Raw genomic sequence first — 72,089 nt, forward strand, 5'->3', positions numbered from 1 at the left:
TCAGCGCGTGTGACGACTGGCTCGTTGGCACATAGCTCACGGACACGAAGAGAGAGATGGCTCACAGCAGAGAGAGAGAAAGAGAAAGTTAGAGATAGAGGGAGAGTAAGTTAGAGGGGAGGTTAGAGTAGAGTGAGAGTGTGAGGGGGAAGAGAGAGTGTGAGGGGGAGTGTGTGTTCACATGGAACGAAACCAGAACTAACGACATAAGATTATTTAACGCCGTAGGAAACTCTCCCAAGAGACTGTAAAGATCTATCCGATGAGGAGTTTTATGTGCCGCAAGCCACAGACCTCGCACTTGAACCGGCCTTTCTATTATTTTATTTTATTTTTTCAAATTTCCAAAAATGCCAGAATTTGATCGAAAATTAGCCAAAACTCCAAAAAATTGCCAGAAAATCCCAAAAATGGCCAAAAAAATTCCCATAAAATTCTAGGAATCATCAAAAATCACCGACATTCACAATCAAACATTTTTGACACACAAATGCACACCAAAAATAGAAGATTTATCGAAAATGCAATTTATGACACAATCGTCAACCCGGTCCTCGAAAATAGTAACTCGACCACGGACGACACAAATGTGAACAAAATGATGCCGTAGATACGCACACAAAAAATAGCTTGTAAAGATCGCAAAATATCAATTTTTTATGGAATTAACCAAAAATTAATGCAAAAATTGTAAAAAATCACCAAAATTTTATTAAAAATATCCAAAAACATTTTAAAAATTCTCCACACATAGGGGAACAATGTAGCCAAATAAAATTGCAAAAATCACCTCAATTCAATTGCCATAGAATTTAATTAATAAAATCAAGACTATGCAATTAAACCGACAAAATTACCGATAAATTTAGGTCAAAAATTGACGCAATTGAAGTGTGTAAATTCCTGTTTTGAGCACAAAAACGCAGCAATTAACCATTACATACATCAATTATGCAATCAAAATATGAATCAATCATGCAAATTTAACACTTTTTAGGCGCACACACACATTAAAAATTGACAGTTTTTATCAATCTTTAAGTGCGCACACAAAAAGGTAAATTTTGTCGAAATTGCAATGTGACTTCACAAAGCATTAGTTGGACATGACCACGACAAAAATCAATCATCACAATTAAAAAATCATTAAGCACACATTGATTTTTATGTGCACAAACATGGGCAAAATAGTGCACACACACCTAAAATTAGGCATACACACACTCAATTAGAATGCACACACACTTGATTTTAGTGCACGTACACTTGCAGTTGACCATCCAAGCATGCAATTAACTCAATTAGGCACCCAATTAGCAACGCACGTTCACAAATTATCAATTGAAACTTGTCAATTTATGCGCCACCAAATCTTAAAAATTTCGGCATTACAACGGCATAAAAATTAAAAAACCAAAAATCCAAAAAATTTCAATCCACATTGCATCATCATGGTGGGATCTCTACACAATTCTACACATCTTTAGATTCTAAGGAGGTTGAGAATACCACCTTAATTACCTTCCATTGAAGATCAATTGAATGGTCGAATGCTCCAATCCTTCATAGCAAAGTAGTAAGTTAGCAAAAATTAGTCAAATTAGCAAGGGGTCAGTGTGAAATTAGAGTGTGCAAACACACAATTGGCAAGATGTGGTGTCAAATTAAGGAATTATGAACACATTGCAAAATCCACAAAAACATAAACACACAAGTGAAATTAGTAGTGAAATCAGTGAGGGAATGCATTCGATTATGCCACAATTACACTAGCATAGGCCATCGTCCCCGACAACGGCGTCAAATATTGGGGATCCCATCGTTGCAATAGCTCCAATGACCAACAAAATTATCAATCCAGAGGGATGAGCTTCCCAGCTACGGCATGGAAACACTCACACGATCAGTGAGCTAATCACAACACGAATGGTTAACTCTACGAGGTGAGCTTCTCGGCCTATGAAGAAGCTAACCCGGAATGAAGGGCAATCTCCACATCCACTTCTCTTCACCTCTAATCAACCCAATCACACACACTACGATTGCCAGACGCACACAACACTAATCTTATCATGTAACACACTAATCACAAGCACACACACATAGATCTATCAAGCACCACACTCCAATTAAAACTACATACACACACAAGAAAAAGAGGGCAATCCCACAAGATTAGAGAGGTATTAACCACTAATTAGTTAACATCTAGCTAATCTAAGCATCATAGGCAATCATAAGAAGCATGAGAGAGGCATAGTGAGAGAGAATGAATCATTGATTAGTGTTAATCAAGTCTCATGAGCAAAGAGAAGCTCAAGGACTCCATAGCCACACACCTCAGTAGCTCTCACCAAAGAGTGCTCTCAACAAATGAGCTTGAGAACCCTAATTTCTTTTACACATTGCCTTATATACCTAGGGTAAAAGTATGCAATGTCCGGGCGCTCAAGGTATTTAGGGCTCCACCACTTACTGAATCTACAACCTAGGCACACTAACTGACCTGTTCTTTACAACTTGGAACTCCCAGTGAGTCCGTAACACATTAAAATATTACAATGGCTTGAAATAAATCGAGAATTTACAATACGTGACCATTTTGGGAAAACGTAAAAAATGTGTGACTTCAATATTTATTTCTTCTTCCTATTGATCTTTGATGTGCATCCGTACATCTTCGGTCGTTAGCAGCTTTTGTTAACTAACGTTGACTCAGTTAACACGAGCATAACCATTTTTCTGGATTCATTCACAATTAGCCCACTATGCAAGAAAAAGTTCTCAAGGACAACCATAAGCTTGTTGCAATCTCTAAAGTATGTACTAGAAGCACTACATCATCTGCATACAGCAGATCATGATTACCACATTGTAAATAGCGACCTCTTCAATGCCTTCTTCTTGCATAAACTCAAGTACCATTTGCTCCAATTGATCTTGATGCATAAACCAAAGAGTTGGTGGCAATAGACATCCTTGTTTAACCTTAGTAGTGCTTGAAAAAATTCATAAAATTTCTCTTTCCATGTGCAATTGACACATCACCTTCTCATAGATTTAAGAAACCGCAAGTATAAGCTCACTTGGCACTTGGAGTTCTTCCATCCTTCTCCACAAATTGTTATGTGGAATCATATCAAAGTCTTTCTTAAAGTCCAAAAAGCAGCAATACAATCGCTTTTCTTTCAATCGAATTCCCTCCATGAGAACAAAAAGAGTGACAAGATGATCAATGGTACTATAACATCGATGAAAACCCGCTTTTCCTTTTGCATGCTTTCCATTCTCTTCATCCCAATCAGTCAATTTTATCTCCATTATGCAACCAAATAACTTTGCCATAAGAGAACCAATCATTATAGTCCGGTAGTTATTTACATCCTTTATATCCCCTCCTTTATGCAAAGGCTTGACCCAATTAATACTCTAATCACAAGGCATACCATGTTCAAGTGCAAGGTTGAACATATCACACATCCACTCATGTGCAAAATTTTCCATCCATCTAATCATTTTCAGCTTACCTTGAAGATCTCCCGCTTTGCAAGTGGCCAACTTCTCCAGCTCGTCATGCACATCTCTTCAATAGTTTAAAAAGAAAAGGGAGAAAACATGAGAGTGAACCATAAAATAGCATTTTTCCAGTATTTGGCTGCTCATATAGTTACCTAGAATGTGTGTACATATCCACAAGACTCAAGTTACCAAAACTCTCAACACTTGCCTCTGAAGTTTCTCCAAAATCTTCCACATGCTTGTGCCTTTTCTTGGACTTGAAAACATTGATACTTGATTTTGCATCTTCTTGTTGTCTTTTGAATCAATACCTTGTATGTATGCAAATGACTGCGATAGTTGTCTTTTTTCATAGTTGCATCAAGCTTTATCAAGGAATTTCAAGCATCTTGACATTCTTTATCAAACCACCTTTTGCATGATCTATATTTTTTGGTAACGTATACATGCTTTATGGCAAAGAATTCTTCAGCACAAGAATAAAGAACTTTCTTGAAAGCTTCCCATTTAGTTTTCAATGGTGCATCATATTGAAGCTTTGTCATCCATAACTTTTTCTCAACTATTTCAATATACATTAGTACCCATTTGAAATCCATACAAGGTGATAATTTGTCTTTCCTTGGGCTGAGATTATCATCGTTAGATTCCTGCTACCAAAAACGTCGTGGTCTACAACTTTCTAGCTGAAAGTCTTTCAAAATTTTGCATCGATTTTGTTGTACGTTTGACAGACTATCTGCATATTTTTATAGATATGCTTGACCTATAAAAATAGCCCGTTTCACACCCATTTTGGTGACTGCTAACCATTTTTTCGAGATCTACAACTTTACACAAGGAAGTTTCTACAAATTTTGAATGGTTTGAGAGATATTTATTGACCAACTACAGAGTATTTTGGAAGTTGTAGATAGATATGCAGACCATGTATGGTGATTTAGAGTGCTTTTGGAGTTGGGTTGCTACATCCAGAGAGTTTGAATTGACCTTGTTTGTTCTCTTGTTTTATGCATTGATGGTTTTCTCTCTAGACACAATAGATTTGTGAGGATCTTTGGTAGTGACAACCACTATAGTTCCAATGGGAGTTTTGTATGCATATGGTTTATGCATGACTAGCACTTGAGAGTGCTTGTGCTCTATTGAGAGTGTTTTACCTCCCACATGGAGTTGATTTTTGTGCTTTTGCTTGCATACCCATTGGCGCATGTTTGAGCACATGTCTTGCAGTTTCTAGTGACAGTTTCATGTTTTAGATGTATGTTGTGTTGCAGATACTGCCATTGTACGTCGTTTTGAAGTCAATTTTGGCTTGTTTTGGCAATCATGATCGTTTTTGAGACTCACTTTGGAAGAGACCTTTTTGAGATTGCGGCTACCCGTGTCTACATAGCCTTTTGTGAGGGTCATTGCTTGACAGGGGGACGAGCTACTCAGTGTGAGGTGAATTAGGTTTCTTGTTTAAACATGAAGGAAGGTAGTAGTGTTTAAACATGAAGGAAGGTAGTAGTGTCAATTCCCATTTAAATGAGCCCAATAGTTTGTTTATGCAATTGACTTGTAAAGGGCTTAATTTCAATGATGAAATGAATGCCATTTTCTTGCTATGCTCTTTTTTCCTGCATCATGGGATAATTTAACACTGCTATCAGTCCCTTAGGAAAAGCTTATTTTCAGTGATCTTACTAGTGATTTGCTCATGGAAGAGATTTGACATCAATCTCTTGACACTAGTGGGCATGGTGATACACATATGGCTAGTGGAAGTAGCCAAAAAAATGATCAATGGAAAAGAGGTCATAGTCGTAGTTGTGGTCATTCTTAGGATTGCAAGATTGCACCTAGCAAGAGTCGTGGATGTGACACAAGGAACATTGAGTGCAACCATTGTCACAAGAAAGGATACATGAAGAAAGATTGTTATATATTGCAAAGAGAAAAGGGTAAATCCATTTTCAGAAGTCATGCACCTCCTAAAAGCAGTGTGAGTAGAGGAGCTCAATGTCGTTGACTCTTCACATGTTGATGTTGTTCTTGACGTGCTCCAATCATCAGGTGTACTAGTTTTCACTTCTGATTTAATTCTAGAGGTGTTATTAGCTCATGCATAGAATTGGATCATTGACTCGCATGCCAGTTTTCATGTTTCTCCTCACAAGCAGTGGTTCTCCAATTATGCTTCTACATATGGTTCAACTAAGTTGGGTGTTTCTTATCAGCTTGAGATATGTGACATTGGAGATGTGAATTTGCATATGCACAATGGTATCGAGTTCATGCTGCAAGGTGTCAGACATGTGCCAAAGCTAACTAAGAGCTTGGTTTCAATATGATAGCTTGATGACCTTGGATACACTACAATGTTTGGCAATGGTTCCCGGATAATTAAAAAATGTAACTTGGTCATGCTTAAAAGCCAAACAACTGGCTAATTGTACTCTTTGTATGTCTCTAGTATAAAAAAGAGCTCTATCTATATAGCCGAGTTGCCTTCTACTGAGTTGTGGCATATCCGGCTTGGTCATATGATTCAAAAAGATATGAAGCAGTTACAACGTTTTGACTATATCGTTGTGTTGAAATATTTTGATTTTAATTTATGTGAGCATTGCATATACCAAAAATAGACTAGGCTTACAACTTCTACATTGGATAGGAAGTTAGGACATCCTCTAGATTTGGTTCATACGGATCTATGTGGCCTATGCTGCACAAGTCGTCGGGGGGGGGGGGGGGGCAATTTATTTCTTGAATTTTATAGATGTCTCTACTTGAAAGGTATGGGTCTATGTCTTGAAGAGGAAAGACGAAGTCTTTAGTGTCTTCTAGAAGTTCCTAGCCATGGTCAAGAACCAGTCAAACAATAAGTTGAAGGCTTTGTGCATTGACAATAGGGGAGAGTACATCTCTAGTGAGTTTAAGGACTTCTATAACAAACGAGGCATTAAAATAGAGTTTACTACACCGTACACAATTGCTCAAAATGGAGAACGTTGCTAAGTGCATGAATATAACTATTTAGGAGAGGGCCACTTCCATGCTGTTTATGGAAAAATTTACCTCAAGAGTTTTGGGAAGAACCTGTTATGACAATGGTGCATATAATCAATAGGTTGCCTAGTACTTAGTTGAATTACAAGATTCCGCAAGAGATGTGGACAATCAAGAAGCCCCATTATGATAGATTACGTGTGTTTGGGTGTGAAGCATTTTCACATGTGCCTAAGAGCTTAGAAAGAAGGTAGACCCCAAGTCACACAAATGCATGTTCATTGGCTATGGTGTAGCTGGAGGTGTTACTATCTCTGGTATGCACAATATCAGAGAGTTCTTCGAAGCTCAGAAGTGATTTTTAATGAATCAAATATACAACCTGTGAAAGAGGTTGAGTATCGCAAAGTGAGGTTTGAGAACGTAGCCTCAAGTCCAGTGACACAAACAACTCAATCTACTAGCTATGTACCTACCACTAGTAATGCTCCAAAGAGATCTAGTGATGCTCTTGAGAGAGCAGAGTCTAGGAGTTAGGTAGTAAGGAGATCTACACATGTATCTCATGCCCTTGAGTGTTTTTAGGGGCACGAGAGCAGAGTCTAGGAGTTGGGTAGTAAGGATATCTACACGTGTATCTCATGTCCCTCGGTGTTTTTAGGTAGGGTTAGACTATTTGTTGGTCACCACTAACTGCGGAGAGCCTACCTGCTACCAATAGGCTATTGAGATGGAAGATAGCATGAAGTGGGAGCAGGCAAAGCAATTTGAGTATAACCTGATTACGGAAAATGAAAGTTGGGAATTGATAGAGTTTCTAGAGGGCAAACAAGCCTTGCCTTGCAAGTGGGTGTATAAGCAAAAGTACATGGTAGAAGATCGTGGGCCTAAGTATAAGGCTAGATTGGTTGCTAAGGGTCTCAAGCAAAAGAAAGGCATGGACTTATTGGGAATTTCTCTCCAGTAGTCAAGATGACTACATTGCATCTTGTGCTTGGACTAGTAGCCACTAAGGACATGAAACTTGCTCTTCAGATGGTTGTAAAAATGGATTCCCTTCACGGGGATCATGATGAGGATGTATACATGAAATAGCTAGAGGGCTTCGAAGTCAAACCTAAGAAGTTTACAAGGGTAGAACTGGTGTGTAGATTGCATAAGTCATTGTAGGGACTAAAAAACAAGGTTCAAGTAATTGGTACATGAAGTTTGACAAGCACATGTAGTCACAAGGTTATGTAAGGAGCTAGGAAGATCACTACTTGTATACCATGAAGTTGAATGGTGACTCACTTATCATGTTGATACTTTATGTTGATGATATACTCATTGCTGGGAAGTCTAAAGATGAGATTGATATCTTGGAGTACCTCCTAGAGAATAAGGAAGGATCTTGGCCTCCAAAATCATGGTTTTTAAGCTTTTCTTGGCCATAATCATGCAAGGGCGAGTAGTTCTCTGAGGATTTCTAGCTCCATGTATGAGGAAAAATATGGGTCTCTAAGGTATAAGCATATAAGACTTGTTGTTAGACTATTAATGTAGTATCTTACTGCATCATCATGGCACACGACACTATTCAAGAGTTCTCTCATGCTTCATTAGCCACTTGGTTCATAAGTGGGACATAGAATCACTTTTTGCATATAGCTTGCCATCACCTTGACCAATAGTAGTGACAACCATGTAATGAATACGACTCTTCTAAGAACCATAACCTACATCCAACACATAAAGTGCTTCCAACCTGTGCTCATCTACAATATACTCACAAAGCTTGAGAAACTCCCATCCATAACGTCTTCTCATAATGCCTATTAGATCAATAACCTTGGTTGCATTTATTAGCATGTCATCACCTTGAACATTAGGCTCCTTGAAGCCTGGATCTAATTCAAAGTCTTGGCACAATGGCGCCATCCTTATCACCTGTGAAAGAACACAGTTCTATCAATATTTGCATATATGAGTGGCCTCTACAATACAAGCAAGCAAAACAACACACATTCGTAATCTTTGATGTTAGGATACCTCTTCATAACTTCACATTCTAAGGTAATTGTGCATTCATTAGTTGGTTCATATACAACTTAGACCATTCATAAGTTTGTAAAGTGGCAATTACCAATTGTAATGGAGTTGCAAGGCTATATGTGATGTAAATCACATTAAATTTTAGTATACTTCTCTAAATCTTTGATAACTCCTTAAAAAGTCCACATTTAAATGTTAAATTTTGTTGGTATGTCTTATAATTAAAGATCTCATAAGGCTTTTGGTTATTTATAGTTCATAGAAAGTCCAATACGACTAAAGGGATGCTACAAGGCTAGCTAATCGTTTAGCTACAAGGCTAGCTAAACGATTTCAAAGCTTTTTTAAAAAAAAGACTAAGGCATTATAAACTTGCTAATGTATTTCTATATCTAAAGAAGAGGTTGTTAGATTTGAGTAGTCCTTGAAACAATTGATGAAATCACAATGCCTGCCACTTTGAGGTAGAACTATTGGTGTATTATGGTGTAGGGAATGGTCCCTTGTTGACCATTCCCTGGAATCTAGGCAACTGCATGGCGATTGGTGGAGGCCGGCCGTGCGAGAGCGTGGAGTCTGGGTGAATGGTCTGCAAGGGACCATTCCCGGCCGGCAGGGGGGAGGGGGGCCAGTACGTATTCTAGGTTTCCTACACATGCAGAGGTGATCAATAGTAGACAACGACAGGTGACAGTGCATGGACATGCAACAGTCAGGGACAATGCAGAGATTACGGCTGCTGACCTGGCAGGTTTCTATTGCACGTTATCTGCATGAGGTAATGGCATTCCGTGCGCTGATGTGTCCTAACTGTATGGTGTTCTCTCTGCTGACCTGGCAAGCTATCGTTGGAGGACACCGTAAAATTTTGAATGATTAACAATGACTATTCTGGCTACTGAGCTGCACAATTCTTATTAGCATACAGACTGACAATTGCCTCTCAGATTTTGATTGCTGAGGTGGCCTACATTCGACAGCCCTGCAAGCTCATTCTGCTCAGTAATGGGGGAGGGACGGACGGCCAAGATGGCCTGCCTCCCCCCCCCCCCTGCCCGACCCCCAACCTTGACGGTTGTAGTAGAAGAACAAAAAAGGTGTAAGGGAAATGGGATTATAAAAATCCATGATTGAAACTTGAGAAGACAAGAAAGTAGAGAAGAAGGGCTCTGAGAGGAGACTATTTGCACAAGAAATTGATCACAAATCAACCCCCAACTCTTCTAGTCTACTTTAAGGAGGAAAGCAACTTAAAGAGCCTCATTTTGTGCTAAAGGGGGATTCATCTTTATAGAAAAGGAGACAACACTTACAAGCAAAGTTTTTTTTTTTTTGCAAAGCTCACAATTGTGAGTGATTTGTATTAAGCACTAAAAACTACAAAACAACCTCAAGCTCATACCGAGCTTGGAGGTGCTGAAGATTACAAATTGGATGTATATCGCCTCTCATCGAGGCTAATCATAACTGGCTTTACAAAGTAGGTGAACTTAGTTCTATTGTTTTACTTATCGCAGGTTGACAACATGGCATGGGTAGCCCTAGACCATTCTCCCGAGTCTTGCTTGCTCTCGAGCATATAGATCATCACTTTGCTTTCTTGTATAATCTTTGAGAATCTTGCCACATCAAGATCTCTTTCAAACACACGACGGTTCCTTGCCTGCCATATATGGTGAAAGAAGAAGTATTTGATAGTTTGAGTGCAGATAAGAAGAGAGGGACTTTCCATCTTCTTGCCACCAAGGAAGCAAAGTGTTCTAAAACATCCCCTATTACAACAAGATGGTAATATGACTTTCATCCTTACGCTCCTTGCTCGGGAGAACAGCCAATTCTATGCACCATGCCAAATGAGACCAAACAAAAGATTATCCTTGATAATAGTTGGATTTATTTGAGGGATACAAAATGTTTTGTGTGTGAAGATCACAATATCAAGCAAAAAAATATGCATCGCAAGTCATATGAGGAGAGGAATATGAAAAACAAGGACCGCTCATAAAGAAAATGTGCCCAAGGAGGAGGCAAGTACCTTGGGAAAATAGGAATGTGTGACTTATGAGGTCGAGTTACAATTGAAAGTATGGTTTTAAAATTGCAATGGATACCTATGGAATGTGGGGGTTTTCATTTATAAACTAACAAGAAAAGCCAATGTTGTACTTCTTGTTGAAACTTGGAAGCATGATACACAAAGGATTGGAAGATTTTGTATCATTTGTGAAAGATGAAAAGCACAAACGTTATGTATGGTTGAAAATTATGACACCTAAAAGAGCACCCATTTCTATATCCAGTTGCTATATTCCCCATCATGATTCTCCCCTTTATGCTCGCATGGATAGAGATCAACCATTTTTTGATTCAAAAGAGGACAATTTTTATTTTAAAGTCAAAGTTGATGTTATTGTCTTTGAAGATATGAATGCTCGCACAATGATTGTACTTTAATGGATGAGAAAGATCTATATCACTATGGAAAGCTAATTTTATACATGTTCAATAACACGGGTATGCTCATTGCCAATGGTGTATCTTTGCGGAATGGAACCAATGGATTTACATGTAGAAAACACAATGGGTATAGTGTATTGACTATAAGCTACTCTCTGAAGCCATCATGCATTGCATAAATAGTTTTATGCATGGCCAATGGACCCCCAAATCAGATCATCAAATTTTATGTATTGACCTTGCATGTGGAGAGCTAAAAATTGACCTTTTACTCCATCGAATTTTTGCTACAAAACAGTGCTAAAAATTTCATAGCTTCACCGCAATCTCCATCGCAAATGTTGCAATGATGCAAGATCTTCACTTCGCCTCTAATACCACTTGAAGAGTACACAATGCATGCAGAGTGCGAGGGAGAAGAAGACGATGTGGGTGGAGATCTCAGTGAGGATTCAAAATTATCTCACTACTCTTTACTGTTCTATATGATCAAAATAATAGATAAAGCTAGTACGGTCAGTGTGATGGGTGTCCAGCCAATTGGCCCAAACCCTAACACCTATAGCACCATGTGTCGGCACATGGTGCTATAGGAAGCTTCAAAGGGAGAAATTTAAGTGCTTTGTGGAGCTACTGGTGGCACCACATGTTGGCAATTGTGTTATAGGAAGCTTCAACCGGGGCTAATTTAAGCAATTTGTGGAGCGTCTTGTAGCACCATGTGTCAATAGCACCATGTGTTGACACATGGTGCCATAAGAATCTTCAAAGGGTCTTTAAGCCCTTTATAGAGTTGCCTATAGCACCACATATCGATATGTGGTGCTATAGAAAGCTTCATATAGGAACCAATTTAAGCTCTTTGTGGAGCTTCGTGTAGCACCATGTGTTGACATGTAGTGCTATAGGAAGCTTCATAGGTGCTAATTGAAGCGCTTTGTGGAGCCTCCTAATTTAAGCGCTTTGTGAAGTTGCCTATAGCACCACGTGTCATCATGTAGTGCTATAGAAAACTTCAAAGGGGGCTAATTTAAGCACTTTGTGGGGCTACTTGTAACACTACATGTTAGCACATAGTGCTATAGAAATCTTTAAAGGTGCTAATTAAGCTCCTATGAATATACGTAGCTTTTAAGGAGCTTTTTCTCCCCTATAGTGTTGCATCTTGTATGCTCACCACATGTAGAGTTTCCCTTATAAAATTAAGCCCCTATGGAGTTGCTTCTCGTTGCACACACACCAACACATGGTGCTACAAGTAGCTTCAATGGAGCTTATTTTTTCCACTTCTCTAGAAGACCCCTTGCCACTTTTGACAATGCTATGTCATTTTTTCTACTCTTGCTTCCTAAGCTCTCCCCATGGAATAATGTACCTGATTTGAAATCTTTCCAAAGCCTTAAAATCCTCTTTTTTGAAGCATCTTAACCATGGCAACTGATGCACATGCCACTGATTTGGCATTTGAAACGAAGATAACTATAAATCATTTTTTCTTGGCAAGCAAAAGTTTACTTTTTATTGATACTCCATGTAATACAAATTTCAAGAATCTCTCATTTAGATAAACAAATGTTTACTTTTTTTTTGGTAAAATTCACAATTGTGAGAAGATTATATTACCATAACCAAAAAATTATAAATTCCGGCCATGCTCATGTGACAAGCCATGACAGCTTCAAATGATCATAGATACATAAGCTCACATGGGATCCACCCCACGAACAAGGGATGATCCCACACCTTTACCCATGCAAGTTAGTCATTGCGGCACTCATGGCCCTGTTACAAGTACATCTCATACTTGATGGATGGCATTTTCCAGGAAATCCTTATATGCAACATATTCCACATGTGGAGAATATGAGTCTCTGGACTGACACTGACGCCCGTTACTACAACTATGTGTCGCGATAGAGTCCCTAGCTGTTGGTTAAATTCGTTTGTTAGACCGTTCTAAGCACATTGTATGAGGAACAATTTCAGTGGTGGCCAAAAATTATTGGATACATAGTAGGACATGTTAAGGTTACAAGTATGGTTAAATTACATGAACGGATGGTTGTCTATACATGTAGCAAAGCTATGTTTTGTTAATGAACAAGTACATTTGGTACCTAGATGTGGTTGATTTTCACAATCTATTATGGTCCAAATATGTTAGCATAGCTTTCACATGGAAAGTATTTAGTTCTTTCCTTGTGCTTTGAGCATAACGCTAGCCATAAGCATTGGCAAGTGTGCATGTTTGGATCTATTTTTGTTAAAGGCATGCACACTAGGTGTTATGGGCCCTAGAATTTAGAAAAGGCTAAGTTTGGAGCGTCATGCACATTCATGACATTCGTGGCTTCCAAAGCATTTCGCACTTTATGTATGTTCTCTCTGTGAGATTAATTATGGGTTTATCAATCACCAATAGAGGTCATGGCTCGGTTTGCATAGTGATATATAAGTTGACTAAAAATTTTCCATTATATCAATCCACTTTTCTAATATCTCAAGTTAACCAGGTTGTTTGTTTATACATTGTTACTTACTCAACAATGTTGCAAGGTATTGTGATCCTTGTTTATTACTAGTCATTTTGAGGATTTTCTATAAATGGTGGGGAAACATACCTTAGTATTGCCAGTCATCTAGAGAGGATAGGCAGATTACAAGTGTTACTCTTGTGCTAAAGGATATGCTAAGCGCGTACGCTAGCACCAAGCAATCCAATTGGAAAGGTTCTCTCTCTAGTTAGAGTTTGCTTACCATGAGGCAAAACATGTTGCAACTAAGTTTAGTTCCTTCATGTTTGGGTGAGATTCTCAACCTCAATCACCAGCTATGGTGGGGTTGTTATTGATGACAAATGATAACAAGTCAAGGAATTGATCTTTGATGATGAGTTATGTCAGCGTGTTACTTTATGAGTAGAAGCCCCCCCGCCCCCCCCTCCCTTGACAGCAACATAGGTGTGTGTGTGTGTGTGTGCACTTCCTTCTTCGGACAACAATGAGAGTGAGATAACAAGAACTCAAAACCAAACATAAATGGGAGGTCTTACCACTTTTGTTTTTGTGGCAGTGTTTATAACCCATACAAAATTTTGTAATGGCGATAATGCTAAAAGAAGGCTTTGACTAAAAATATATGATTATGGTGACAATAGACATAACCATAGCAAACCTATGACACTAAACTGATGAAGAAAATTTGTCAAGTCTTGTACCACAATCTCAAAGAAAATCTTCATGTTCTACATTTGTTGATGTACCTCTTGGTGCTTGAAGCAAACCGTTGGATTTTGGATGTTCTTCATCTTTTTCCAGATCAACATGTACCGTCGAATACAAAACATCATCACTAGAAAGAGATGTTGATCTTGGATTTTGACGATCTTACTATGAGAGAAGTTCAATGTTCTCTTTAATGCTAGATGGGCATGTTCAATGCATAGATGCTTCAAGAAAAAATCGACACCTCGCTCTTTTTCCACTTTAGGCTGCTTTAAGAAATTTGGCAACCACTTCTAGAGAATGAAACTCCAAAGCTTTTGTTTATTTGCAGCTTTCTTTTCATACATGTGAATATTTTCCATGTCGTATGACGTTTTTGAGAAGCTTGAATTCGTTGGACTGTAGTGTTTTGAGACGCTTACAAGATCACTTTTGCCGCATGTGCCTCGTAGATGCATAAACACCATTGTGAACCAGCTTCACAATCTGGGGGGTGTGAGACTCTCTAGCCAAGGCTCAAATAAGATGGCCACTTTAGAAAACGGTCTCAAATTAAAAACAAAATGTCAATTTCTTTAGCAAGAAACAGAGAACAACATCAATGGCAAAAGTTGCTCATAACGGCCCGTAGATAGTGAGATTTAGCAGGAGATAATGTGTCAAAAATTTACCAACATGTTAAGGAAAACTGATTGCGGGTAGCTATGACCGAATCCGTGCACATCCACAAAGCCTTCGTCTTCACTACAAGAGACTTTTCCCACAGAGCTTTCCCAACACAAGCCTTCGAGGTTGAACCCCAAAGCTCTTATACCACTTGTTGGGACCCCGCAACTATGGTGGCTGGAGTCATAGGGGAGCCATTGCAAGGGAGAGGGCAGCATCAGAAAACGAGAGAGAGAGAGAGAGAGAGAGAGAGAGAGAGAGAGAGAGAGAGAGAGAGAGAGAGTCGACACCAAAAGCAACACGAAAATAACGCTATTTTTATGATTTTGAAACCTTACGTATATATATATCCAAAACTTGCCATGCAAACTCGACCTAGAACTGATGTGTAATTGCATGCCTTAAGAGCATGTTCTCACATGGGTGTACATGTCATGACTTGGGCTTGAAAAACCCCAATAGAAGGTGGGTTGGAGAGAGTTCTTGATGGATAATTCTCGTGCATAATTTAGATTGTGAGAGGGGTCAAAGCTTGATTTAGACAAAATGGGAGGGATTCAATTGGGAAAGAAGATCTTTCACAATGTTTTAAGCTATTTCAATGAGATATATTCTTTGTGTAGCTTATGAGAGAGATAGAGAGGAATTTTAACATAATTTTTCTTTATGATGATTTAAAATTGAGGGATGTACTTTCGACCGCAAAGGAAAGAAAAACCATTTAACACATATAGTAAACTAGCTAATATGTACTATTAGAGAGGGAGAGAAGGAGGGAAGATGGGATGGAAAGAGTGATCATGAGGCCCATGTCACATTGGGCGGTTGTCCTAGTGTTGCTTTTGGCTAGCCAAGGGACTATCACATTAGGCCTCGTATAAATGCAACACACCCTCCCCAAGGAATTGGCATGTGGTAAATGATCCACATGTGACATTGACCAGCAAGGCCCACCATGCCCTTTCCACACAACTTTTGACATTTCGCCTATGCTCTCTCAAAGTTGTCCGAGGATATATGGTCGTGCACATGACATGGGCGAGGGGAGGGGTTCATTGGCAAGAGTTCAATATAAGGAGTTATTTTGTTCCAATTTTACGACACTCTCACCAAAATAAGAGAACCAACAAAGAGGAGATATTGAATTTACTTTTGGTATACTTGAATGATTTTCTCTCTATATAATTGTCCATTTCAAAGAAAGACAATAAAAAGAGTGGAAGGACCAAGATTGCAAAAATTGATGTAAGGTATGTTTCAAACTTTAGGGTACCAAAAAGAGTGAAGCAACCTTTAAAAGTGTCGATGCAATTATTCTAAGGTGCATCTCACGACCTTAGGGCATCAAAAGGACATTACAAGCTTTAGAAGTGCGAATGGAATTCTTTGCAGAATCAAATGTGCTTTTATGGGACCAAAGTGAATTAAAGAGCTGGTCTTGAATGCTTTGAAAGCGTACAAAAATGCCAGGTAAAAGGGATATGTAGGTCTTGAATAAAGCTTGAGGACCCCTAATTATCTACGTACACACATCTCTTAAGGAGAAGTGGTGGATACTCCTCAAAAGGAGAGTAGTGGGTAAAGAACTCAAGGAAAGGTCCATAACTAATTGACCCATCAAAAGAAGACCTAATGAGACTATTTGGGAATATCTCACAATAGAAAACCAATTTTTAAAGATGACCCATTGAATGGATCAAAAACAGCAAGATCTACAACTTTCATGTTGAACACTTTTTTATATAGAGAAGCAAAGGAGGTTTATTAATGCAAATTGTTGTTGCACAAACGGTTAATCCTCTCTCTCAAGTCTCCATAGCTACTATGCTCCAATATGACTCTCTTTGAGCTCTACATATCTATGGTATCGGTTTCATGTTTTAATCATGTCTACTAGTTTTTGTAGCAGTATCTTTACTCATCAATCTCATAGAAGATGAGCGAGGAGTTATTTGCCATGCACGGAGCTCTATAAGTGAAAACTTATAAAGAGAAGCATGCACATGTTTTTGAAGATATCTGTGTGTTTTCATGATGCTTTTATAGGAGGAAGAAGAGATACCAAGGAAGGAAGAAGATGACGCTCAAGTTTGTGAGTATATGTGTTTCTGATCAAAGAAAGCCGAAATTTTTGGGTTGATCAAAGAAGACCATTATAAGGCAACCTTATGAGGGCAAGTTGATGTATTATGATTGTATTTAGCTTCCTTAAGAGCATTTGTATTACCAACATCCCTACGGAGGAGTCACCATTCCAACCCTTAATATTGTATCCTCTCTCTCTCTCTCTCTCTCTCTCTCTCTCTCTCTCTCTCTCTCTCTCTCTCTCTCTCTCTCTCTCTCTCTCTATGTGTGTGTGTGTGTGTGTGTGTGTGTGTGTGTGTGTGTGTGTGTATTTCTTTCTATGGCTATGTGATTCATGTAATGAATCTCTTATTTTTATTATATTCAAGTCATGGTGGCAGTTTGCTTCTCCCAAATTTCATTAACAGATACACGGATCGAAGTAGAATAGGGTGTGTTATATTCATGAAAAATCTACATGTATGAATGCACTTGGTATGGGGGGCTAGCATAAAGTGAATCCCTTAAGATGACATGTTATTGCAACTATTTTATGGTGGGACTAAGAATGTCAGTCATAATGAGACACATGTATAGCCTATGCAGATTTCAAATAATCATTAATGTTTTGAATGCTTTTAAAAGGGTCATAAAACATAATAGCAAGCTTAGCCTTTGGATATCTTTTGATGTTCTTGAGTCTTTTTTTCCCTCAATTCTAAGCCATAGATACTTGTTTTCATGATAAATCATCAGTCTATGTTTCTTGCTGACCTGTTTAGTATATTGTGCTTGATGCCTTTTAAGTATACTCAGTCACTCAAAATATATTTGGGTATGTTCTCGAGCTATTCTATCAGCCTATGAAACCTGACAATCAAGATCAACAATAGGTATGGGTAACTTTTGAACTTATCAAAGTTTTGACCATTGATAATTTCAAAACTTGCTTTGCAAGTGGTGAAGTGCAAAATGTTTTTGTAGGCAAATTGCAATAAAGGTAAGTCTTCACCAAATTTTGTTGGTGGTCAATTATGTAACATTGAAGGAGATCTAAAATTATGTTATTAGTGGCTTAGGTTTTACAATTACTTTGAGGAAAAACAAAACTGAAATCCATTTTATATCTTAAGTTAGAAAACAGATCTATCCAAAAGCAATTACAAAAATGTGAATCTCTATCAAAAATGATCACTTTAAGAAAACCATAATGAAAAAACACGTTATTAAAATCTTTGTAGCTTGTCGTGAGCCAGTGTTTTTTTATGCATACAATAAAATTTCACACTTTTTTGTCTAGATCATGTCATGATGTGTTGAAATAAAGGGAAAACATAAAATCAAATCCATGGATAACTCTTGTCAAGCCCAAACAACCTCAAAACAAACAGACTAAGGCATGAGAAATCCTTGGGACTTACCATGTGTGCATTTTACACATCAGCATACAATGCATGTAGATGCAAAGTGACACATAACATGTTTTACGTCACTCCAATAATAGTGTATTTCACATGCAAAACGGGTAGTTGAAATACCCCTCTGAGCCTGCATTTCCTATAATACCAATTGTCAATAATACAATCACACATAGCTTGCCATAGAAAATGTGAATGCCATCATATTATGAATAATCATTGGTTGACATTTTTATACATCATTTTAGTTCAAGTGAAGCATAAGCAACATTATCATGATAAGAGTCACACATAAGATCAAAAGAAGTAGCGTTAGTGACTGAAATATTATTGATTCAAGGACATTTACTAAGTGCATTTGCAACAACATATTCAAGACCACGTTGATACTAAATAGAAAGATTGAAAGATTAAACAAAAGAGGCTCATTTGGTTTGCCTACATGGGATGGGGAGTTAAGAGTCAAAAGAAGTCATATACTTCATTGATCAATCTTTTAGGAGGTTAAAATATTTTATCTTAGCGTAAGGATACAAGGATCGTTAGCTATCCTTAAATCATCTTTAAAGGGGCCTTGATGTCCTTATAGCTCATTGCATTAGGATGGTCTTTGTGCTTAATGGCCTCATTTGTTTCAACAAAGGGATTCTCTTACGCATATTATTGAACATCGTACTTATGTATTTTTATTAAAAAATGAAAGACGAATATGGCTTCTTATGGGTTTCTTTATTAGGTTTTGGGTGGATAAATTAAGAGATTTAAATTTGATTCGTGGTTTTTATTTGTGTATAGATCATTCCAAATTTTATTTGTGTATAGATGTATTCAGACTATAAGAGTGAGAAGACGATTGGGACATGTGTAATTGACATAATTTATTTTCCATATGCTTGAAAAACATAGAACTTTTTGACAAGATCCGAGGTGTCCACTAAGATGCATGTATAAAATTCTAAACTTTGCAATTATTACAAAAGCATTTTCATTTTACCCCCATAAAGATAAGAAAGCAAGACCATTTTCTATGCTTCTTTAACTAACCATGTTTTGAACCATAAGCTAAAGAAGTATCCATTTTTCACATCCTCTTGGATGTAACTTGGGCACATTTCTCTATAATTGTTGTATACGAGTTTCTTTTTTGTGCAAGATTTCATGATGTTTGAAACACTCTAAAGTTGCACTTGGTCACCTTGTAACGCTCTACAGCAAGCTCCCGAGGTTTTTTTTAATTGTTTGAATATAATAAATTAGGTTTTTGAGAATTGTAGCTTTACGCCTATTACAATTCTCCTTACAACAAGGATACCCTGTTAACTCCTTGTAACAAGAAACACAAACTCGTCAAAAATTTTACCCTATCAACTCTTAGCAGAGCAGGCACCTCGACAGTGATGTTGACAAATTCCCCTATCCCACATCCGAAAGCACTTCACAGTAACATTGGAACAAACACTAGAGATGCGACCTTTACAAGAAATTTGTCTGCAAGTTTGAGAATTGACTATGTGCATGTGCATTGTGCACCTCTCCATCTGTTGCACTAACATGAGATCGATAAGAACTTGTACAATGTTTGCGAGCTATGTAACTGCACCGGCCAAACAGACCCACTGGCAAGTATTGGTTAATGGGCATACCTTTCCCCAACATTGACAGCATATTGAGGAGCAAATAAAGACGACAACCGCACATTTTCCTGCACAACATTTCAGCGTGTGCAACCCTCATCTTTCAGACATGTCGACAGAAATAAAAGAATTCAACAAGTAAAGAAAATTTCACATCGACTTCCCATCGTGTCTTCTGTCGTTACAAAGACACGCCATACACACTAGACACATCATACACACTGGGTTTAATTTTTCATTATTAACAGCATCCGACCCACAAATTGTGATTAAAGTACAAAACTCCAAAGCTCCAGCAACAGTCCATTGCCTGCTGCAATAACCCTCAGCTCTTAAATTGGAAGGCCCTAACCTCTACATACAATACAAGAACAAAACTGAGTGCTTAATACCAAATAATGGGCTAGCTATTTACACTTCTGTATTCTCTTTCTCCTTCTCCACTACAGTTGACGTTGAGAGCACCTCTGGCTTGCTTGTATCTGCTGAGGCAGAATCTCCACCCTGCTTGACTTCACTTTCAAATTCTTTGGCCGCCTGCATGATAAAAAAACATAACTAAGTCCAAGGGCAAAAATCACCTTAGGAGAGCAAACAGTAGAATTTCTGTCCATACTATCTCTCTGCTACTACAAAAGCCCTTTACAGAAAATAGCCTCCATGGTTCAAAAAAAAAAATAAAAAAATCCTAACTATTTTTTCTGTCACTATGATAACTCTTTACAGAAAATTCATCTTAGTTTGAGGTTTGCGTCACTGTTATGACCTATGCAATGTTGAAGGATAATCCAAGCTTTTTCAAGGCAATCAAAAGGTCAATCATGCAACCATAATGCATACGAGCTAAGTTGGCTCCATTCTTTAGGCTTTGACACGCCAGTAGTTTGTTACATCTCCCCTTCTTGAAAGAGAGTAATCGTCCGCGATTACAGCATATCTGCAAAACAACTCAAGTTAGCTCAAAAATTTCCGAAGGACAATCAGTTTGCTCTGTTTATTAAGGAGTTAGCTTCTTCTTTCTGCTCTTTTGATCAAGGAGTTAGCTTCTCCTTTCGGCTGTTTTGATCAAGGAGTTAGCTTCTCCTTTCGTCCAGATCGGAACTCTTGATATTCCGGCATAGTAAAATTAGCCATCACACCCAAACCATACTCATCTTCCACGGGTGTCGTGATGCATTAAAATTACATACCCAGGCAATCTCATCCAATTAGGAATAATCAGTGGTTGGCACATCACAATGCAACACAAATGCTTACATATGCATGTTATAAGACATAGAAACATAAAGCTGCCCATGAACGCTCCTCCCGCATAACCTAACAAGGTCTGGGCCGGGAGATATTCAACGACTCCCTCATCACTCCTCCCGCATAACCTAAAGGTCCGGGCCGAGAGATATAGAGGGCTTTTACAACCAAACGCCCCCCAGACCGCAGTCTGCATCGTAGACCCCACCCTGCATCGTTTGGAGGTGCTGAGAGTAACCACTACTCAGACTTCTTAATACTCCTCCCACATAACCATCCAGGTCCGGGCCAAGAGTCACAACAACAATTATTTTACAAGCATACAACCAAACGCTCCCAAGGCATTGGCCTACGTCGTTCGCAAGTTTTCAAACATACAACAAAACGCTCCCCAGGCATCGGCCTGCGTCGTTCCGAGGTTCAAACAATACCAAAACAGTATTTCTCACTACTCCACCCGGGAGTAAAACCAGAATTAAAACCAGAGTCAAACAATTCAAATCGGCACCAAGACAGGTTCAAAACGGATACCATCCATTTCAAACAAATTCCAAACAAGATCACCAAACAAGATCAAACTTAAAAAGCAATCTCGACATCAATCGAGCTCGAAAAGTCGGCTGACTTTCCATCCTGAAACATGCACCAAAAATTAGGGTTATGTCACATGACACATCCAACCCTATGTGTCCGTGGACAAGCTACAACATGATCAGGGTTCAGTCAGTCCAGTCAGTCTAGATTTAGAAGTGATCTGGCACTTTTGTGAGTCTATTCGTAGACCGTGCATGCCCAGTCACTTAGTGTAGATGCATATCCTCTGGTTGCACACAACATGATCATCAGTATTCCCATCAGAATCCATCAGATTCCATCAGGGGAATCTTCCAGTGATTTTAGCCTATTTTCCCTATTTTTGACATTTTTCACTTATTAATTTAAGTGACTTTCCAACAAAAGTAGGTAGGGCAATTTGGGTAAGAAAATATATAAGCAAACAAAAGCTAGCACTAAATGACAGAAGAGGCAACAGGAGCGCAACAGGAGCCAAACTCAACAGGCAACTTCTCACAAGAACCTTGGTGGACTTTCCCCTCCAAGCAGCAGATTCCCTCACCTAGCGTTTTTGCACAGCATCCCCAGCCTGGCGTTTTTGCATCAGACCTGCATCGCCAACAGTACTCAACACCTAGCGTTTTTGCAAGGACCACAACTCCTAGCGTTTTTTATCATCAGCTCCATTGGCGTTTTTGGATTTCAGCAACAGATTAAGACCGGCAATTTTCACCTAAAGTGTAACAGATTCAGCCCGGTAAAGACCTCAGTTTTCAGCCATGAAGAACCTCAGTTTTCAGCCCTAAACCTGCAGATTTTCAGCGTCAAAGAACCATAGAAAACATCCCCCAAATCAACGTTTTTGGACTAGTCACAGATTTCAGCCCATAGCGTTTTTGGACAGCAGTAGAGAGATTGCAGATTTCAGCCCTTAGGTCGACTTCGTCATCACCGTCGTCATCATCGACATAGCCTAGACGTGCATCAGTCTCATGCATTCCATTTGTACCAGATTGTGCAATCATAAGTAGAACACTCTCGCCGACGAGAGTGGGGCCTTCGGAGGAGGGTTTTACAACGTCTCTGGTGTCGTATCTCTCTTCTCTCTATCTCTCAGTCTCATACACTTGCACGCACAGTGTCCATTCACTTTGTTTGTGATCATAGCATTCTCTCATTAAAGAACGAAAGGCTCTACCTTCCATAAGAACAAAAGGAACCTTGAGCACAGTTCGGAGCACTCATCTTGAGCAAAGCGCAAACATTCATTCCGCTGCACCTTACAGGTTAGGTTCCTTCCATGAAATCGTAGCCAAGCACAGCATGGTCCATCAGCTCTTGGACAAACAATGTTTCTTTGACGGCGATAGTAGTCTCAAGATAGCAATCGCACTGGACCTCCAAGGTCATCTACTCGTGAAGAGACATCTACTGAGAGATGTCAAGAAATTTCAAGTTATAATCTGCTAGGGTTTCCATGGCAAGCATTTCAGGATACCCCACTCTGCCAGAAGTTGCACTCCGAAGGAAGATGTCAGAAACCATATAACTTCGGACAAATTTTTTTCTTGAAAGCTTGCCAAGTACTTGGAGTGTGCGGCTTGGTAGCTATAGACATCAACATCTGCATGGCACTGCTTTTGAGAAAAACAATGACTCAAAACAAATATCGGATCGTTCTTTGCAAGTGATCTTAATGGCTTATGCCCTGTAAGACATGAGCGGTGAAGACAAGAGCGGGCCCGATCTGCGATGAAGTAAGGGTGGGAGTGGCTAATAGTCCGGGCTGGAGACGAAGGTACCTCAAATAAAATTCCAATAGCTCTATTTGCTCTTTTGTAGGACCGATATGCTTTCAGAAAAGCTCACGCCTGATGCTCTGATACCACTGTCACAAGACGGGCACCACATGCCAATAGAAAAGAACAGACTGAACAAACTTTTAGCACTTCAATAACAACTGAACTGAAAGAGAGAGAGACGATACACGACACAAAGTGGCAGAATTCCACCCCAAAGAGTATTGGCCCCAAACCTTGGCGCCCCTTTCGGTATTTCTTTATATTGCATCATCAAAGTACAAGCCGGTACTCCAGACTCTGCACCTTCTCCAGGAAGCATGCCAAAGAAGAGCCCTAGCCTCATATTTAAAGGCCCTTGGCCTGAAAAGCAGTTACAGTAAAAAGTCTTTAAAACTCAAAAGCTTCTGGTCCAAAAAGCAATGCCAAAAGCTACCAACGTAATTTACGAAAATCCGTACAGTCTGCCACGTCATCAACCAACGCAAAACGCGAAATTCCGTATAGCCTACCACGTCGTCATGTCAGCGCAATTTTTGGAAATCTGTCACATCATCAATTTTTGCGTGTGTCCGGATCCTGCTTTATTTTCTTCCTTTATGTCACTTGGGGCCCCATCGAACGGGGTCCCCAAAAGTTGGTAGAACTTCTTCTGTTACTTGTTCTTCTTAGGGTTTAGGCCCCTCGGCCAGATCTATAAGTTGGCTCCATTCTTTAGGCTTTGACACGTCAACAGTTTGTTACATTAGTCCGACGTCTCCTCTTAAGGTGTCGGGCTTCGCTCCCGGTATGGACTCTCTCATCACACAAGAGTGCCTTGATGTGATGTATACAGTTCAACAAGCTGCCTTCCGCAGGAAATTTGTCGCCTCTCCTCTCTCGGGATGTGATATGCTTTTGGGCATTAAATGATTTCGTGAGTATAACCCTCTCATTGATTGGGAGGAAAACATTCTCACTTTAAATGCCAAAAGTGACTCTCTCATGATCATTCGTGGTGAGGAGGGCCTGCATTCTTTGCCTATCATTTCTCATGTGCAGGCAAAGCATGAATTACGACGAGGAGCACAAGCGGCATTCGTCTATGCCTCTCCAGTTACCCAGAGCATTCAGACTCCAGACAAGTATTCAGCTTTGTTTACCTAAGCATCTCCTTTTGCAGGATGATCTTCCACCAGGTCTCCCACCCGAGCGGCCGGAGGACTATCGCATCGAGCTTACGGAGGGGGCTCAGCCTATCAGTAAGGCTCCCTATCGTTTGAACAAGACACGGGAAGAAGAGTTAGAGCGGCAACTCACGGAGTTGGTGGCTAGAGGATTCATACGTCCTAGTGTAAGTCCTTTTGCTGATCCTATTTTGTTTGTCCGCAAAAAAGATGGTTCGTCTCGTTTGTGTATTGATTACAAGGCATTGAACAAGACGACCGTCAAGAACAAGTTTTTGATGCCTCGCATTGAGTATATCCTTAATAGGCTCAATTGGGCAAAGGTTTTCAGTAAGGTCGATCTCAAAAGTGGATACCATCAGGTAAGAATATTCAAAGGCGACATCTACAAGACCACCTTTCGCACGGAGCGAGGGCAATGGGAGTATGTTGTTATGCCTTTTGGATTGACAGGTGCCATGGGTACATTTAATCGTCTCATGGTAGGCCGTTTTGGCAATATGGTTGGTATATGTGCGTTCATCTTTCTTGATGATATTCTCATTTTTTCTGCATCGTGGGAACAACATGAAAAGGATGTAGAAAGGTTACTAACCCGTTTGGATGAGTGTCAGCTGTACCATGCAGCTAAGAAATCTAAGTTTTTTCTCTCTGAAGTTACTTATCTGGGTTATATCATTTCTGCAGAAAGCATCAAGCTAGACCCCGCGAAGGTGGAACAGGTACATAATTGGAATTTGTCCAAAACTACATATGATGAGCGTTCTTTTCTTGGGTTATGTCAAGCATATAGTTCGCACAAAGAGAATTTTGCACGCATTGCCGCACCTATAACAGATGTCTTCAAAGGGGTAAAGACTCACCGTCAGCGCGTGGATTTGCCTGAGGCAACCATTGAGGCTTTTGCACTTCTCAAGGTTGCGGTGATAGAAGCGTCATGACTTATCCTTGCCTCTTTGGATGACCCCTTTGAAATATGGACGGATGTGAGCAATGTCTCCATAGGCACTGTGCTTCAACAGCACAGTCGTCCCGTAGCTTTCCTTAGTCAAAAGCTCAATAGTGCAGAAAAGAACTATTCAGTTTATGATAAAGAACTTTTGTCTGTCATTCACTCTCTTAAGCATTGAAAGCATTTTCTTTATGGGAGAAAGTTTACAGTTCGCACAGATCACCAAGCCCTCAAGTAGCTCCAGTGTATGCCTAGGGCACATTAGAGTGATCGCCAAGCACGGTGGTCACAATTTTTTGAGCAATTTGGAGGTTTGATTGAGTATGTGCCTAGAAAAGCTAACCCTGGTGCAAATGTGTCAAGTCACAAAGGACAGATCCTGGTTCTCGAGTCAAGATCCACAGTTTCTCTTCAAGGTGTATCTTTCGACAGCATGAAGAACCAATACGCAGATTCCGAGTTCGGTAAGCAATGGTTGTAGGCTCTTGCTTCCCAAGGGCCAAGCAACTATCTCATTCCGTGATGGGTGGTTGTATTTTCGTCATGACTCTCTCACGAATGGGCACAGGGGAATGAACACCACTCTGAAAAAAATAGAAAGATCCTTTTATTGGCCTAAAATGCGAAAAGATGTGTTTCGTTATGTCACACAGTGCACTATTTGTGAAAAGGTAAAAGCTCCTCGAGGTAAGCAACAAGGCCTCTTGCTTCCACTGCCTATTCCCGATTAACCTTTTCAAGATATTTCCATGGATTTTGTGACTAGCCTTCCACCTAGTTTGCATTCAAGGAACACTCGATGTTTGACAATTGTTGATCATTTCAGCAAGTTTTGCATGATGATTCCTTGTATGGCCAAAGTCACAGCACAAGATGTAGCACGGTTGTTCATTAAGCATTGGTATCCCCTCTGTGATTTGCCAAAATCGATTGTTTCAGATAGGGATGTTAAGTTCACGTCCAATTTTCGCCGCACACTCTTTGAAAATTTTGGCCATAAGTTAATTTTTCATCGGCTTTTCATACACAGTCAGATGGTCAGACAAAGATTTACAATCAGTTGGCTTTTGATGTTTTAAAGTCATATGTGCATGATCAACGGTCTTAATGGAAGCTCTATCTCCCATTTGTTCAGGTTATTTTGAATAACTCTTTTTCCTCTGCCACTGGTCGAACTCCGCATGAGGCAGCTTTTGGCCATGTCTGTTCCAGTCATTTTTGACTTGCTCGGTCAGTCAAATGCCTGATGCCAATGCTGAAAGTCAGTCGTTGGATGAGATTTTTGAGAGTGTGAAGCTTCGGCTAAGCAAGGCTCAAGAGTCCTACTCACGGTAGGCTAATAAGCATCGTCAAGATATTTCGATCAAGGAAGCAAGGTGGAAAGGTACGGAGAGTACGGTACGTAATCAGTACGTAAGGTACGTACTTCTGTATGAATCGGCCTTTAAGGTACGTGACCAATACGTAACATTTGTAACAATAAAAAGAATAGTGACTTTAGCCTTTTTCAGCCTATACATACTAGGAACTACATAGAGTCTAGACATAGATACTACTTCAAACATCCATTAGATATTGCTTCAATCTGGTTCCTAAAAACAATCTCAACAGCTGTGTAACGCACAACAACGTTTTCTTCATGAAGTAGCCATCCCGAATGGAATATCCCGCTACTACCTCCCCATTCTATATTCGATTGAATACGTCTAAAATCTAGATACTAATGGCAAGATGTCCCTAAAAAAACAAAAAAAACAAAATTTTGTTTTGGGGGGGGGGGGGAACCCGTACACTACCTATCCGTACGTACGGAACCGTACCGTATGGCTGTACCGTAATGTGCCGATCTGTACGTACGTACGGTTGCAACCTTGCAAGGAAGGGGATTGAGTGTATTTAAGAATCATAAAGTAACGTCTTAAGCAAGTTGGAAAGAAATATCCTAAGTCGTCTTTTAGAATGTATGGTCCATTTCCTGTCATTAAAAAGATAAATGAGGTTTCAATGAAATTGCAATTGCCTAACTCATGGTCAATGCACAACGTTTTTCATGTTTCTTGGTTAAAACTGTTTCAGGGAACACCTCCATAGGACATTTCCGAAGAAGAAGAACCGGAGATCATCGATGAAGCTGAAGTCATGGAGCCGAAGCAAGTGTTGTTGCATCGGTTTGGCCATGGTTCAAAGAAACAAGTCAGACAATACTTTTTGAAGTTCAAGGATCCAAGAACCCATGAAGCAGTATGGGTCGATGAAGAGTTTTTCAAAGATTATCCCAAATGAGTCTTACCATATACCGAGCGACATTTTTCGAGCGAACCAAAAATCCGAGCAAATGTTTTTACGGTATGGGCCCATGTTGTTCTATGTGGTGCGGTTTGAGCCCCATCCTCAACGTCAAGGATGCAGTAGAGTGGGGCATGCCACATAGGGACCATGTCTATTTTTCTTCTATATTCTCTCTCTCTCTCTCTCTCTCTCTCTCTCTCTCTCTCTCTCTCTCTCTCTCTCTCTATATATATATATATATATATATATATATATATATACTTTATAATATTATAGTATCTAAGTCTTATAATTGAGAGAGATAGGTAATGAGGGCATTCAGTAGAGGGACAATGAGGGCTTCATAAGTGCCATGTGTTTAAAGCCTAATTGTTGAGCAATATTGAATTTTAAAATTCACAAAAGTGTATCGTTCCTTGGGATGGTATATATTCATCTCTGAGACTGGTAAAATTGTCAGAAGCCTATTTGTTGAGCCCTCTTTTCTCTCTCTCTCTCTCTCTCTCTCTCTCTCTCTCTCTCTCTCTCTCTCTCTCACACACACACACACACACAGAGTTGATAGTACTCTTGAATGAGAAGAGTGATTTGTCTTAGGCCCATGCCACACTAGGACATGGAAGTACATGCCATGCAAAGGTGGTAGCTAATCATTTGTAGATGAAATAAAAAAGTTAGCCTCTACCCCTTGTCAGAGGAACGGCCTCACATCCTCGGCTAAGTTGTCCAAGGCGTAGCCAACTATAGAAAGTGCATGCGGGAGTTCATTTTAGAGGAAACAACCCTAACAAACAACGTCTAAGCCAGAGTTTTAACCACATGCGTTACTCCCATTTGCTGAGAAATATGTGCAGCTTTTGTTTTTAAGTCCAATTTGACAGCATTATTAACAACCATCAGCAAAATGAGGGTGGGACGGGTGTCCTAGTGTGACTCTCTCTCTCTCTCTCTCTCTCTCTCTCTCTCTCTCTCTCTCTCTCTCTCTCTCTTTTTTTGGAAAAATCAGGGCTGTATATTACAGAGTACAAGATAATCCCCAGCGGATGCCAAAATAGCCTATCACGTGGGGTGTACAAGCTGAATGTAAGGTTGAGAGCCACTATAGTGACAACTCGACTAGAATAATCTCATGGTGGTCTGTATGATGAGTGGAGGAGAAACCACTGAGGAGGCGCATAATGCCATGTAATCTGTCCACCTGTAAGTGTGAAGAAGAGTGGAGATCGTGCCCAACGCCGAAGGAAATCAAGTCGACGAGCCTCGGCTGCTCTAGATGTACCTGAGGAGGAATTCCACTACCAAATGAGGGTGTGAATGACGTCCAGCCAAATGGCAGTGAGGATATCCGGAAGGAGCTGGGGTGCCGCACTGAGAATATGAAGACAACGAGCTCTCCAAACATTCCAGAGTGCAATGCTAGTGATGACTGAGAAGATTTCATCACGTGTCTGAGGATCCCCCTGCCAAGCAATCTGTGGTAACATAGCCAAAGTCCCTCGTCGGTAACCAGTCGTGGTAAGCATAAGAGCTGGATCTCTGTCTGAGCCCTCGTAGAAAAGATGCGGTCCGGGCATCGGCATCAACCAGGAAACAGATCCCCAAGTCAGAAATCCATGCTGAACACCAGCTCTGCTAAGTAAAAAGCAAACTGCTAGCCAAACTGCATGAGAAGACGAGCATGACCGAAGGCAGTGCGCAGGTGACTCTGGTAGGCGCAAAGAACAGCGAGTACATAACGGATTGTGACCCATAGAAGCTAACCAAGTCCCAATTGGAAGTCCTGAATGTGCAGTCATCCACAAGAAAAAGGAAATACGACGAGCCACATGTAAATCCCAGATGGCTGACCAAAATTGCCGTAGATAGGCATGTGAGAGACCTGAATAACCAGAAACGCATATGAGTGGGCTGCTCTAGGTGTTGTCTCATCAATGCGAATCTTCCAATTCTGACTGTGTACTCAAAGAATGATACATGTGCGCTGGTGGGGTTAGAGTGAGGCCAATGCCACTCTCCTGGGTCCCAATAAAGTTGAGATAGGGCACGACCCTCCCACACCCAAAGCCTCCAAAGTGCAGCATCAACGGAAGCGAAACGGGGGTCAACACAACGACGCTTCCCGCGGGAGCCAACTACTCGTATGGCCTCCCAGCGAGCATTGGGGTAGACAAGGCGCGGAGAGGTAGTAGCATATGTCAGCCTAGCATGCATCCCCGAAGAGTAGTCAGTATGAACTGTGAACAACATGGTGTCCAAACGAACTAATTTCTCTCTCTCTCTCTCTCTCTCTCTCTCTCTCTCTCTCTCTCTCTCTCTTCAATGTGTATAAAAATTGAAAAGAAATAAGTGAGACTCTCTCTCCCTCTTTTTGTAGTTTTTTTTTCCCTCAAAGAGTGTGCACCCAGGGGCAAGGGGGGGGGGCTTTGGGGGGAGAAATTTTTTTAACACGCTGAAGAAGTTAAAAAAGAAAATTAAATTCCCATTTGCATTCCCTACAAAGAGAGAGAGAGAGAGAGAGAGAGAGAGAGAGAGAGAGAGAGAGAGAGAGAGAGAGAGAGAGTAAAAAAAAGGTATAGAGACTTTAGTATAATGTCGGTAAGATTTTGGGAATGCTTCTTTGAAGCGAATCTAGGAAGATCCCTTGGCAATCAAGCAAGAAAAAGTGTGGCTCTGGTGACAAGTGGTGGAAGAGAAGATGAACGATGCCTTACGAAGGGAGAAAGGAATGGTGGCAGCAAACTCGAGCTCTACGAAGGTGCTAGATGCGATGCCAACCAAGAGCTGCACGAGGCAGCCAAGGGTTCGAGGGGTTGCGAGTGGTGAGATAAGTGTCGACACATGAGGGACAAGATGTGCACATTTCTTTTTTATTATAATGGAGGCATCGTACTCTTGACGAGCATGGCCTTGCAGTTCTATGGTTACCATAGAAGACTTGGGGTTGCGTGCACTAGGGTTCGACCCTCCCTTGCTATGGTGGTGCCTTTGGTCGGTTCATGCATCTTCTCTCGGAAAAGGGGTAGAATTATCTCGTAACATTATTCCATAAGAAATCAAGATGGAGCGCATCCTTAGAGAGAGAGAGAGAGAGAGAGAGAGAGAGAAAGTTTTTCAAGGAAAAGTGTGGCCTTTGTTTACTCTTCACTCCATAAAAGAAAAGAGAGAGTTTCTTTTTTAAAAAAAGAACTCCCCTCAAAGGATCTGCGGCGGCGCAGATCCTTTTAGCGGAGTTCTTTTTTTTATAAAGAAACTCTCTCTTTTATGAGTGTGAAGACTAAAGTCACTAGGAGTTTTTTCCTTTACTCTCTCTCTCTCCCTTTGTAGGGAATGCAAGACTATTAATTTGTTATGGAGATTTTTGGAATCTCCCAAATTTGAGAGCAAAGGACATAGCAAGCCCCATGCATGTGTGCTCTCTCTTAATTCATAGAAGATGCTCTCTGCACAGATAAAGTGATTCACTAGGAATCGCAATCGTGGGCTCTGAACATGTCCTCCTTGACTCACTAGCATCTCCTCTATGGACCCAGTATTAAATTTTCCTATGCCTGCTACTTTCTCTCGCTGTTGGCTTCATAACATATCTTTGCGCCTCTTCTTGCATGCCACCTTCTTCTTGCACTGAGGGAGCACACACTCACCTAGCTTGAAGTCACTACTTCTTGTGTTGTACGAGCAATTTGTTGCCTGCAGATAGATCGCCGTTACCCCCTGCACTCCTTATCACAGTAAACTCTAGCAGCCTGCACTTTCTCACAGTCGCAAATGTGAGAGAGAGAGAGAGAGAGAGAGAGAGAGAGAGAGAGAGAGAGAGAGAGAGAGAGAGAGAGAGAGAGATTATGCGCTCCTTGCAAACCAACACATCCAAAAGCTAATGTTCTCCATTGTAACCACCGTCAAGCAGACACAATGCACCACAAGCCTGTCAGATACCATCGGGATGAAGGAGCAAAAAACTTGAAGCGCCCACCCTCGCACCGACGCACATCGACTTTGTGTGTCTCTCCGTCCTCCATGTGCCAATCTGCTAACTCGAGTGGAAATTCCCAAACTACCCCCAATATTTTGTCATAAATTCCCAAAATGCCAAATTTCTCCAAGAATAATTTTTTTGTCGCTTTTCATAAGAAGATTGATTGTTTATCAATACAAGATGCTAAAACTAGAATTTGAGTCTGTTGTGCACGCGGTAAAGATGAGTTGCCATTTTAGACATAATTGCCTTTTTTTTGCCAAGAGATTTGCGACAAATTACATATGGTAAGCATCTGAATTGTAAAAAAGGAATAGAAATTAGAAAATCTTGAACAATCCAACCAAAATAGACACAATGGTATTTTGCAATTTGAGGAGAATTTCCTCGAATTAGAGGGGTATTTTTGTAATTTTCCCATTGAAAAATATCTCTCCCTCTTTTTCTCTCTCTGTCTTTGCCCTCTCACATATCATCTCTCTCTCTCTATCTCTCCACCTCCACCTCCACGGACTGAGATCCTTGCCTTAATCAACTTTTCTTTTGATGTCAACGAGGATATCTTCAAAGATACCCTCTAATTCAACCCAAAAGAAAATTGGCAAGACCTAGGTAGCTCCATCTTGATTTCTTAAGGTGGAATTAGGCAAGATTTCCCTACCCCTTCTCCTAGAGCAGACGCACAAACCAAGCAAAGGCACCACCATTGTAAGAGAGGTCTTCTTTCTTCAATGTTTATTTTAAAAAAAACTCCTTCAGAGGGTCTTCGCCGATGCAACCGACGCAACCCTTTGAGGGAGATTTTTTTAATTATATAATATGACACAGAGAGAGAGAGAGAGAGAGAGAGAGAGAGAGAGAGAGAGAGAGAGAGGACGCTAGACGGAATGATACTAGCAAGGCATCACCGTGTCTTGCATAAAATAACAATCTCACCCTGCCTCTATAGTAAGGCCACACATTCTTAAGAGTTGGGTGGAAACACTTCCCATCACCGACTCATCACATGTTTTCCAGAAGCAAGCTTAGAGAGAGAGAGAGAGAGAGATGCCTCCCAAAAAAAATTGTTATAGCCCTTGTCCCCCAACAATCTTTGCACCTCAAGAGTTATCCAATGTCAGGCTTTCTAGCACCTACCTCTTGCCTAGCATATCTATTCTTAAATTTAACCGCCATCCTTAGGAGGTTTAGGGTCAATTTATTTAGTCTCTCAAGTGAATAATGAGTGATTTAATGAAACGAGTGACTTGCAGAAACTCTTGGCTATGTGTATTTTGATAGAGTGCCTCTCACTAACTCGCTCGAAAAAGTTCACTCGAAGTTTGGGATTCCTCATCCCAAATTGTTGGCAACCTACAAGGAAGCCATGCAGATCGGTACCAGTACCTCACTTTAAAAAGGAGGAGATGTCACGTGCACATCTAACCCTATGTGCATGTGGACAAGCTACTTCATGACAAGGGTTCAGTTAGCTTAGCTTAGGAAGTGTTCTGGCACTTTTGTGAGTCTGTTCGCAGACCGTGCATGTCCAGGCACTTAGAGTAGATGCATATCCTCTGGTTGCACACAGCATGATCATCAGCATTACCATCAGATTCCATCATGAGCATTTTTCAGTGCACAGAACCTATTTTCCCTATTTTAGCCATGTTTCACTTATTATTAATAAGTGACTTTGTTGGGAGACCGGGTAGGACAAATTGGCTAAGGATATATATAAGGAAACCTAGCGCTAGTAGTTTCTGGCAGAAGAGACAACAGATACCAACTGAAGGTGCACCTTCTCAACAAGTCCAGCAAGAGGACCTAGCGTTTTCAGCCACCAAAGACCAGCCAGCGTTTTTCATCAAGTGCAGATCAGCCCCAACGTATTGCAGTTACAGATCAGCCTGGCAATAGCAGTTCCTCAGCAGATCAACTAGCGTTTTCAGATTTGCAGATCCACTAGCGTTTTGCAGTTTCTTGGCGTCACTTCAGCCCACAGCATCAGCGTTTTGCATTTTCAGTGATTAGACTCCGTACCGCAGCCCCCAAACCTCGCAGATCTCAGCTTCCCGCAACAGATCCTCGCCGCACGGTCAGATCAGCAAGCGTTTGCAAATTCAGCCCGCTATTCGCACATTTCAATATCTGCGTTTTTCAGCGCGTCGTCGTCGCCTCTTCGTCATCGCCGTCATCACTGACATATAGTCAGAATTCAGCAGATACAAGATTTGCAGATTTCAGCCCGTCTCGTGCCGTCCTTATCGTCGTCGACATCGTCGGCAAGTCCATCGCATTGTAGAGATTTGTGCAATCAATAGTAGACCGCTCTAGAGAGTGGGGCCTTTGGAGGAGGGTTTGACAACATTCTGGTGTCGTATTCTTCTCTCTCTATCTCTCAGTCTCAACACCTTCATTCATAGTGTTTACCACTTTGTTTGTTATCATTTGCACTCTCTCACTAAAGGAACGGAAGGCTCTCCCTTCCTTGATTAAAAGGAACCCTTGAGCACAATTTGGAGCACTCATCTTGAACAAAGTTCAACATTCACTTCCGTTGCACCTTACAGCCGTTCCTTGCCCTTCATCTTCTTTAACCTTGCCTTTTCAAACCTTAACAGAACCCAATCACCAGGTGACAACAGCAATTCACATCGCTGACGATCAGCAGGCTTTGCCTAAGTCTTCTCCCTGCTTTGCCTAAGTCTTCTCCAAGGCAACTTTAATTTTCTTGTACATTTCATCCATGTTCTCTACATATCGATCTGCCTCAAAAATCTTGTCCTTTGTATGCAAAATGGGAGGAACCTTTTTGCTGCCTTCAACAATCTTGAAAGGAGCCTTGCCAGTCGACGAATGCACCGTATTGTTGTACGCATACTCAAGCATAGGCAAATACTGTTCCCACTTGCCCTTATTATCTAACACACAGCATTTCAACAGATCCAAGACAATAGAATTAGCCTCTTCTGACTGTCCATCAGTTTGTGGATGAAATGAAGACGAGAACTTGAGCATAGTACCCAAGTTCTCAAACAATCCTCTCCAAAACAAACTTGTCATGCGAGAATCACTGACAATCGATTGTGGCATACCATGGTACTTAAAACACATTGTACATGAACAAGCGTGCAATCTGATCAGATTTTATTTTCTTCCTGATAGGGATAAAATGGGCTTGCTTGCTGAACCTACAGATAATGGTCCATATACCATCATTCCCTGTTGGGGTTCTTGGAAGATCAAAGATAAAATCCATAACAATGCTTTTCCATGGCTTATCCGGAATCGGCAGTGGTTGTAACAACCCTGGTGCCTTTTGCCTGTCAAACTTGACCTTTTGGCAAATCAGGCATGCTCGCACAAAGACATCCACATCTCTCCTCAAGGTAGGCCAATAGAAGAATGTCTCTACCGCTTTAACTGTCGCATCAATATCACGATGCCCTGCATACGATGGGACAGGACTTTCTACCATGACCTTATGTCGCAATGGCCTAGTGACACAAAGTCTTCCATGCATCATCATAAAATTATCTCTGAGGAGGTAGTGCTCATGATGTTGCACCTCTTGCAACTGTTCAAAGATCCTTGCAAAATCTTCATCAATAGCATATTGTTGCTTCATGTCATCCGGCTCATGATGATAAGGAATTGACACTGCTCAAATTTGTGGCTTCCTTGATAACGCATCAGCCACAACATTCTTCTTGCCTTCCACATGCATAATCTAGAAGTGGAAAATAGAAAGAATGTTTGCCCATCGCATATGCTTTTCGGATAACTTTGACTGTGTCAAGAAGTATCGCAAGGTCTAATGGTCTGTTTGGACAACAAAATCAGCACCTAAGAGGTAGTGCTTTCAGTTAGAAAGTGTTGCTAAATAAACTATTTTCTTATTTTCTCGAGTAATTTCTTTTTATCGAAATTAGGATATTTAGAGATGTGCACTTGAGCCATAAGGTTAGGAACTGTAGATCTACTGGAATTATTAAAAGCCATCAGGAACGGAAAACTCTGATGCGTCATATGATAGGTGACATTAAGCATCACGAAGGGGTTTTACCGTTAGTTCGGTGGGAGAGACCGGGAAACGAATATTCCTGATGCGTCACGTGATGGGGTGACGGGAGCATCGGAAAGGGAATATCTCATGGGTCTAGCAGGAAACCCGAACTGGAAAGAGGAATACGCGTAAAGACGCAAGCACAAGAATAAAGATGGGTTCAGAGAAGCTTTTCTTAAAAAGCGGAATATTTTAACGAGTTTTTCGGGAAGAGCATACGCTTTCCTGCAAGGAATCTATGTTTGCATTGCATTCGTGCATGTGGTTGCATCCAGGGACGCCTAGGAAATGTTGTGCAAGGCATTGTTTTTAACTTATAAGGTTTTATTGAGTTTTTGAACAGGTTCAAACCAATTTTAAAAATATGCCGGCCGCCCACTTAATAAGTGGGCAGCCACTTAGAAAATAAAGCAACAAAACCAACCAGCGAATTCTCTCCCCCTATTTCGGGTAAAGCAGTGCGCAACAAAAAAAAAAAAAAACCAGCCACGATCTCTACGCGAGCAGCTATTCGTGCCGTGGCCAAGGAGCTATAAAAGCACCACATGCCCTCACTGAAAGGGAGGTTACCAACGTCAGCAAGAGAAGACTCTACCGCAAGAGATCGCGAGACTACGAAGCACGGAAGTCGCTTTTCCCGTGCAAGAGCGACAGGTATCTATTGTGGATTCGCCATACAAATTGTTGTCGCGTGTTTGTGTGTGTGTTTCCAGGTACTTCATCGCGAAGGAGAAGCGAGAAGGCTTCGGCCCTACGCTTGGGAATTCCGGGAACGGAATTCGGAAATTGTCTGCGGAGTCTCGACTCCGAGTACAGACGAAAAAAGGATTGAGAGCTCGTCTCTCGGATTTCCCTTACGGGAAGGAACGACCATTGAGTCAAAGATTTGGAACGAAGGGGTTTTTCTCCGGTTCTTGTGCTTATAAAAAGATTCTCCCTAATAAAGGATTCTCTTTAAGGGGGGGGACCAGCCCATCTTCTGGTCCCAAATACTGTGTCCAACTTCTCCCTCAACTTTGTTTAGTTGAAAGATTATTTATTTTCATCTTGTTGATTATTCGTGTGCGCTCCCGTTTGTGACAGTGGTATCAGAGCTCGGATTCCTCTCTTTCTCTGCAAAGAAGGACGATTCCGGGAAGGAACGGGAAGAACCATGACAAGCCACGGAAGAACCGCTGAAGACGAACTTCAGCAAGTGCGAGCCCAACTCGCGGAATTGCAACAACTCATTTCGTTGCCGGCTGTCCAAAAGGCTTTGGACGGAATCAAGAAGCCACAAGGAACGGATGCCGATGGGCGTCAGGAAAATCCTGTTAATGGAAGCAACCAACAGGTGGATGGTGCGGAAAAAGGTGCCGAAACGCACAAGGGATCTCCGGATCAGGATAAACGGCCTTCTAAGAGCAAGGGCCAGGAAAAAGAACTCTCTCTGCTTAATGAAAGCAAGGATATCTCTCTCTCTTCTCCATCATACTCTCCGGATTATACTACTACGTCTACTTCTCATACAGTATCTAAATCTTCTCCCAAGAAGAAAACTCCTACTACTTCCCTACATGCTACTAAAGAGAAGCCCCACTTCAAGAGGGATAACCGCAGACGTCACCGCAAGATGCGGATTTTCAAATCCGGTGACAAGGATGTGAAGTTTGATAACTACACAGGACGGAGAGATATCTCCAAGGCACTGTCTTTCATCAGGCAGTTTGAAGTTGCTTTTGCCAACGGAAACTTCACAGAAAAATCCAAGTTGCGTCATGTTGGGATGCATCTAAAGGAGACTGCAAGCAACTGGTGGCTAGCCAAAATTCTGGAAGGTACTCAAGCCAGAACCTGGGCTCAATTCAAAGCTGAATTCTATGAACAATTTCTTCCACCGGATTTCGAGAAGGACATTCGGAAGGAATGGGACTGGCTCGCCCAGAAGGAACAAGAGAAAGTCACGGCTTATGTTGACAAGTTTTGGTCGGTTCTTCTAAAAGTTACGCCTTTTATGAAGATTTCCGACGAAGAGAAGATGCGAAAGTTTGAAGCAGGTCTTCAACCACCACTTCGGAAGAGCATGAAGGTGTACCCACATGACACCCTTCAACGGATGATGGAGTCGGCAATCATTGCCGAGGATTTACATTCCACTGGTACCCCCAGACGGATGGAACATAGCACATACCGTGCAAGGCAAAGAGCGGTCTATGATAACCATGGCAACCAAGGTAAAAAGTGTTTCCCAGAGGATCCGGATGAGCCTAAGAAGCCAGAGGGTACTGGAAAACGGCTTAAGTATCTCACACCAAACCAAGTACAAACCTTCAAAGAGCAAGGAAGGTGCTTCTACTGTGATGAAAAAGGACATATGAAGCCCGACTGCCCTGTTCGGCAGCAACGGCAGGAACAAGCATCTTCGAAGAGGGAACAATCGAAGAAGGAACCCGCTCCACCGAGCTTGAATTCCATTCCTGATGTGCAAGGGAATACAGAAACCGAGAAAGGGAAGCGCCAGCTCCTTAAAGGCTGGGGATCTGTGAATAACCAGCGGGTGTTGATCCTCTACGACCCTGGATCGACGGACAACTTCATTTCACTGGAAACTGCAGAACGTTTGGGCCTTACACCGGCTCAGCTTGGAACTCCAGTCACTTCCGGATCGGCATTTGAGGGGTTGACCACCAATGCAACTCCCGTGCAAGGACAACTCAATCTCCGGATTGGTGAATACAAGGACCGCGAATGCTTTTTGATGGCACCTATCGAGGGATGTGATATCATCTTGGGTATGCCATGGCATTACCATATGCAATCGGTCCCAGATTATGTAGAAAAGACCCTCGCTTTTGAGCATGAGGGCAAGAAAATTAAAATTTTTGCTGATGCAGGGGATTGGCTATTCCCTATTGTAAGCCATATCTCCATTAAGAAGGAAATAAAGAAGTGCGTTTTTGCTTACTTGATTTTCGCACGTGAAAGAGATAAAACTAATGAGGGTTCACTCTATAGTTTGGAAATTAAACGTTTTCAATTTCTTGAAGAGTATAAAGATTGTTTCACGGATACTCTACCAGACAAGCTACCTCCGGAACGTCCGGAAGATCATCGCATTGATCTTGTACCAGGTAGCTCTCCCCCAAACCTACCCCCTTATCGGGTTAGTCTTGCTCAGCAAGAGGAAATTTTGAAGCAAGTCAACGAGCTTCTGGAAAAAGGTCTAGTACGACCAAGTACTTCGCCTTACTGCTCTCCAGTTCTACTGGTGCAGAAGAAAGACGGCACGTTTCGAATGTGCATAGATTATCGATCTCTAAACAAGATCACTATCAAGAATCGCTTTCCAATACCCCGGATTGATGATATTCTCGATAAGCTGCAAGGAGCAAGCATCTTTAGTCGCATTGACTTAAAAAGCGGGTATCATCATATATGCATAGCCCCTGAAGATGTCCATAAGACTGCCTTTCGCACCACTTTTGGACTTTATGACTTTGGTAATGCCGTTTGGCTTGACCAATGCTCCTGCCACATTCAATCGAATGATGGACCGAATTTTCAGCCGACACCGAGCTTTCACATGAGTGTTCTTTGATGACATACTCGTCTTTTCAAAGACCGAGGAGGAACATCGGAAGCACTTGGATATAGTGTTTCAGGAATTGCGAAAGCATGAGTTGCATGTGAATGAAAAGAAGAGTGAGTTCTTCCTCACTGAGATACACTATCTCGGCCATATAGTCTCACACAACCAAGTGAAAATGGATCCCGCAAAGATCCAAGTCGTGCAAGATTGGCCAACTCCCACTACGGTACATGATGTACGAAGTTTTCTGGGATTGTGTTCTTACTATCGGAGGTTAATCCGAGGCTTTGCTCAAGTAGCAGGACCACTTAGTATGATCGGCATAAGACGCCTGGGTTACTCCAACCTTTACCTGTGCCTGATCAACCCTGGGAGAGTATTGCCATGGATTTTATTATGGATCTCCCAAAGACTCAAACTGGAAATGATGCGATCTGGACTATCGTGGACAGATTTAGCAAGCAAGCTCACTTTATTCCAGTTAAGAAAACAATCAAAGCAGACCATATGGCTAGAATTTTTCTAGCACAGATCTTTAAGCATCATGGGCTGCCCAAGTCTATTGTGAGTGATCGAGATCCTCGCATGACAGGCAACTTTCGGCGTGCCTTGTTTGATAACCTTGGCACAAAGTTGAATTTTTCTTCTACATATCATCCTCAAACGGATGGGCAGAGTGAGATCGCTAATTCCACAGTATTGGATATGCTGAAATCTTATGTGTCAGAAAGACAGTCTGACTAGGAGAAGTATTTGCCCCTTGTTGAGTACGCGTATAACAATACCGTACATTCGTCTACGGGGAAAGCACCTTTTGAGATTCTTTATGGTAAGCCTTTGCTTCCACCGATCCTTGTCACTAAGGATAAGATTTTCGCAACAGATGAGTTTGTCTGAGATTTGGACACGGCCTACGGGCAAGTTAAGAGAGCAATTTTACGCTCTCAGGAAAAACGTAAGAAAGCTGCGGACAAGCACAGAAGGAATCTGGACTTAACAGTCGGTCAATTAGTCTTACTCAAGTTTGAGAAGGCAAGACTAAAGAAACAAGCGACTCATAAAGGGAAAGTGATAAAACTTTCCAATCGCTATTATGGGCCGTTTAAGATAATTGACCAAGTGAACGATGTGACGTTCCGATTAGACTTACCATCTAATTGGAAGATCCACAATGCTTTCCATGTTAGTTTACTCCGGCCATATGTCAGACCGCCTCCAAGTCAGCCTATTGCTGAGGAACCTCCTGAGGTTGAGGAAACAGAAGAAATACTCCAACCGGAAAAGATCATTCATCATCAGGAGCGGCCACTTAAGTCCGGGAAGATTACACGGAAGTATTTGGTAAAGTTTAAGAATTATTCAACTCTAGATGCTCAGTGGATGACCGAGCAGGAATTAGCACCCTATCCCGAGGTTCTAGAAGGATATGTACAAGCACTACAGTTGAGGACAACTGTTGAGAAGCCAGAGGGATGTTGCTAAATAGACTATTTTCTTATTTTCTTATTTTCTCGAGTAATTTCTTTTTATTGAAATTAGGATATTTAGAGATGTGCACTTGAACCGTAAGGTTAGGAACTGTAGATCTACTGGAATTATTAAAAGCCATCAGGAACGGAAAACTCTGATGCGTCATATGATGGGTGACATTAAGCATCGCGAAGGGGTTTTACCGTTAGTTCGGTGGGAGAGACCGGGAAACGAATATTCCTGATGCGTCACGTGATGGGGTGACGGGAGCATCGGAAAGGGAATATCTCGTGGGTCTGGCAGGAAACCCGAACTGGAAAGAGGAATACGCATAAAGACGCAAGCACAAGAATAAAGATGGGTTCATAGAAGCTTTTCTTAAAAAGCAAAATATTTTAACGAGTTTTCCGGGAAGAGCAGACGCTTTCCCGCAAGGAATCTATGTTTGCATTGCATTCGTGCATGTGGTTGCATCCAGGGACGCCTGGGAAATGTTGTGCAAGGCATTGTTTTTAACTTATAAGGTTTTATTGAGTTTTTGAACAGGTTCAGACCAATTTTAAAAATATGCCGGCCGTCCACTTCACAAGTGGGCAGTCACTTAGAAAATAAAGCAACAAAACCAGCCAGCGAATTCTCTCTCCCTATTTCCGGTAAAGCAGCGCGCAACAAAAAAAAAAAAAAAACCAGCCACGATCTCTACGCGAGCAGCTATTCGTGCCGTGGCCAAGGAGCTATAAAAGCACCACATGCCCTCACTGAAAGGGAGGTTACCAACGTCAGCAAGAGAAGACTCTACCGCAAGAGATCGCGAGACTACGAAGCACGGAAGTCGCTTTTCCCGTGCAAGAGCGACAGGTATCTATTGTGGATTCGCCATACAAATTGTTGTCGCGTGTTTGTGTGTGTGTTTCCAGGTACTTCATCGCGAAGGAGAAGCGAGAAGGCTTCGGCCCTACGCTTGGGAATTCCAGGAACGGAATTCGGAAATTGTCTGCGGAGTCTCGACTCCGAGTACAGACGAAAAAAGGATTGAGAGCTCGTCTCTCGGATTTCCCTTACGGGAAGGAACGACCATTGAGTCAGAGATTTATAACGAAGGGGTTTTTCTCCGGTTCTTGTGCTTGTAAAAAGATTCTCCCTAATAAAGGATTCTCTTTAAGGGGGGGGACCAGCCCATCTTCTGGTCCCAAATACTGTGTCGAACTTCTCCCTCAACTTTGTTTAGTTGAAAGATTATTTATTTTCATCTTGTTGATTATTCGTGTGCGCTCCCGTTTGTGACAGAAAGCGCATGAATCACGGCCAAGAGCTCTCTCATAGACTTGCATAGTCTTCTCTGGCCCTTGCAAAATTCGGCTTTCATAAGCTACTACCCATCCATCTTGCATTAGCACTGCTCCGATGCTACTGCCAGAAGCGTCACACTGGACCACAAATGACTTCCTAAGGTCTGGCAAAACAATTGTTGGATCTGAAGTCAACTTTTCCTTTAAGAGACTAAAAGCTGAAATCCCTTTATGGGTCCATCTGAAAGTGACCTCTTTCTTTTGCAATGTGTGAAGAGGTGATGCTCTTTCTACAAAATTCCTGATAAACCTTCTAATAAACCTTCTATAGTAGGAACACAATCCCAAGAAGCTTGGTACATCGTGCACAATCTTCAAGTCTGGCCATGTCTTAATAGCTTCGACCTTTGCTGGATCCATTTTGATACCATACTATGTGGCCAAGAAAGTGGATCTCTTCCAAGAAGAATTCACTTTTCTTAGGATTGACAAGTAACATGTGACTGCGTAGCTCTTCGAACACAATGGTCAAGTGACGCCTATGCTCCTCTTCATTCTTCGAATAGAATATCATGTCATCAAAGAATGTCCCAATAAACTATTGATGCGAGCAGAAAATCCGGTCCATCATTCTGTTGAACGTGGCAGGAGCATTTGTAAGACCAAACGGCATCACTCGAAACTCATAGACTAAATGTCGTTCTAAACACAGTCTTGTGCACATCATCTGGCCTTATACGAATCTGATAGTACCCACTCTTAAGGTCTATCCTGCTGAAAATTGCAGCACCCTCTAAACGATCAAGAATATCATCAATCCTTGGAATAGGAAACCTATTCTTGATGGTATTCTTATTCAATGCACGGTAATCAATACACATGCGCCATCAGCCATCCGTTTTTTGTACTTGGAGCATTGGGGAGCAAAAGGGTAAAGAACTAGGCTGGATCAGCCCCTTCTCTAATAACTCCTCAACCTGGCCCATAATCTCTTTCTGCTACGCCGCACTAACCATGCAGGGAGGTCTATTTGGTGGGCTATACCCTGGCATCAAATCTATCCGATGGTCCTCAGATCTCTCCGACAGCAATTGCAACTGTAATGAATCAGAAAAACAGTCACTAAACTCTCGCAAAAATGCTGAGCTTTCTTTATCTAACACAAATAAATTTGATTGACAATAGTCTGAGACATCACGTGCAAACATCAAGTACACAGAACAATGATTCATTATTACAGAAGTGATAGCCGAAGCAGATAGAATAGGGACAAACTCCCCTTTGAGCTTTACATCCAAAACATGAGTTTTTCCCCTATGCTAAAGGGTGATCGTCTTGCCGAAGGCATCCAGCACGCCATTCACTCTAAACATCCATGGAATTCCAAGTAGCGCATCGCACCCTTCCAATGGCATGATATAAAATCCTTTTGTGTCTACATATGACTGAATATGCAGACGCAGCTGTCCAATAATGGGAGTAACACACTCTGAGTGGCCAGGACATGCCAACCCTGCCTCTACCGTGTACCCCATCTCTTCAGCTCTAATGCCCAGCTTCATAGCTAACCCAGGTGAGATAAAGTTTTCTTTGGCACCTGGATCAAAGAAGATGAGTGTCGTCTGAACTTTAACTTTACCCCATGCTCTGCATAACTCGTTGGCATTTGTATTGGGCCTATCACCCACCATATCTGGCACCAAACCTGCCGTGGGTTTAGGCTTCTTGCCTTTCTGGTCCTCTTTATCATCTAAATCAGCTGGTCTTTTCCTTTGTGGACAATTGGTAGCAAAGTGACCAGGTTGCTCGCATATAAAGCATTTGTTTTCACCCATTAAGACCTTTTCCTCGAGCGACTTACGCACAAAAGGCTTCCTTTTCTGTTTCTTTGCCTATGCTCCAGAAGTCCCGGCTGAATCCTTATCCTTGTTGGCCTTTTCTGACCGTTGTGACGCTTCAAGAACCATTTTCACAAAGGACTTCTTTGCTGAATTTTTCTTTTGCTGGCCTCCTTTTTCGTTGCTCGGAAACCCACTTTCCTCCCCTTTCAACAAGGCAAGACCAGTGTTAGCATCTTCCATGAGTTGGGTGAGGGTAGCCACTCTGTTCTTGGTATAGTAGTCCTGAAGCCCTCTAGGCAGCCCACAACAATACTTCTCTATCTGCTCTATCAATGGCACAAATCTGTAGGAAGTTAGTGAGAGTAACGCTTTACAAAACTTTCGATTGTACTCCTGCAAGCTCTTACAAAGTTACAAGTAGCCGAAGTAAGCTGGTACCAATCCGTCATGACGTCAGCTTCAAATTCATTTGACAACGAAACAGATGTAAACATTTCCTTGAAGTAGACCCATGTGGCGGGTGTCTGTCCTTGCATTAACAATGTCGTCCATCATGTAGGCGCATTGTCTTTCAAGAAAGTGGCAGCTTTCATGACCTTAGAGGCCTCTGTAAAATTCCCTCCCACATAAGTTGTATCAAACTGCTGGAGGAAAGTAAGAGCCTTTGCCTTATCCTCGAAGCCGCTGAAAATGCTAAACTTCACAGCTGCACCACCTTCTTTGTAAGCTTTCGGCTTTTCCAGTGCCCCGAAATTGTCATAAGGAATTGTCTGCAACATGGGCACTGTAGTAGGGATCATCGGTACGTCTTGGTCATTGACATTTTGCCTCATAGGTGCCATATCTGGCTGCTGCCCAGAAAAACCAGCCATGCCAAAATGACCCTGTGGCGCCCCAAACTGGCCCTGGTTGCTCTGAAAGCCTTGTTGCATGCCAATGCTACCATACATGGGGTTTGGCATCATGCCTTGCATACCCCCAAACATTGTTCCTGGCATGTACGGCTGGCTTCCAGGCGCATAACCAGCCATACTCTCGAACACAGATCCACCCCCGAAATACCCAGGATGTACCGTGGGTGGTGGAAAAACTGGATGCATTGCCTGGTAACCAGTTCCCTGTCCATTCAAGACAACATGCGGGCTCTGAAAGGTGGCGGGCTGACCTGGCATAGCCTATGGAATAGGCATCCTAACCACCTGTTCAAGGACGGAGGAACCTCTTTTGGAGCCCCTGACTCCGCAACATGCGAGTGTTCCCTATCCTACTGAGACGCATGAAGCACTTGGGCTTGAGCCTCATCAAGCTCTATTCGCGGTATAGGTTGCCTATTTTGCTGTGGCGTCGGTGGCGCTTGCAAGAACTCCATACACCTTGGGTTCTGCACCAATCGCAAAAACACATTCACCGCGGCAACTAACTTGAGTCCTGAACGCATCATCCTCAAGTTGCCCAGTCATAAAGCCCTGTACTAGAGGAGCATTCTCATTAGGAAGAGGTGCAGACAGAGGTGGCCGTGAACTCTCTCCAACCTCAAACACCATAGGAATTTCCTGCCGGTCCTGCGAGGAGGAACCCTCTTCTATAATGCCTTTCCCTTTGTTGGTCATAGTGCAATCCCGCGTTCTTGTACTATCTGTCTTTACCCAAAACAACCGAGGCTCAGTTCTTGAGGAAAAAGTGATTTATGTCCCGACAACGAAACCATGAAACCGGCCCGTAGGGCGGTAGACTTTGGCTCTCGCCCGAAATTCTTTACTTTAGACACGCACACAGAGAACTTTGGAAAGGTAACCTACGACGGGAATTAACACTAAAAGCACACACACGGCTCGTGTCACAAACGGGAGCGCATAACAATATAAAATATACTCAGATAAATAGAATTTATCTCTTATTATTGAAGCCAAAGGATATAGAGAGAATTAGATAGAGAGAGAGAGTGAGAAGATCGACACAGTAGTGGGGACCAGAAGATGGGCTGGTCCCCCCCCCTTAAAGAGAATTCTTTATTAGGGAGAATCTTTTTACAAGCACAAGAACCGGAGAAAACCCCTCCGTTCTAAATCTCTGACTCGATGGTCGTTCCTTCCCGTAAGGGAAATCCGAGAGACAAGCTCTCAATCCTTTTTCCGTCTGTACTCGGAGTTGAGACTCCGCAGACAATTTCCGAATTCCGTTTCCGGAATTCCCAAGCGTAGGCCGAAGCCTTCTCGCTTCTCCTTCGCGATGAAGTACTTGCAAACACACACGCAAACACACGACAACAATTCGTATGGCAAATCCACAATAGGTACCTGTCGCTCTTGCACGAGAAAAGCGACCTCCGTGCTTCGTAGTCTCGCGATCTCTCGCGTCTTCTGGCGGTAGAGTCTTCTCTTGCTGGCGCTGGCAACCTCCCTTCGGTGAGGGCATGTGGTACTTTTATAGCTCCTTCACCACGGCATGAATAGCTGCTCGCGGAGAGATCGGGGCCGTTTTTTTTTTTTCCAAAAAAAAAAAGAATCGTGTTTTTTTTTTTTTTTTTTTTTTTGGTTCTACCCAAAATAGGGAGAGAGAATTCGCTGGCTGGTTTTGTTGCTTTATTTTCTAAGTGGCCGTCCACTTATTAAGTGGACGACCGGCATATTTTTAAAATTGGTCTGAACCTGCCCAAAAACTCAATAAAACCTTATAAGTTAAAATCAATGCTTTCACAGCACTTCCTAGGCGTCCCTGGATGCAACCACATGCACGAATGCAATGCAAACATAGATTCCTCGCGGGAAAGCGTTTGCTCTTCCCGGAAAACTCGTTCAAATTTTCCGCTTTTTAAGAAAAGCTTCTCAGAACCCATCTTTATTCTTGTGCTTGCGTCTTTACGCGTATTCCTCTTTCCAGTTCGGATTTCCTCTCGACTATGGATATCCCCTTTTCGATGCACCCGTCACCCACCTTGTGACGCATCAGGAATACCCATCACCTAGTCCTTTCCTACCAAACTTACGATACAATCCCCTTCACGATGCTCTATGTCACCCATCCTATGACGCATCAGAGATGTCCGTTCCCGGATGGTCGGATACTTCTTCCCGATGCTCCCTGTCACCCATCCGATGTGACGCATCAGAAGTACCCGTTCCTGGTGGCCTTACAGATATTCTCGTTCACAGTGCTATCGTCATTACTTTGAATGACTCACTAGGAATACTCTGTACTCGAATGTCTCCAGTGAGAAAAACCCTCACTTAAAATTCCAATAATTCATTTAGAATTATGTTTCCTTGATGTTCCAAGCGAGAAAACCCTCTCACTTATAAATCCAATAATTCATTTAGAATTATTTTTCTGTCAGATAAAGCCAATTTAGCAACATCCCTCTCACTTATAAACAGTTGTCCTCAACTGTAGAGGTCCAACTGAACTGCCGGGGAGAAACCGGAAAGATTCCAAATCTTGCTCAATGGTGAGTTGAGCTAGTCCTTTCTCAAAAGAGAACTTAAAAATTAAATTAAACAAAAATTCAAGAATTCAATACTTACCTTACCGCTTCATGTCCTTCCTCTAGTACCTCGAGGATATCCTTCACCATTCATCAAACTTACGAGCCATGTAAGAACTCGTCATTCGCGTCTCTCCAACAGATTGGAAGTTTCCTCATCCAAGAATCTGTTAACTCAATTCCACCTTCTCAATCCCAAGAAGAATAATCCTCCTAGAAATCAATCTAGGTATCTGTCTTTGCGCATAATGGTGCGCTGTTAGTCCTGAGGGTATTAAACCTCTTGTGGCCTCCCACATAGGGAATGCCCAAATCATAGAGTATTAATCTCGATGTCTTCCTTCACAAACAAAGTATGGGATCACCTTAAAGAAGGTTCTTGTTTCGGGCCGTCGCTCAACGTAGGCGGACGGTTCCAATCCGAAGATTCCTTGTGCACGGCGGCACTTCCTTTCAATCTTTTCTTCCTGTAAGTTATTACCACTAGCAGTGTTCTCGTGACGCCTACTAGCGTCTCTTCCTTGCAGAGGCCATCCTTGCAAGCATCTAGGATTCCTCGCAAAATCTTAGGCATATAAAATTCTAGCCATACCATTCTGTGAACATAAGTTCAAACTTGGCCCACTTAAGAGTGAGCCCGCTTTGGATCTCAAGGATGTTCTCCCATATGTGGTTAAGGTAATTCTTACCATTCTAAAATGGTTGGCAAATTGTACTCTTACGAACATAATAGTTCGAATTTATTCCAGCAGCGTGTAAATGCTACTTGACCTGCTCATGGAGAAACATATACCGCAACCAAAAGTTGTTACTGTAATAATAAAAGCACATAGCGTACTCAATAATCAACGACCATCAGAAAACCTCTTCTCTGTAGAGAATCCTTCTACCGAACACATCTAATTCTCGTGTCGGAATATCCTTGCGCATAAAAAGGCGCTCAAGAGAGTATAACAAACTCTCGTCCAGTTCCTTGGCATAGGTCTGCATCTTCGTGTGTTATCCATGTACCCAAAGGTGTACATAATTCTTAAGCTGTGTTAGAGTTTTGGTGAACCTGGGAAATTACCTTCCCTTCTTAAGATCCTTAGAGCGAAGACGCTCAACTTGACGATCCCTTGGCTCGATCTTAGAGCAAAACCCGCTCATTAAATAACTAGGATTTCAATCCTTGGATTCCTCGAGCACAGGCCGTAGTCGTCGCTTGTTCCTTCTCTCATAAAGAGACTATTCATTCATTTGTGCGAAAAGCACTACCATGTCCTCCCTGACCGGGTAGGGGGTGTGGGCTTAAAGAGTATTCAAGCTTAATGAAAGCTTTTCTTTGCTTGGACTTGCTCGTATTTCTATTGGGCAAACCGATCCCAATCTTCTTGGATGCCTTCCTCAAAGCGTAGAGGAAAAAAATTCAGCCTTGAATTGAATCCAAGTCTTATTGTAAGTTCCTTGCAAAGCTTTGGTATACCACCAAGTACTTGCAATCCCCTTGAGGTGTTTGGTCACATGCCTTACCTTTGACGCTTCTCAGAAATTGCCGTTTGCAAAGGCAACTTCATACTGTCAAATGAAAGCGGTAGCTTTCGGGGCATATTCTCTTCCGTCAAAAGTATCAAACTTGATCGGAGGGTTTTGAGGTCTAAAGACCTTCTTCATATCCTTCCTGAGATGACGGGATTTCTTGGCTATGGTTCTGGATTGATGTTCATGGATATCTTCTGAATTCTGAAGGATCTCGAGCATTCCGCTCCTTGGATTCTCTAGGTTCTTGAGCATCATGCTCTTGTTGCCTTCTCAGAGAATCCCAAGTCTTGTGTCCACTTCTTGCAGAGAGAAAAAAAAATTCCAACTCTGCGAGCTTTTTCCTTCAGGACTTAGGTTTCCGCCTGCTTACTTCTCTCTTGGCTTGTCATGGCTTCTTCCCGTATCTTCCCAGAGTCGTCCTCCTTTACAAAGAAAGAGGGGAGACCATGCTCTGATACCACTGTCACAAAAGGGAGCGCATAACAATGTAAAATATACTCAGATAAAGAGAATTTATCTCTTATTATTGAAGCCAAAGGATATAGAGAGAATTAGATAGAGAGAGAGAGAGAGTGAGAAGATCGACACAGTAGTGGGGACCAGAAGATGGGCTGGTCCCCCCCCTTAAAGAGAATTCTTTATTAGGGAGAATCTTTTTACAAGCACAAGAACCGGAGAAAACCCCTCCCTTCTAAATCTCTGACTCGATGGTTGTTCCTTCCCGTAAGGGAAATCCGAGAGACAAGCTCTCAATCCTTTTTCTGTCTGTACTCGGAGTTGAGACTCCGCAGACAATTTCCGAATTCCGTTTCCGGAATTCCCAAGCGTAGGCCGAAGCCTTCTCGCTTCTCCTTCGCGATGAAGTACCTGCAAACACACACGCAAACACACGACAACAATTCGTATGGCGAATCCACAATAGGTACCTGTCGCTCTTGCACGAGAAAAGCGACCTCCGTGCTTCGTAGTCTCGCGATCTCTCGCGTCTTCTGGCGGCAGAGTCTTCTCTTGCTGGCGCTGGCAACCTCCCTTCGGTGAGGGCATGTGGTGCTTTTATAGCTCCTTCACCACAGCATGAATAGTTGCTCGCGGAGAGATCGCGGCCGTTTTTTTTTTTTTTTTTTCAAAAAAAAAATCGTTTCTTTTTTTTTTTTTTTTTGTTCTACCCGAAATAGGGAGAGAGAATTCGCTGACTGGTTTTGTTGCTTTATTTTCTAAGTGGCTGCCCACTTATTAAGTGGACGGCCGGCATATTTTTAAAATTGGTCTGAACCTGCCCAAAAACTCAATAAAACCTTATAAGTTAAAATCAATGCTTTCACAGCACTTCCCAGGCGTCCCTGGATGCAACCACATGCACGAATGCAATGCAAACATAGATTCCTCGCGGGAAAGCGTTTGCTCTTCCCGGAAAACTCGTTCAAATTTTCCGCTTTCTAAGAAAAGCTTCTCAGAACCCATCTTTATTCTTGTGCTTGCGTCTTTACGCGTATTCCTCTTTCCAGTTCGGATTTCCTCTCGACTATGGATATCCCCTTTTCGATGCACCCGTCACCCACCTTGTGACGCATCAGGAATACCCATCACCTAGTCCTTTCCTACTGAACTTACGGTACAATCCCCTTCACGATGCTCTATGTCACCCATCCTATGATGCATCAGAGATGTCCGTTCCCGGATGGTTGGATACTTCTTCCCAATGCTCCATGTCACCCATCCGATGTGACGCATCAGAAGTACCCGTTCCTGTGGCCTTACAGATATTCTCGTTCACAGTGCTATCGTCATTACTTTGAATGACGCACTAGGAATACTCTGTACTCGAATGTCTCCAGTGAGAAAAACCCTCACTTAAAATTCCAATAATTCATTTAGAATTATGCTTCCTTGATGTTCCAAGCGAGAAAACCCTCTCACTTATAAATCCAATAATTCATTTAGAATTATTTTTCTGTCAAATAAAGCCAATTTAGCAACAGCGCGGAAGCCAGAATGCTCCGAGCAGGCACCAACAACCTGTAGGCCCCAAAATTGGCGCCCCTTTCGGTATTTCTTTATACTTTAAGAGGGTAAATTACAGGAAGAGTCATGGGAATTCTTTACGTGTATCCAGCTAGATACCACCTGTTCTCACGAAATTTTGGCAGCATAACAACCCCAAAACTTTCCCGAAACCAATTCCCCTGCTGGAACTCGCTTCCACTGACACAAACCCTCTGATTTCTGCCCAAAAACAGTAAATTCAGCTTGCTGTATTTACTGGCTTTTGCCCTGTTTTCAGCCCTAAATAGTCCCTGAACTGTCCTCTAACAATGGGGCACTATTCCCAATGGTTATGGCATCCGTATGGCTGAAAAACAGTCCAAATTCAGCGCATAGCAGCGCTGAAAACGCACCTGTACGGTGAGGTTATCACCCTCACCAGTTCCTACTTTTGGAGCAGCAGTTAGCTACTCCTGTTCTTGCTCAGAGAGGCTCTTGCCTCAACAAAAACGCATATGACCACACAGTTGTACATGAGTCAAATGAAGAGCCCTCTTGTGGGGCATCACATTACAGCACGTAGGGGGGAGAGAGCAGTGTGAGGTGTGCAGGGCATGACTTCTTGCACCACACTGTAAATGAGAGGGAAAGCTTGCAGTCAATGGGTCTTAACCTGTGACAATCTTGCAAATGAGGCCTTCCCAACTAGAAATCAAGCGCCCTCTTCTTCTGCATGAGGAAAGTGCACTAGAAAGTGCCACTTGGCACATTCACAGGCAATTTCCCGCTTTGGGCTTCTTGCTTGAAAATCTCCCGACTGGTTGCCCAATTGACTTTGCGGCAAAGTTCTGAAATGTTCTCCCTTGTCATTCCGAGGGTAATGACGCGAACAGATTTTATGGTCCAAAATAGCAGTTCCCTAAATTTTAGGGGATGCTTCCGTTGGACTCCCACTGGTCATCTGACTATCTATCCCCACTGGGACCGCATCCAAAAATGCAACGTGGCCCAGCTGTCGGGTACTTTCCCTCGGTGACCCCACCTTGGCACCATGCCTTTATTGAGTTCACTTCCTAGTATCCACCAACTTGCTAAGTGCGATGGGGGGACCTACATGATCTTGAAATGAGCCTAGACATCCTCTTACTATACGAGTTCCAGTGCCAACCAACTTCCCGTCTGCGGGTGAGACCACCGTTCACATTGGCCATACAATGTCCGACCATTTACAACTTAAAAAAGAGGGTCTCAAAAATTAAGCAAAAAACATTAAAAAGAAACCAACAACTAAGGTTAGCAGTTGCCACGTCCTCGTGACATCCATGCGGTCTCTCGGTGACTGCTGCAACTTACTGTAGCTTCTATAGTGCAGACTGTGTAGTCTGGCTTTCCTTGTCTCAAAGGACGTTTACAGTGCAAATTGCTACATCTAGCCTTCCTGGAGTTTTTCACAGCTTAGCCACTTGGCCACATTGGGTTACAGATTCACACGTATTAACGGGCTTCCGGTCATTCTCATGACAGTTCCTGGGCTTCTCCATTTTCTCCAGACGGTTTGACTATAGACACCACAGATCCTATTGGGCAGGAGACTTGCAAGTCTATTGACACTCCTTTCACGACAAGGAGTTGTTTTCCCACTCAGTTCGGGACCTTTGTGCAGTATCTTCACACTGCCTCGGCGGAGTACCGCAGTTTGCTACACTGCTCGTGACAAGACTTTACCATGGAGATCTTTTGGAGGTTGTGACACCCCAGATCCTGTTGGACAGGACACTTGTAGGTCTATTGGCACTCCTTTCACAACGAGGAGTTGATTTCCACTTAGTTCGGGACCTTCACGCAATATCTTCACACTGCCTCGACGAAGTACAGCAATTTGCTACACTGATCGTGACGGCACTTTACTATGGAGATCTCTCGAAGGTTGTGACACCCCAAACTACTGCTACACTCATGGAGTATTGTCCTTTAGTGGACATGGCAACAAACATCTTCATCATTTGCCTCACATCTTCGGCTTCACGCGGTTTGTTCAGCATCCGGTGCTGAGAGGGGATGTTAGATTTACACCATTCTACTGCTTCACAAGCCTAGGGCATACATGTTCGGCTAGTGTGCCACCAGGCTAGCCACCCATACTTGCATATGCATATATACTGCATTGTCCGGCCGCCCACATCTGGGCCAGCCGCCCGCCTTCTCTTGTCTAGGCGCTCTTATGTTTCTTTTTTCCTCTTGCTGGGTCATGGGCTTTTATCTTGCATTGCCCTACCTCCCCTTGGGCACCTATATATGGAGCCCGGGGGGCACCGACAGTCCTAGTCTGACATATGTTGTAGTTGCAAGTCTTGTGGTTGATGGTAGTCATGGGGGCTGATCGCCCCCTCCTCTCACACCTTGCGTCTCTCTCTCTTCTGCACACGCACACTCTCACAAGAGAGAGACCCAAGAATCATACAACAAAATAGCAAGAATGAGGGGCAAAGGGTCACTTATATACTGATACAAGTGACATAGGGCAGCCCCCATTTAGGGCCGAGTGGCTCAAATAAACCTGCCACATCATCAAAATATTGACAAAGTGGCACGAAAAGCATAATGCTTGCCAAAGCAAAGAAAATGAGTCTTAAATGAAAAATTCATTCTCTCTCAAACAACCACCTTGCTCCATTTTCACAGACTTAGCCCCATTAACCTCTATAATTCTAGCTGCTTTGGCAACTTTCTCGGTGATTTTGGCAAGCTTGAGTGATAAAACTTTTTTCTACTCCTTGTTGGCATGTCTGAATATCATTCTTAATGTACTGGTTTCTTTCTTACTTGCTTGGTCAGATGCTGATTGTAGTAGGCCAACCTCACTCACGATGTGAGTACGCAAAAATGCTTACTTCCCACCACACACCCAGTTCTCCATAAAGTAGAACCTGTCACATGCTTCAGAGAAAGAATAGTAACCAACCTGCTGAAAACTTTTAACCGTTTTTCCCAAGCTTTTGCCTATCTCAGGAAGCTTCTTTGGCCCAAAAATGAGGGCTGCAACACCTGCAATGACAACAAGCTCTGGTACTCCAAGGCCAAAGAGTGCATTCACGTTCACAGCACCACGCTTGCTGTGGTTTGACGACCTTGTCCTGTATTGCAGCGCAAGAGACCGAAATCCATCTCTAGCAAAAGCGCTTGAGCCAGACGTATGCAGACCTGCACGAAAATCAAAGGCATATCGCCTCACTCAATATCCGCATCTGAAAAATGTACAAGCATTTGCAATGTGAATGACCATGCGTGTGTGAGTATGGAAACCCACTTGCACGTGCTCGAGCATGAACAAAGCTACTGACATTGTGTGTGTGTGTTGTAAAAATGATAACTTAGAGAGTAAGCGCAGAAACAGCAATAAGCTGCAAGTACATACCTGAAGGTAGAAAGGAGCTGCAAGCAAGGCCTGCTCTGCTGGGGCTAGGGTTCGACAGGACGGAGAAAGCAGACGGCGTAGGCGTTGCGAGTGCCATCATCGTCGCACCAGATAGAATGTTGAGTGTAAATTTCGATTTGGCTTTTGAGAGTCGAGCCTGTGACTCTCTTTCTAATCTCTCTCTCTCTCTCTCTCTCACTCTCTCACTACAACACCTAAAAGCCGCTTGCATGTGCTTGATATGTGACACTAGCCGTCGGCATTGCTGGCGATCGTTTTGACACCGGATATTGTGCATGTGATCTCTCTCTCTAGTAGCGTGCACATGAGACATTTCAGCTGCGATCGTTCGCACCACGAACGTATTCAAATCGGTTGGTGCTTTGCGCACATGGTGGCAGACGTGCTTGCAATTGTGGACATGACGTAGTGCTGATGCTCACTGCGCAGAGCAGGCAGAGAGTGAACGAGCTCCACATCAGCATGTTGCAGCTTTTGCAGGCCTGCAAAACGTTCAGAGGAGTTCCCACCATGCGAACGCCATGAACGTTTGCAAAACGTGGTGAAGGGGGGGGGCTCCATTGCGGTGGTTGCGGTGAGGAGCCGTTTCTCCCAGTGCAGGGGCGTGGTGGGCCTTGCTGATGTGGAGAGGCCTTTTTCACCAGACGAGCCTCGCGAACGTTGCATGTGCGCGGCACATCTCTCTCTCTCTCTCTCTCTCTCTCTCTCTCTCTCTCTCTCTCTCTCTCTCTCTCTCTCTCTCTCTCTCTCTCTCTGTCTCTGCACATGAGAAGCTCTTAGCTGACCCACCATATCAATGTAGGGGCATGCAGGCTGCGTGTCAACACTTGATTGCATGTGTCAACTTTTTTAAGTGGCAATAGAAGCACCCACCAACCGTTAGAATTCAACCCCCTTCCCAACTAGCAACTAGCAACCTATCATCGCGTTGTACAATGGATCTGCTTCGCGCCTTCTCCATTTATGTGTCGACCAATTGTGTGCATCTATTCATTGGCAGCCTCCTGTGCTTGAAACCCCAGCCTTCAACCGACCAGTGTGGCAGCCAACATCTATGGTGTCGCACTGATGGCCGAAGCCTTCAGGTGCTAAGGCTCTCTCTCTCTCTCTCTCTCTCTCTCTCTCTCTCTCTCTCTCTCTCTCTCTCTCTCTCTCTCTCTCTCTCTCTCTCTCTCTCTCCCTCTCTCTCCCAACTATGTCTTACACGTGCATGGGAGAATGAATCAAAGGCTCCGCATCAATCCGGGGCCCTAATATCAATCGGGTGATGTAGATCTTGTGGCGGAAGCGAACTCGAGTATAAAAGTAATCCCAAGCTACTTCCTCGTTGTGAAACATTTGCACGTCAAAAGTCGAGGAAGACGTCTACATTCCACAAACAACATGAAGGGACGATGTGGTTAGGACACATGGCTCTCATCCCCCAAGTTGTGGGCTCAATCCTCCAAGGTGTTTTTTTTTTTGGTGGGGGGGGGGGGGGGGGGGGGTAACTCAGGTTCCATTTTCCTGAGTTTACTTTCCATGAGATCTACAGTGCTCGATCATCCATGATCCCACCGTCGATCCCATCCCCTTCGATGCTTGTGTAAGATATAGTTGGGGTTTGTGTTGAGCATATAAGACCTACAAGCAAGCAAACCACAACTCTACAATGGTGTCTATTGATGTGGCGATGGAGTTTTGGGTGATAGGAGTTGCGACTCTAACCCAAGAAATTGGGGGTTAGTTTTCTCAGCCGGCCAACTGGTAACCTTTCTAGTACGTTTTCAAATGGAGATGCAATCGTTGGTTTTATGTGCTTAGAATTTGGGTCGGCGAAGGTTTTCTTGTTGAATCATTGATGTTATGTGTTAGAGATTAGAGATTTTAGTCGGGTGATGGAGAGTTGTTGACTCCTTTATGTGCTCTCTCTCTCTCTCTCTCTCTCTCTCTCTCTCTCTCTCTCTCTCACACACACACACACACACACACACACACACACACACACAAGGACTTTTTGATAGAATATAGAGCTATAGTGGACTAGGCAAAGACACATTCATAACGAACATAGTCATTGAGCAATTACACAATAGAGAAATGAAGATAGAAAGCTTGATTATTGAACTAAGAAAAATTTTATACAAGAAAGCTCAATTATAGCCTAGAGCTTGGCATATGGTGCCCATATGGTGTAAGTGATATCTAGTGGTGATAATGACTCAATCTTGTGGCCAAAAGGCATGTGCAAGTCCCTAGGAATGTGGGTCGATCCATCTTCATAGGAGATGCATTTGAAACGTAGAGCAAAGTGCATGAACTCATATATGAATGTCATTTCTTGGAATGTGGTGTCATCTCATGTAATGGCAATTTGCATTGAGTAAAAGGTTATTCATAGGCTAAAGCACATACACGACAAATCTCTCCTTGGGGTTTAAGTTATGTGAAAGATTCATATGGCTTATCTCATACTCATGGGCTCCTCATTGGTGCCTATCAAGGCTTATACTAATACTTGTATAGCCTAAAGGTGGCTCAATGATCATATAATAATCATGGGTGCCACTGTGATTCATACGCATGTTATTCTCCCCTCAAACTTGTGGTCAAAACTAGGACCAAGCTAAAGGCTTACTCCAACACCTCCAAGTGAGAATGAAAAGGTAGCTTTGTGTATGCACACCCGCTTATGGATCTGCCAAGCGTATCAAACCGATTGAAGTTTGAAATTCAAACCCACCCACTAAGCCCAAATCTGAAAATAGCTTGAGTGTCCATGATCTGACCTTCCAAGAATAGTCAATGGGGCACTCCTTATTGAGGGGATGCTTAAAAAGGGGGCTTTTATGCAGAGTTTCCCTGAGGGCGCACACACACACGTACACTTAAAAGAGGCAAAACTTGCTGCAAAGATAAAAGTGGCTATGGAGCTCCAATGTAGAGGTTGGGGGCTTAATCAAAAGATCATGAAGAGCACTATTTGCACACATAATTACCAAAATGTTGGATTAATAAAATGATTGCAAGAGGATAAAATTGGGCTAAAATTGACCACAATAACATGATAATTGACACAATCAAAGCACTTAGTTACTTGGTAATTGGATATTTGAGCATAGAGATTCTCAACGCCAATATTGATGCAAGTGGCTCAAAAACAAAAGAGGATTTTTATTAGGATTAAGCTTGAGAGATGCTAATCTAAGGCAAGCCTAATCTAATGCTTAATCAATCAAGGTGATTAGTGGTACATTAGACTCAACTTCGTATACACTTATTAATAAATCAAGGGATTAGTGATCTTAATTACAAGTAGCCTATATGGATTGGCAATGCACCAACCCTCATAAAGCTATGATACCAATTGATGGAGTAAAGAGCTATGTGGCATTAGGCAAAGGACCATTCATAACTCCATAACCATTTAGCAAATACATAGTAGAGAAATGAAGATAGAAAGCTTGATTGTTGAAGTAGGAGAAAACTCATATAAGAAAGCTCAATTTATAGGCTAAAGCTTGGCATATGGTGTAGTTGATATTCAGGAGAGATAATGGCTCAAGCTAGTGGCCAAAAGGCACCTGGAAGGATCCCTAAGAATGTGGGTCGACCCATCATTTCAAGAGATGCATTTGGAGCCTAGTGCAAAGTGCATGAACTCAGATGTGAATGTGATTTCATGTAATGTGGTATCTCATGTAATGCCAGTGTGCATGAAGGAAAATGTTGTTTATGGGTTGAAGTCCGTACACAACAGTTTCACTTTTACAAAGTACAATGCAAGAAAATGTGAAACTGGAGGGGACTGGACCATGAAACTCTCCACCCAACCTCACTATATATAGACTCATAGCATGCTAAAATATAGCACCCCTTGATCGCATGTCCGTCCTGGCCCTTGGCTTGCACGGTCTTAACCTACGCATGACATTAGTCCCCCCCTTGAAGAAGCGTTTTTGTCCTCAAAAACAAAAGTGGTGATATCTTTTTAAGAAACCTAATGTTTTCTGCAATGGCATCCTTGATGGATCCAATTGTTCGTTTAATCGAAACACGGTTTAGTAGGAGGTTCAATGAAATCAAGAAGAGCATCTTGATTTTCCACATTGTTGTCCCTTTGCAAGCATCTTGTATAACCAGCCCATATCCAACATAGTGGATAGACTAAACTCACTTGAGTATGCTAACGAGTTATCACAATTGAGGTGTATCTAAAAGTGTACCTCCTTTCACTTTACATGAAAGTACTTGGCAGACGTAACTCATCAGCAAAGTATAAGACCTTGACTTAACACCAATAAACAACCCCACCAAAATTGGTGTTCAAGGTTGAGAACCTAATTTAAACATGAAGAGACTAAGTCGCCAACGTATTGTGCTGTATGGTAAACAAACTCCAACTAAAGTGATATCCTTTCCAATTGGATTGGTCAACTTAGTTGCAACATGTTTTGCCTCATGATAAGCAAACTCCAACTAGAGAGATAACCTTTCCAATTGGATTGATTGGTACTAATGTAGACGCTTAAGCATATCCTTTAACAAAAAAGTAACACTTGTAATCTATCTATCCTCTTTGAATGACTGGCAGGACTGATATGTGTATCCCCATCGTTTACAGATAGTCCTCCAAAATGACTGGTAAACAGGGATCACAATTCCTTGTATTATTGTTGATAAATCAACAATGTGAGGAACAACCATCTTGATTAACTTTAGTGAGCTGATCTACAAGCATCCAAACTTAACCATAACCTCTATTGGTGATTGGTAGATCTACAATTAATCTCATAGAGATATTGCACATACAATGCGAAATTTTATAGAAGCTACTAATGTCATGAATATGCATGCCGCTCCAAATCAGCTTTTGCTAAATACTAGGGCCCATAATACCTAGTGTGCATACATTTAGCAAAACCAGATTTGAACCTACATATCCATAATTGTACTTGCCAATGCTTATGGCTAATGCTATGCACACAGTCCAAAGGGAAAGCACCAAATATTGTCTACGTGAAAACTATGCTAGCATATTTGTACCATAATAGACTGTGAAAATCCATCACAGTATAGGTATCAAATGAATTGGTTCATTAAGAGAACATAACTTAGCTGCACATGTAAGCAACCATCACAGACTGTGAAAATCTATCACATCTAGGTATCAAATGAACTAGTTCATTAACAGAACATAACTTAGCTGCACATGTAGCAACCATCCATTAAAGCTGTGTAACTGTACTTGTAACTTTAACAAGTCTTACTAGGTGTCCGACAAATTCTTGCCACTGAAATTGTTTTTGATATAATGTGCTCAAAATAGTCCAATACATGGATGCGACCATCACACCCAGGGACTCTATCGTAACACATAATTGAAATAACGGGCACCAGTGTCAATCCAAGAGACTCATATCTCCACATGTGGAATATGTCTCGTATACGGATGTCTGAAAAAAATGACATCCATCAAGTACGAGGTGTACTTGTGTGTGGAGATAAATGTAAACACCTAGCGACATGAGTGAGAGGGGACCCTTGTAAACATTGCTCCACACTTGGCTAAACCGAACTTTATATGTAACATACCCAAGATTTATCAATAAAAACTATTTTCAGTTACTTTGCAAAAGTATTTGAGGTTTGCATTTTTTGTTAAGTCATAGAGAGTTTTAACGGAACAATCTGATTCTCTGGAACTATTAGTTATAGCCCTTACTCAATTAGGAAGAATAAGTTGCTAAGGTTATGAGCTATAATAGAAGATAAGAGTTGACCCTTAAGAAAAAAAGAGAAATTTTTGGCTAAGTTTTCGGAAAGAAAGAGTGTTTTTAGGAAAGAAGGAGTATTTTTAGGAAAGAAAGAGTGTTTTTAGGAAAAAAGAAGTACTCAAATCATTAGGTACTTCTTTTTACATAATGTATGGCAGACAAGGAACCGCCGTGTGCTTGAAGGTGGATCAGAGGTGGCAAGCTTCACAGAAATTATACACGACAGCAAAGTGCTAATATGGACGCTCGGGCACAAGCAAAACTCGGAGGATTGGTCTAGGACTACTGGTGCCTTGTTGTCAGCAGATGGAATGCCTAGGAAGGGGGGAAACCTTGGCCAATGGTAAATAGAAGATCTTAGAAGGACATGATAATTGACTTTGTGTATCAAGGATAGGGGGGCGGTTCGTTAGGGGTGGCTGCCTATATAGCCGATGTAACAATGGTCCCTGGATGATGTCATGGCTCAACACGGGCATGGAAAGACTTGTAATTTTTTGGGATGATCAATTTAATTCATTCACAATTGTGAGTTCTGCTATTAAAAAAAAATAAGGAAAAAAAAAGTATTTTTGGGAAAGAAAGAGTGTTTTCAGGAAAGGAGTATTTTTAGCAAAGAAAAAGTATTTTTAAAGAAGTAAGTCACGATTAGAGCTTCTTTTCATCTTTTTCAAGCTTCTCCTAGAATTAGAGTCTTCAATCGCGCATCAAAATGCGTGCGTTAAAAAAAAAAAGCGAATGTGCGCGAACTTTTCTTCTTGCTTTTTGCTATCCTTAGCACTCTCTCTTGGCCTTGAGAGCCTATATAAAGACCCCTCTCCCCTCACTTTCAAGACACACACACAGAAGCTCTCAAAAGAGAAAGCTCTCTTGCTTTGATACCGGATCTCACCCTCAACCTCTCTCCCTCAATCTCTCACCCTCAACACATCTTTATCTCCATCTCTACCACCATTGTATTGTCCCTGGGATTCTTGAGTTCTCTTTCTTTGCAAGCAAGGAAGCCATAACTCTACTTTTCATGGTAAAGCTTTGCCTCTTCTCTATCACGATACAATGGCCTCGAAGCGAGTGACAAATCTCCAAAGACGCTCCTGTCGTTCCATCTCCAAGAAAGGTACAAAGAAAGGTATCAATTGCTCCAATTGTAGCTCAAGCGGAGGGTATCAATTGCGGAAGAAGTTGAAATCAGCCAACCTCCACCATGAAAGATAGTCAAAAATGTCGCTAATACGGTAAGACAAACTTACAATTCTGCATCATTATACAAATTCTTCTTAAACCGTCCAAGAAACGTGATTGTATCACAAGAAACAAGCATATGATTTTGTAGAATAGTGAAAGATTTGTTTGATAAACTGTTATTGTTTGATAAATTATTACTGTTTGAAATTAAGAGTTTGTTGATCATGTCTGAAGAATCACTTAAAGAGAACAATTTTTGAAGGAATATCTTTTGTTCCTTGCGGTTAGGGAGATGCCTCGTGGTTAGCGAGATGATCTCGCGATTAGTAAAGAATAAGATGAGATTATCAACTCTCTTGCAGTTAGCAAAATCCCTTGCGGTTAGAGAGATGCCTTGCAGTTAGCAATTGGAAAAGTATGTGCAATTCACGATTAGTAAATAAGTAATCCTTTGCAAAGGCTCTCTTGGTTAGACAAAGAAAGTCCGTGGGTAGCGACAAATTCATAAGAAATCAATTTTTTGTAAAAAAAAATAGGATTGTCTTCAGTAGGCTTTGTTTGAGAAAGAATTGTGTTGGTGATGTTTGAAGGGATGTATGAGAGAACTTGTGCCCAGAATTAATATAAGAACACTGTTTGTACATGTTAAACAATGTGGTAGTAATTTTTTTTAAAAAAAAGGAACGGGTAAGTGCGGTGTGGAAAGTGGGAGACTAGTATCCAAACAAACCTATGTCTACAAACGGGTGGACCCGATTAGTCGGGTACTTTTCACAAGACTACTAGTAAGTTAAATAAGTCCCATATCACCTTTAGGACTTATGAATGGCGGTCGTGCCTCTTTAGCGTGGGAAAACAGGCGTTGTTTATAAATCTTAGGTATGTCAATGAAGTTTTATTTTTATGATATAAGAAATAGTTCCCATTAGAACCCTATATTTTTTTACCTGGCTTGTGGTGTATGACCGTTATAACCACGATCACAATGGATAGAGGACTTCCTCTCTTCTGTTGCTCGTATTCTTGCTTTGTGGAATGGGAGTAGGGTGTCGTCAACGAAACTTGAGAATGAAGGAAGGCCATCTATCAACTCGTCCCAAATCTTCGGGGTTGGGGATCTTACATTATAAGTTCCTAGACCGTGTTGGTCCCCTTGTGACAACATGTGCCAAACAAAACCATGCCATGTAGGTTCATAATTGCATAATGCAAAAATATATGTGGGACACTACGTCCCAAAATCCTTTGCTTCTACATGACCTTGTCATGTCTCTGAATAGAGAAATGGATGAAAGCATTCAAACTTATCATATCCTAATTAAAAAAATCAATCAAAGAATAAAAAAAATCAAAACCAAATCATATGCATACCTGGAGGTTGAACATAGTGTTCACTTACCCGTAGTCAAATGCACATGACCAAATCTCCTATTGAAAAAGGCATAGTAACACTAATCAAAAGATTAGTGAAAATCAAGTAGTATTGCACTGATAACCTTGGGTGTTGCCCATGCAATCAAAACCCGCTGGTTAAAATCTATAATGTCAAACCCCTTGGTTAGATATGTATAGAAATTACTCAAACTAACAACCAACAATGACCTGCACAGTCTTCCGTGTCTAATAGTGACTGGAATCAACTTGGAAAGTTCTTTTTCACTACCCCTTGGTAGGTTGTGAAATTCTTTCCTTGAAAGTACAATTGTGATGAGATAAAATTGTGATCTTCAACACCTATGGAGTGATTGTATAGTAGTTGGGTCATACCCCTAAAATTACCACTCTTAGAGACACAATCAGTGCTGCAACTAAACATAGATCGTTTCAAAGTTGGAATCTTATTCACAATTGGATCTTGAAGGAATCATATCTCAAAGAGAAAAATTGTCAACACCCCAAACAAGGTAGTCATACTAAAGTTTCTTGGGTGTTCAAACAAGAGATCGCCTATTTTGAGGCTCGGATATCGGTGCGGGACCAGAGGGGACTGGACCATGCAACTCTCCACCCAACCTTGCTATATATAGACTCATAACTTGCAAAAACTTAGCACCCCTTGGCCGCATGTTTGTCTTGGTCCTTGGCTTGCCCGGTCTTATCCTAGGCCTGATAGAAAATATGCTCGTATGCTTTGATCGTGGTTATTTTCTTTGGATTGCTACGTTCAAGGAGAAAAGTTCAGTGTCCAAAACAAGATTGAGCACATGGAACAAATTGGATGATTGAAGTGCTTCTAGTAAATGATATAATCAACCAAAAATAATGGAAGAAATCTCAAACAATGGTAAATACATATTTTCTCCCTTTTCAATATAAGAAAAATTTAGATATGCATGGGATACTCTTTAATGCAAGGAACAAAAAACTGTTACAAAATATAGTAATTGGTTTTGCCAAATTCTACTTGCTCTTCAGAATGCAAAATTTTCATCGCTCTACCTTTGAATGAAAATATGTAGTGGGTTTGTAGTATACTTTGTTTGTAAAGCTAACAAGTTTCATCTACATACTTTGGAGCGACATATTTCCTTAGCTCATATTGCTGAAGTACTAAATGAAAAGATCCATGAATTGGAGCGAGATATTTCCTTAGCTCATATCGTTGAAGTACTAAATAAAAATATCCATGAATGCACCATTGTAAAACACTCATTTAATTTTAGGTATACTTGCTCCCATATTGCTCATCTTCCTCGCGGAGTCTTTGAAGCGTGATTGCTACCAGAAGATATGTGCACATGATGTGCAATTTCAAGAATGCTTTAGCTTGTTTGTTCGCGTCCAAAACAAAAAAGTAACTTTTTTCCCCAAAAATAGTAGTTGAAGTGGACCTCTATTTGCAACATCACATAATTACACTATTTCAATTCTTTGCAAGAATCAAAATGAACATTTAAATATATAAGAAAATCACAATTATAATTGCTTAAGATTATCCAAAGTAAGTAAATTGATAACAATCCTCCTTGATAGAGAAACTATTATCCTTGGTTGTGGAAAAGAAACCAAAGTGTATGTCCATTAAAATACATGTGGATAAGAGGCACATCCCAATGAGTAGCGTTAAATCGTAACCTTGCATTTGAACTGCATTTCCACTCAAATGTATATATTTTTTATCAAGTTTTAACCTAGTGTTCATTCTCTCTTTCCGTAATAGCCTTTTTCCATACAAACACATTACCCTTCTTAGATCTTTATGCATTTACATCATATTTCTCTCTTCATGCTAAATGTAAATAGTAAACTTAATTCTACTCTCCTAGTTTTTTTACTGCATATTCTTTTAACTAATTACCTTTACTAATTACCTTTACTAATTTAAATAGCTATCTACATCCCATAATTTGTAAATAAATAATTTATGGACACTTATCTTACCCATCTTCTCTCAAGGGTAGGGTTAACCTTGTAGGCCTTCCCTTCCCCACCACTATGTGACCCAACTCTTGGATCATTTACTTGTGTTGGTCAACAAATCTTAAATATAATGTATATCCCCAATAAATCAAACTTTATTGGAGCCTACCTCATTTGTTTAAGGTGGATTCTCTTTTGAAAAAAGCATGCTACACCTTGGATGCATGCTAAAGGGTCCCCTACAAGGAGACTTGGTTCAAAAGGTGTTTTGGATGCATCTTGAACGCCTTAGCTCGTGGGTATACTTGAGGAACACTCCAAAATCAGCTTAAACACTTTGAGAAGGTTAACTTTGCCTTTTACAACACCCAATTCTGAGTTACAGGCTGAAAGTTATGGTGAAAACAAGGTGCTGCGGACACTGTTACTGCAGGTCAAAGTTACAATCAGGTAAACCACAAAGGTGAAAAGTTTTCTTGACTTCTCCAACATTCTAAAATACCAATGGGGAGTTAAAAACCACTTGCATGTGGAGGGGTCGGCTCAAGATGCTTCCAGAGACACAACAAACAGGATGGGGACACTCTGCAGGAGCCACTGGAGGGACATCATGGTGGGGCCCACATACATTATCAACCCTTATGGAGCCTCCACGACTTAAAAGGCTATTTTTAATGAAAAAATAAGTCCCTTATTTGCATAATTGAAGGAGTGGTCAATTGGGTTGCTTGTTTGTTGAGAAAGTTTTTTGTGCACCATGGTGTCTATTTGCTTGGCTTCTCTCCTTATGTTGTGTGTAAGTAAGTCTTGGGGCTGCATAGATGGAGAAGAGCTCTCTATGCATGCCGACTTATGTGTGTAAGTAGTCTCTTCTTTCGGGAAAGGAAAGGAGTTGTCAAGTATTTGTGCATTATGGTGTTTTGATTTTTGAGGTTTTGTGCTTGCTTTTCTTAGAAGTATATGAGCACTAATATGGTGAAGGTCAATCTTTGCATGTGAGTTTGTGCAGTGTTCAAAGGGATTGCTTAAGGAGTGTCTGTTGAATGGTTGAAGGACATTTTGTGTTGAAGCACATACGGAAGGTGTGAGTGTGTGTGTGTGTGTATGTGTGTGTTGTATATGGTTTGTTTTGGTTTCCTTCTTTCTCCATAAAAGAGGGTGGTGTCCCTAAGAAATATGCGTGTGTAGGGTCTCACGGAGTGGTTGTCTGGTGGGAGCCTTGAGTTGAGCCCCATCTCAAAAAATCCGCTCTCATAAAAGTGGTGCCTCCACGGAGGAACTTTCCTAATCGCCTTCTATTCTCCTCATGAACAATAGAGTTGCACCATATGCTTTTCATTTTTCACAACGCATCAGAATTAACATTTGTGTAGATCGCAATTTTTTTTACCAACAACGCATTGTTTTTATGTTTGGAGCAGAAAGACTTGGTGAAATCTTGGCATCTCCAAATCCCATCATTCTTCCATTCATTAATTATGATGATTCATTTGATGTCCATGTTTTTATTTTGTTTTGAGGCAGGGACAAGAGGCGCTTAGATAGCGATCCACTCAAAGGAAACTTTCTTCAAGAGAAAGAAAAAGGAGAACACATTGTCACATGAACCAACCTGGAGCTGCTTGTCCTTTTATACCCATAGCTAGTCAATCTGTGCACATCATAATTGCTACAAAATTTAGATTTCAAGCAACCATTAGGAGAATTTTTGGATCCACTCGTCTTAATGAAATTAATGCCTCAATCAACCCTTTTATTTTGCCTATGATAAATTATGAACTAACACTTGATGTATATATTTTCATTTTGATGTGATCACTCATCGTAGTCAAAACTTTGTGGTACACAAGCCTCCTTGTATTGTAAAAATGTCAAGCACTTTTCCTACCTTTCATTCTAAAAATGGTGAGGATGCACAAGAATTTCTGGATAATTTGGAGATGGCACACCTCATCTCTGGGAGAGATCAAGAAGAGGTAAAGCTGCGTGCTTTTCCACTCGTTATCAAAGGGGAGGCTAAGGCATGGTACAAGGCCTTGCAACCTCAAAACAAAACCAATTGGGAGAGGCTACGTTCAATTTTTCTTGCCAAATTTGGGCAAGGAGATACTCCAGAGGGCTTTGGAATTGTCTACTTCAACATAAACAGGTATTCCTTGAAGACTACCCATCTTATGAGGCCGTTTTCCTTAACCTATGGGATAGATGGGAGGCTACCTTACAAAACCAAGGTGGTGCACCAAACTTTCTAAAGAAAGATAGGTTCATGGCTGGCTTGTATCCAATTTTGAAGACCAAGGTAGAGTTAAAATTCCCATCAACATTTGAGGAAGCACGTGAGGTGGCCATGGTCAAATTCAAGAAGTTAAATTTTCAAGCACATAGAACAAGGGACCTAAATGAAGTCATTGAGAGGGATTCTTCACCAAGCATGGGAGCACAAGTTAGGGGCTCTCTTGCCCAAACTTCACAAATAGGGGAAGGATCACAACAAGAGATCTTGCAAAGATTAACTCAACAACTAGAGAGTCTCACCTTGAATCTAGTGCAGGGCCTACCCCAACAACGACAACCAAGAGAAGGGAATCACAATCAACGACGTCAAGCACAAGAGTTGAGATGTTGGAATTGCAACGAAGTTGGTCATGGCATGTATAATTTCCCTCACCCTCGAAGGCTTCCAGGGGACATATACCCTCCTAGACCCCCTCCGCTCATGGTGCAGCAAGAGCATGCTCAAGCCCCGCAAATTCTTCGTCGACCACCACCACCTCCAGTGGCAAACATCCCTCCTGTCCCACCAGTGGAGGAAGAGAGAGGAGTAAACGTCATAAAGCTGGAAGAGGAGATAGAGGTGAGCCCTATACATTTTGATGTTATGCCAGCAGAAAAGCGCACAAGAGCACACAACAAGGATGAAGACACAAGGAATGAAGAGTCAGAACCTGCAAGGAAGGAGAGGAAGAAAAAGTCAAAGGAGGAGGAAGGAGGCAAGAAGCAGAGGTCAAGGCGAAGGGAGATCGGCATCAACGATTTTCCATTAGGAAAGAATATGGAACCCTACAACATCTTAGAAGATCTGCAAACTCAAAAGCCCAATATTTCTTGGCCTCAACTCCTACATCTATCACCCAAGGTGAGAAAGCACTGGTCCAAACTTGTAAGCACAAGACTCCCAAGAAAGAAAGAAAAGGTGACAGTAAAGGCATTGACTTTTAAGCCACAACAAGATGTGGAACCTATTGTAGATGCTTATGTAAGGGGTAGGAAGGTATCCAATGTGTATGTTGATGGTGGAGCACAAATGTGTGTGATCATGGAAAGAGCCATGAATAGACTAGGGCTTGAAATCACTAAATCCTCTAATTGTCAAGCTAGGCTGGTCAACAATGCAAGTGTGAAGTGCCTAGGGATCATCGAGAATGTAAAAGTTTCTGTATGTAATATAGATGCACGTGTGGACATGTATGTTATGCCAGCCAAGGGGGAGGGCTATCCCATCATCCTAGGGAGGCCTTGGCTCATTGTTGTGAATGCAGATCAAAAATGGGGACGAGGACAATTGATTCTCAAAAAGGGGCAACATGTAGTATACGATTGGCATGAAGGAAAGCAGCTCGACATCAACTATGAGACCACGGCTGATGAAGAAAGTGAAGAGAGTTTTGGCTCAAGCGACGAGGAAAGTTCAACCACTACATCCAATAGCGAAGAAGAATCATCTTTGGAGGTAATGGGAATCATCTTCAACACATCAAAAACTCCATCAATAGAGGTTGACCCAACAAAGGAGCAAACAAAGGATGACAAAGGTGACCACAAGCACTTTGAAGACTTTGAGAGGATGCTTGCAAAAGATCTTACCCCTGAGGAGAAGTGGTCCTACATCGATATGCTCAAGAGGTATCCCAATTTGTTTATCACTAATTACTCACAAATTAGAGGTGTGGATGTTATAGAGCATGGCATAGAATTAAAACCAGGTACTAAACCTGTGGCTCAAAAGCTAAGGCGCCTAGGAAAAATACAACAAGAGGCACTTTTGACAGAGGTTAACCGACTCCTCAAAGCTGGTTTCATTTACCCTGTGTCTAACTCTGAGTGGGTGTCCCCAATTGTAGTAACCCCTAAAAAGAACGGAAAATGGAGGGTTTGTGTTGACTACAAACCGCTCAATGCTGCAACAAAGAGGGATCATTTTCCTCTTCCTTTCCAAGATGAAATCTTAAACGAAGTAGCCGGCTATGAATGTTACACAGTGTGTGATGGGTATTCAGGGTATTTTCAAATCAGAATAGCAGAAGAAGATCAGTTAAAAACCACTTTCATCACACCTTGGGGTTGCTTTGCCTATAGAGTGATGCCATTTGGGCTCACAAATGCTTCTAGTACCTTTATAAGGTTTACAACTCTTGTCTTTCAGCCCTTCTTTGGAAAGTCAATTAGGGTTTTTATGGATGACTTCTGTATCTATAGTAGCCAAAGACTTCATTGCCAAAAAGTTGAGGAGGGGCTTAGGAGGCTTCATCAATTTGGGGGACAGCTTAATCCTGAGAAGTGTCACATTGCAGAGTCACAAGTGGTATTGCTAGGTCATGTGGTTTCTTTGCAAGGAATTCAAGTGGATCCATCAAAAGTAAATGCTCTCTTGTCACTACAACCACCAACGAACCAAGGAGCTCATGACTTTCAACCACAAAGTAAGGTACATGTCTCGTTTCATTCACCTTCTAGCGGAAGCTATTGCACCTTTGCACAAGCTAGCAAACAAACCCACATTTGAATGGAGAGAGGAACACGAATTATGCTTTACTGAAGTAAAGGGTATTCTCAACTCTCTTCCAACAATAATGCCACCAAATCCAAAGGATACATATTACATCACGCCAAGTGTAGGAATGGAGGCCATCGGTGTAGTTCTCATGCAAAAAGACCCAAAAACATGCTACATGAGGCCAGTATACTTTGCAAGCAAAGTCATGACCGTTGCAGAGAAGGGCTACACCGATATGGAGAAGGTGGTATTCACAATTATGTTTGCGGTAAGAAAGTTCCGATCATATCTCTTACCTGCACCATTTGTCATTCTCACCATGGAAAACAATTTACCATATGTTGTGCAACACATGAGCCTCTCATCTAGGATAGCCAAATGGGTTCTAGAACTTCAAGAGTTCGAATACACTTTTCTTGTGGAAGATAGCACAAGGGCAGGTCTTGCAGACATTCTCACATACAAAGTGAGAGAAAGGAAAGAGTCACCAAAGGCAGGAGACAAAGCTACACCACAAAATAATGAGGAGGAGATGGACAATGCACATATTTTGTGCTTTGATGGAGCTTACCGACGACAACACGATCAGGCAGCAGGGGGGGTTCTTATTCTATGTCCACAAAGGGAAGTTCTTGTTAAGAAAGGTATCACCTTGAAAAATGTTCATTCTAATAATGAGGCTGAGTATGTCGCCTTAAAGTTGGGGCTTGAAGAATGCAGAAAACTTGGTATCAAGACTTATAATAAGAGGTGATTCCTTACTAGTTATTAGGCAAATCCAAGGGATATGGAAGTGCAAAAACCCTACTCTAGTGGAGTGGCTTAGACAGGTGAAGGCTTTGATAAAGAACTTTGAAGCTACACAGGTACAACATGTTGTGAGAACCCTCAACAAGGAAGCATATTATCTCGCCAATGAGAAACTTCAGATCGTGGTGGGAGGTGTGAAGCTCTACGAACCAAAGTACCAAGGCCAAGAGGAATTGAAGGACATCATATTTTTCCTCCAAACTGGTGAGTGCCCTAAACACTTGGATAAAGTGCAAAGGCATAGGTTGGTAAAAAAGGCAACTCCTTACCAACTCATAGGAGATGATCTGTATCATAAAGGAAAAGATTTGGTGCTAAGAAGGGTGCCCTCTGTTCAAGAAATAGAGAGAATCCTCTTTTCATGCCATGATGATGTTTGTGGGGGTCATTTTTCTCATGATATTACAAACAGGAAGATTTTGCAAGCAGGGTTTGTTTGGCCAAGTCTACACCGTGATGTCCAACATTGGTGTAAGTCATGCAAAGGTTGTCAGATTGCTGGAAATCGACGACTCACTTACGAACCTCGAGTTCCAATAATTTCGTATGGTCCTTTTGAGAAGTGGGGTGTGGATGCAATAGGCCCCTTACCTCGCACATCTACCGGGAAGGTCTTCATCATTGTGGGAGTAGATTACATGACACGATGGGCGGAGGCAGCAAGTACAACACGAATTACAGCCGAGGAGGTATCAAATTTTATCTTTGATCACATATGCAGTAGATTCGGCACACCATTAGAGATTTTGTCAGATCGTGGTCCAGGGTTTAGAGCAGAGCTCCTAGATAATCTTTTGACAAAGTTAAAAGTCAAACATTTGCATTCTACACCTTACTACCCTCAGTGCAATGGGTTGGTTGAAAAGGTGAATGGAATGATATGTAAGATCATTTCTAAGCAGGTTGCAGATAGACCAAACGACTGGGATCGTCATTTGACCGCAGCTCTATGGGCATACAGAACATCTTTCAAGGTATCCACTCAATTCACTCCTTTTCATTTGGTATATGGACAGGAGGCACTCCTTCCTATTGAGGTGGAGATTGCAAGCCTACGCATTCTCTCACGGGGAGCAAAGAGGCCAAAAGAAGCTTTGCAGGAAAGAATTTTAGATCTTCAACGACTTGAGCTTGATAGAGAAGAGTCCATCGACTATTACATTGCCCAAGCCACAAGCCAAAGGGACAAAATCAACAAGAAGCTCAAGGGGAAAGGATTGAAGGAAGGTATGTTGGTTCTTCGCTATGATAACCGACTTGATACTCGACTTGACAAAAAGTTTTTGCAAAGATGGGAGGGACCTTTCATGATAAAAACAAACTTTGGGAATGGTAGTTACAGATTAGCAGATTTATCAGGAAAACTCCACAAGACCAGAGTCAATGGATGGAGACCAGAGTCAATGGATGGATAAAAACAAAGTTTGGGAATGGTAGTTACAGATTAGCAGATTTATCAGGAAAACTCCACAAGACCAGAGTCAATGGATGGAAATTAAAGCCCTACTTTCAACGTATCAATCCGTTGATAGGAAGTCATCTACCTACATCGTCTAAGCTCCAAATTGGCATGGC

General features: G+C 41.7%; 1 protein-coding gene across 1 annotated transcript; it reads right to left on the bottom strand.

The window, feature by feature from the left end:
• Positions 1-20,222: 20,222 nt before the first annotated feature.
• LOC147450819 (Bacterial sec-independent translocation protein mttA/Hcf106) lies at positions 20,223-54,777 on the bottom strand. Its single transcript, XM_086519845.1, has 3 exons — positions 54,609-54,777; positions 54,156-54,394; positions 20,223-20,547 (listed from the first exon to the last, which is right to left on the bottom strand). The coding sequence occupies exons 1-3, from the start codon at positions 54,706-54,708 to the stop codon at positions 20,422-20,424; spliced, it is 465 nt and encodes a 154-aa protein (XP_086375971.1). The 5' UTR covers positions 54,709-54,777; the 3' UTR covers positions 20,223-20,421.
• Positions 54,778-72,089: the final 17,312 nt, after the last annotated feature.

The sequence above is a fragment of the Adiantum capillus-veneris genome, chromosome 9 (assembly GCF_014529385.1).
Source record: "Adiantum capillus-veneris isolate H3 chromosome 9, ASM1452938v2, whole genome shotgun sequence".
Lineage (NCBI taxonomy): Eukaryota > Viridiplantae > Streptophyta > Polypodiopsida > Polypodiales > Pteridaceae > Adiantum > Adiantum capillus-veneris.

What these genes read in the sequence shown, in the direction of transcription:
- LOC147450819 (XM_086519845.1), bottom strand. Translation starts at nt 54,708, where the DNA reads ATGATGGCACTCGCAACGCCTACGCCGTCTGCTTTCTCCGTCCTGTCG. An exon ending in CAGCTCCTTTCTACCTTCAG is followed by an intron (nt 54,395 to 54,608) that starts GTATGTACTTGC and finishes ATTTTCGTGCAG; the next exon opens with GTCTGCATACGTCTGGCTCA. An exon ending in CGGTTAAAAGTTTTCAGCAG is followed by an intron (nt 20,548 to 54,155) that starts GTTGGTTACTAT and finishes TTTATCATGCAG; the next exon opens with GCGGCCAAAGAATTTGAAAG.